The 70,204-nt window shown below is 51.2% G+C and overlaps 2 protein-coding genes and 1 pseudogene across 4 annotated transcripts; 1 reads left to right on the forward strand and 2 right to left on the reverse strand.

Moving 5' to 3' along the window:
• Positions 1 to 8,416: 8,416 nt before the first annotated feature.
• BCL7C (BAF chromatin remodeling complex subunit BCL7C) lies at positions 8,417 to 43,182 on the reverse strand. 2 transcript variants are annotated; one of them, XM_070413593.1, is made up of 6 exons: positions 42,937 to 43,182; positions 42,340 to 42,418; positions 41,919 to 42,027; positions 41,653 to 41,814; positions 39,932 to 40,017; positions 8,417 to 8,617 (listed from the first exon to the last, which is right to left on the reverse strand). In XM_070413593.1, the coding sequence occupies exons 1-6, from the start codon at positions 43,026 to 43,028 to the stop codon at positions 8,417 to 8,419; spliced, it is 729 nt and encodes a 242-aa protein (XP_070269694.1). In that variant the 5' UTR covers positions 43,029 to 43,182. The 2 variants fall into 2 exon arrangements, with proteins under 2 accessions (XP_070269694.1, XP_070269695.1); XM_070413594.1 differs by lacking the exon at positions 8,417 to 8,617 and adding an exon at positions 39,198 to 39,393 and having other exon boundaries at positions 42,937 to 43,178.
• Positions 43,183 to 45,696: 2,514 nt separating this feature from the next.
• CTF1 (cardiotrophin 1) lies at positions 45,697 to 50,487 on the forward strand. Of its 2 annotated transcripts, XM_070411654.1 has the most exons (3): positions 45,697 to 45,774; positions 46,972 to 47,090; positions 49,186 to 50,487. In XM_070411654.1, exons 1-3 carry the CDS (start codon positions 45,750 to 45,752, stop codon positions 49,642 to 49,644), a joined length of 603 nt encoding a protein of 200 aa, XP_070267755.1. In that variant the 5' UTR covers positions 45,697 to 45,749; the 3' UTR covers positions 49,645 to 50,487. The 2 variants fall into 2 exon arrangements, with proteins under 2 accessions (XP_070267755.1, XP_070267754.1); XM_070411653.1 differs by lacking the exon at positions 45,697 to 45,774 and having other exon boundaries at positions 46,251 to 47,090.
• Positions 50,488 to 51,605: 1,118 nt separating this feature from the next.
• Positions 51,606 to 54,720, reverse strand: LOC139009545 (cardiotrophin-2-like; annotated as a pseudogene).
• Positions 54,721 to 70,204: the final 15,484 nt, after the last annotated feature.

Raw genomic sequence — 70,204 nt, forward strand, 5'->3', positions numbered from 1 at the left:
TGAGGTTTGGACATCTGAGGGGTTTGCATGTCACAGCCGTCACAGTGATCCCACTGGCAGTTCTGGTGGGTTTTGCCTTTAGCTTGAGGACCGAGACCTTTCGATACTGAGGTGGGACTGCAGCAGTGACATCCCCCAGGCGAGGCTGTGCTGAGCGGCCATGTTTGGCAGCTGGCGAGGCTTTACCTTATTTAGATCCACGCCTCTCCCCTGTTCCTGGGCTTCCGTTAGGTATTTAATAACATCCGTGGTCAGCTCACTAGCTCAGCGGGGCTGAGCTCCTTGCCACGTCTGCCTCATTTCTCCGCTGCCGAGCTGCTGCCACCTCAGAAAATGTCAAGGGGGTTAATTTCTGATATGGTAAATGACACCAAAGATTGATGAAAAAAATTAGTAACACAAGGAGAAACATGAGAAACAAGTTTGATTGGAAATATTCTAACACATTTTCTGAACAAGAATCAAAAATAAATAAATAGGGACATAGACGATATGAACATAAACATTTTTTACCTTGAAAGCAAATAGTATACCTCCTTTCAGGTTTCATGAACAGTGAACATTTTCAATAAATAGCCACAGAAAGTATTTTGGTAAATTTTGAAAAGTGGAAATTCTAGAAGTCAGTCTCTGATCAAAATGCAATTCAACTTACAATAATATAAAGCACACCACTTAGAAACTGAAACACACAAGTAGTATCTCAAATTACCCTTCAGACAATAAAAAAACTATATAAAAATAATAAAAAAAATAGGATATAGTCAAAGCTATCTGCAGAGGTAAAATTAACAGCAGCAAATGTTTTTAGTGTCAAAAATAAAAATGAGTTAAGCATGCAGGTTGAGATTTTGAAGAAGAGTGGAAAAATGCGCCCCCAAAGGGAGGAAGGAAATATTTGAAATAGAAACAGGAAAAACAAACACCGAGACGCCGAATGGCAGGAAAGGCGGACGCTCCAGCCCGCAGACAGCGGTGCGCAGCCCAGCTCCACGTGAACCTGGTCCCCTGGCTTGTGTCCTCGGTCCTCCCATCCTCACTGCTCGTTCTCTGCCTGGTGTTCTCGTCTACTCCGAGGCTTCAGCTCCCTTCAGCTCCTTTCTCTACGTCAGCCCCACAGCGATACACACTGTGCACCTATGGTGGCACTGCATGCGCTCTACGATAAATTCTTTCCGAGTGCAACTCCCTTTCTACCAGATTTGAGGTCTTCACGACAGGAACTATGTCCTGATCATCTCGTATCCTCAGAGCCTGGGCTGTGGCGGGTCCTTAACAAACATTTGCTGAATGAAAGAATGAGTTGGATGGGCTCGAGCACTGATTCTTGAGTTGCATTTGGTCCCTAGTTGCTTCTGTCTCTACTGCCCAGCCACTGCTCCCAAGCCACTGCCATGAGGCCTGACATGAATTATTCCAGCACTAAGAAGATTGTGAAGTATCTGCCTAATGAGATACTTATGCAACCAGTAATGATTGTGTTGGCAATAAAATACGAGAAAGTGGGACTTTGATTTTTTTCTTGTTCCTCTTTTCTTTTTTAAACATTAAAAAATATATATTTTTATTGATTTCAGAGAAGAAGGGAGAGGGAGAGAGAGATAGAAACATCAATGATGAGAGGGAATCACTGATCGGCTGCCTCCTGCACGCCCCCCGCTGGGGACCAACCCACAACCCAGGCATGTGCCCTTGATCAGATTTGAACTAAGGACCCTTCAGTCCGCAGGCTGACGCTCTATCCACTGAGCCAAACTGGCTAGAAATCATCTTTCAATGGCCATCAGAACAGTCTTTCTAAAATTCAAATCAGACCCTGTCACTCCTCTACACACAGTTGGAGCAATCAGGGAAGATCGCGGAGAAGGCAGCATTTGAACGGGGCGTAAAGGTAGAGAGGACTGTGGTCCCCCATAGTCAGGATTTGGCCTCACATTCCAGGATCCTTGTGATCTGGCCCCCACCGGCCTCTCTCCATTGCCAGCTACCACACGCCCAAGACCTTCAAACAGCGAACCCCCCCAGGGTTCCCAGTCTGGTTGCTCTCTCTTCTCACTACACACCCTCCCCTTACAGCATTTTATCCGGGTCCATGCATTCAACTCCTACATTTTCTTCTGGGCTGGACTTCTACCTCCAACTCTGGAACGTTATATCAAATTGTCTACGTGACTTAGATGTCAAAGCTCTCAAACTGAACTGTCCAAACAGAACCCGTCCCGCTGACCCCTTACCCTGCTTGTCTTCCCAGGGCAGTAACGCCCCCACCCCCGCCCCCCAGCCCCCAGCCATCCCTGACTCCTCCCTCTCTCACCACTCCACCGCTAAGTCCTGCCACTTCTACTGCCAAAATACCTTGAACATCCATCCATTTCTTCCATCCTATGTGTCACAGCCCTAGTGTGAGCCACATCTCCCACCGGGCTGCTCCAGAGCCCCTAATGGGTCTCCCTGCTTCTTGTCTGGGCCGCTACGATGCATCCTCACACAGCACTCAGGGTGGTCTTACATGCCAAGTGAATCATGCCACTCCATTGAAGTTGGGATAAAATCCAGGGGCTCCCACTGGCCAAATCTGGGACAATTTGGGCACCAAAATAATTAACGTTAATAGCTATAAAATCCTTGGAAAATAATAGAAATCCAACATCGATATATACGAATGTCCAGTGGAAGCAGTGGTGGAGTTGAAGTCATCATTTTGTAACTGTCATGACAAAGACTGATATGATTCAGACAAGAATCATCAATAGATGTTAAATCTCATCTACCTGCTAATCTATGGAATAGGATATCTGCGTGGTTGTAACATATCTCCCTGTTGCTTATTAGTCACAAGGGGAAGCTAGTAACTAACCATGGATGGGAGAAATCAGACAAAACTCACCAGGGAAGAGCAGATGGACATTATGTGCCTCTCGTGTGGCACTGAGGACACAATAACACTTGTGCAGACTCCCAGCGAGGAATGCACAACCATCTATAATAATAAAAGCTTCATATGCTGACTAGACGGGGGGCTGAGCCCCTTCCATGAATTTCGTGCATCGGGCCTCTAGTATCTAATAATGAAGAAACAGTAAACAAACCCAAAGTGAGGAACATTCTACTAAAGGGGAATGGTGCATTCTTCCATAATGTCAACGCCATAAAAGACAGAGGCTAATTATTTCAGATTAAAGGAGACTAAAAAGCCCTAGCCAGTTTGCTCAGTGGATAGAGCATCTGCCTGTGGACTAAAGGGTCCCAGGTTCGATTCCGGCCAAGGCCACATGCCTGGGTTGCAGACACTATTACCCCCCCGCCCCCCCGCCGCCCCCCAGTAGAGGGGATGCAGGAAGCAGCCAATCAATGGTTCTCTGTCATCATTAATGTTTTTCTCTCTCTCTCTTCCTTTCTGAAATCAATTAAAAAAAGAAAAAAGAAAAAGAGACTAAAAAGAAATGGCATTTAATGCAGCACATCCTTCTAGACTGGGTCCTAGACTAGAGAAAATGCTCTGTAAACGATATTGTTGAGACAATCGACAAAATGGGTGCTAAATCAGGTACGGTATTGCATCAATGTTAAACTTAATGAAGTGGTAACTGTACGGTACTGTGGTAGGAAATACACATGGTAAGTGGGGATAAGAGAACATGATGTATGTGACTGACTCTCAAATAGTTCACAATAAAAGTCACATGTATATACTATATAGAGAGAGCAAGTAATTTTAATAATTACGGTGAATCCTTGGTATTATTCACTGTTTGGTAGCTTTGAAATTATTTCCAAATTAAAAGTTAAACCAAAAAACCCAGGTTCCTTACCGTGGCCCACAGGCACCTGCCACCACCCCAGCCAGCCTGCCAGTGGGACTCTCTTCTGCCAGCTCCGGGCTCAGGGCTGTGGGAACTGTCACGTCCTCAAAATGGCCTTTGACCCCCTGCCTAACAGAGACCTATTCTCCCATCCACCTAAGCTCTTCCTTCATGATACTCAGCCCTGGGGTAAGAGCCGCATTTGGAAGGATTGCTTAAAGGCTGTTTCTCTAGTAGCTGGAGAGCTCCCTGAAGCCAGGGGGCTTGTGAGTTTCCCTCAGGGATGTGTCCTCCGCTCTGTCCGGGACCTGGTATGCTGCCAGGCACTTAGCAGACCGCTAATTAAATGGTGATTCCACCTTCCAAGGTCACCCACAAACTGCCGGCAGGTCTCAGGGAACACGCCGGATAGATAGTCCGCCTCTAACCCCAAGAACTGATGCCAGAGGCTTCATCTCCTAAGCTGCGTGGATTCCCCACCACTACAACCAGCGTTTGGAATGGAGAGGCCGGGGCGAGGAGCAGGGGCCAGCGGGAGGGGATGATGTTGGGGGAGCCTGGAGTGAGGGGATGTGGGGAGGTAGTTGGCTGGGTCAGGCTGGTGCTCAGAGGGACAGCCTGGGTTAGAATGAGAGACGACCAGTAGCTGCAGCTGCCGCATAAAGAAGCCCCCTCACAGGTCCGTGCAAAGAAAGAGAAGAGAGTCCAAGGATGGGGCCCAGAAGACTTGGACTTAAGGGCTCAGCGGAGAAAAACATCCTTGGAAGCAAAGAAACAGGGTCCAGGAAAAGCACGGCGATATCAGGAGAGAGAGAGAGTGGTCCCAGAAAGCAAGAGAGGAGGCCACGTGGGTGCTAAACCCCTCCCATCTGTGTTTCCTTCTCCCCGTTCAAGCTCCGCATCGGCTCCTGGTGAGCTGACGCAGCCCGGTAGAGGGCTAAGAGCTTAGACTCTACCTGAATCCTGACTCCACAACATAGAGGCTGATGACCGTGGCGATGGGCTTACCTCCCGGACGCCAAGCCCTCGCCTGAGAAACGGCGGGGTCCTGCTAGTCTTCACTGTCCCGGCCGCTGTCAGGATTGCACGCGGTGTCTGGGAAGCCCTGTGGTCCACGTGTGGCCTAGTCTTGGGATGAATGAGGCACTGGTCCCGGCAAATGGGATTGTTTCCCAAGTTCAGCCAATAATAGGGCTTCGGACCATAGTCAGTCTCCTCACCACCTTCCATTACGGGTTCCCTTCCTCTGTTCAATCCCCATTAAACAAACCTTTCGCCGGCAGGCTCTGTTGAACATGGTTCTTTCTCCAAAGCCTGCTCCCGAAAATTGTTTTCCCCATCCTCCAGGTGTGCCCCAAGGCAGACGATCCGGAGTTTGCCCATGTGATTGCAACTGAGCCCTGTTTATTAGGTAACCACGGCGACGCCTCCTCCCCAGCACAGTCACCCTCTCTGAATCTGAGCAAGCATTCTCAGGCCGCTTCCCTGGGGGCTACAGTAATGTCTGCCAGTAGCTTCTGGCCGTCCGTTTCTGAAGGGGAGGGAAGTGTGTGGATAGCGTTTCACAGCGTAGAGAGCATTTTCACAACATAACCTCCCTTCCATTCTCACAACCGCCCTTGCGGTAGACACAGCAGGTAATAGCGACGCTGTCCCACATTTATCAAGCACTTACAATGTACTGTGCCCTGAGCTTAGAATTTTCATATGAGATCTCATTTAAGCTCACCTAAACCCCACGAAATGGGATCAGCCAGTTTTCCCATTTTACAGAAGAGAAAAATGAGGCTCTGAGTGGTTAGACCTGGCCCCAAATCAAAGAGGTGGTAAGTAATGGATTCGAACCTCAGACTGTCTGACTCCAGAGCTGTACCTTTAACCTTCTCTGCTGTTGACTCACAAAGCAAGTGTATTATTTCCCAAGCACCGTTCTGTCCATGTCTCACACCAGGCGATGGCAGGACTGGGACCCATAACCGGCTCCTCTGGCTCTGAGCCCCCGAAACCACGAAGCTTGGCAATTATTTCGGTAGCAGACTCGCCTTGCCGATTCTGCTCAGACCAGAATAGTATTTATATGCAGGAAGTCCTTCCTGACATTTTCCGGACAGTTTATGTTTTTCTGAATCCCAAGATCAATCAGTCAGGAAATTGGGAAAATAGGAAAAAGTATTATGATTTTCCTGTGAGAATTAATGCCTAAAAATAAACATCGAGGTATTCCTGGTTTGAAGGAATCTGTTAACATGAAGTAGAAGCAAGAGGAGAAACACTAGCCCACGGAGTCCAAGGTTAAGGTAGACGATTCTGGAACTTGGGACAGGAGCAGATTGGAGAAAAGTGGTGACAGTCTAATGAGTCTCTTTTGTACTGTTGTGTATTTGTGGCCCTGTCTGCTGTTAACAGTGAGTCATTTAAAAAATATATATATTTTTGTTGATTTCAGAGAGGAAGGAGAGGGAAAGAGAGATAGAAACATCGACAGGAGAAAATCATTGACCAGCTGCCTCCTGCACACCTCCACTGGGGATCCAGCCCGCAACCCAGGCACGTGCCCTGACCGGGAATTGAACCGTGACCTGCGGGTTCATAGGTCGATGCTCAACCACTGAGCCACGCCAGCTGCGCAACAGTGAGTCATTCTCACGAATAAATATTAATCCGTTTACATGCATAGGGTATCATATGCAAATCCTATGACTGATCTTCCAAGAAATAGCAAGTTTTGGAAACAAGTCCTTAAATTGGCAATTTCAGCTCATGATTGGGTGTAGTACAGATAATCTTGTTGAAGATTTAAACATTTTGCTGTTTTAATGCTACCCAATAATGTTCTCTGGTATTTTCTGGTTTTAGAATATTTGCTATACCCTATAGTTCTTTGCAACTACTACTAAATGTGGATTTCTTATTTATAAAAAGTGTATAAACTTATGAAAATACAGGATAAGATAATTTCAGGAATTCTCAAGAGTTCCAATCTTTTCATTACCAAATCTTGAAGATCAATATCTGTTGAGATGTTGGAAGCCTTAGCGCAGATGAACTTCTCAAGCAAGCCACCAGGAAGGCAACTGTGGCGAGGCCGTCCGCCTTGGCCTCCAGGGAGGCTCCACACAGGAGCTGGTCCCAGCAGGACTTCCTTGGCCAACGTCCCTCTAAAGGCAGAGGACTGGGAAGAGGTCACGGCAAGGTTTCATGGACTGGGCCTGAAACTTCTATGGCATCTCAAGTTGCATCTCGATCATTGGTGCAAATGTTAACTTTCATTCCAGGAAGTACCTGCTCACTTTTCTATAGCCTGGGCTGGTGTGGCATACAGCCTGGGCTGGTGTGGCTCAGTTGGTTGAGCATCCACCCACGTGCCAAGATGTCCCAGGTTGGATTCCTGGTCGGGGCACATGCCCCGGTTGTGGGCTTCATCCCCAGTAGGGAGCATGCAGGAGGCAGCCGATCATTGCTTCTCTCTCCCTCTCCCCTCCTCTCTCTCTAAAAAGTCAGTAAAAACATCTTTAAAAAGTTTTGTATGATTGCTACAAGAACAATGGATGTTCCATAAACGGATGTTCCATAAACGGATGCCTGTCAGACCTGCACCCGGAGGCTGCGGGGTCGGGGCAGGCCTGGGTGTGAAGGCAGCTGGTCCTGCCGGCACTGGCGGAGTGGCTTCAGGCAGGTCCCTTCACTCTGAGACTCAGTTCCTCCGTCTGTAAAGTGCTGATGGCGAGGACACCAGTGTCACAGGGATGTCGTGAGGGTGAAAGGATCATTCCCACAGGTCGCCAAGCCCGCACAGTAAGCCCTGGTATGACAGGCCCAGCGGTGGCGCGGGCAACAGGAAGGGTGAGAGCCCTTGCGATCACTCAGGGGACCATCTGCTGGGCCTTCTCCAGTGGGGACGCTCCTGCCCCTGAAGCCTCCGGGCCTCTGGCTCAGGCTGGGGTCCCGCGACGCCAGGAGGCCTGGCAGGCGCCCTGGCGAAAGGCCTCTTGCCCGCGTGGATTTGCAGGGGCCTGGCGAGGTTGGCACCGAGTGGGAGCTCTTGCTGCTCTTCCTCTGGCGATGGAGGTAACCCCGCTCGCAAGCCTAGCGCCATGGACCTTCGGGGAGCTGTGTGCTAGGGGCTGGGGCGGGGTGCAGGGCGGGAGCCTCTGCGTGATGCAGCTGCAGCCCCGAGGCTTGGGGGGAGGCGGGAGGCCCGTGGAGCCGGGGTGCAGGCGCTGCCTCTGCCCCGGATGGGGAAGGTGCTGGGCCCTCCGCTTACACCTGAGAACCTGGGCCGAGAAGGTGGGCCTGCGGCCCAGCGTCCACCCCGCACTCCATCCGGCCTGGCCAGGGCCGCTGGCTGTGAGGGGTCCTCAGGCGCTGGATGTGTCCGAGTTGTGCTCGAAGCTCTCCCCACATTTGGGGTGCTGGCGGCCCGCTCACTGTGCAAGGGCAGGTGGTGAGCAAGATAGGAGCTGTGACCTTAGGTCCGGGCAGGCCAGGCCGACGGCCCCCATGTTCCCACGGTGTCTCCCCAGGAAACCCTCCACCCTCAGGGCTCGGGTGGTGGCTCCATCTCAGGGTGGCCGAGGGAAGCCTGCGGGCCTAGCCTTGCCTGGGGAGCCAGCTCACCTTCCCTTCCCCTGGGGGGTAGTCCGGGATGCCCTCGGGGCCTTGCTGCCTCCCCGGGGAGCTCTGGGGTCCGGTGGCAACGCGGACAGGGGCCGGGTGTTTGCACTGAGGCCCCTCCTGGGAAGGAGCCTGCGGAGAGGCTCTGTCTTCCGGCCTTTCTCCTGCAGGGCTCTCCTCCTCACTCGCACTCCCGGGTCCTGCGGGGAGAGGAAGCTGCAGTGCTTTCTCTCCTCGCCTCCCGAGGCCAGCTGGGAGACCCTGCCTGGGAGTCCGAAACGGGCCACCTGCTGGGAAGTCTGCAGGGGACAGAGCTCTGCATGTCTGACAGCAGCGGAGGCGAGGCGGGTCTTGCGGGAGCCCAGTTTCTGAAATCTGACAGGTGTCATCCCAGAACCAGCTCAAACTGGTCCTATCCTGTTTCTAACAAGGTACGGAGCAGCTTTTCAGAGAGGACAGACTAAACTTGCCAGTCATGCAGCTCAAGCCGGCCCAGAGAGAGACTTGGACCTCCAATTACACCCAGAACAGAAGTCCCCCCGGAACCAAGGGGCCAGGACATAACAACTTAAACGCTAGAACGCTTCCGGAAGCAGGGTCCGCTGCCCAGGAAGATGGGTGCTGCTGAAGCCCCGCCCCCATCTGACCCCAAATGATCAAATACAAACGCCCTGAGCTTCCCCACCCAGCCTGCTCCCCTCACCCCCTAACACTCCCCTGACCCCGGGGTGAGGGAGCCAGACCTGAGCCTGGCCTCCTGTCTCCTTGCAGGTTGACTTACAACAAAAGCTTTTTCTTTTCTCAAAAACCGGTGCCATAGTATCGGCTCCTCTGTGCACCAGGCAGTGGGCCCGGCTTAAAATGCTGGTGACTGCAGAGGGGTTTGGGTCTGCCCTTGTGAGTGCTGCCCGAGGCGCTGCAGCCGCTGGTAGGGCAGGGCCTTGAAACTGACCCTGCGGCTGCCTGACCCATGGCCCCGAGGCTCAGCCGCTGGGTTCCTACTTCTCCGCGGCAGCGCCCCAGGCACCACGCGCACTTTTGAGAAAAGAAACAGCCTGGGGGTCAGACATCTTTCACGTGCACACGCGCCTGAATTGTCCAAGGAAATCTCTCGAGGGTTGTGGGCGAGCCCCACCCCCAGAGACCTGGGCTAGAGTTCCCAGGAGTGGGACGGGGTGGGGGGATGGGGGTGGGGGGGCTTGCGTCCCACCCGGGGAGACCATCTGAGGAAAATTACAGCTGCCGAGGTCCTGAAAGGGCAGGTTTGCGTCTGAAACATCGGGTGCAAGTCCAGAGTCATGGATTTCTGTCTAGAAGAGGACTCAGTGTACCCTCCAGCAAGTCCGCTGGCCTTGTGCGGTGTGAGCTGTCTTTTAAATCAAATGCTCTGCAATTTGCTACTCGTGAGCAAGCCCTGAGGGAGTTGCTGCAGCAGTTGGCAGGCCTGGCTCAGGGTCACTGTTCATTTCATCTTGACCGAACACTTGCCTGATACTGACCAGAGGTCAGCTCTCCCCACCCCGAGCCGATAAAAGGTGCTTGGAGCTGGCAAGGACAAGTCCCGGTTGTCAGTTCACCCTGTGGAGGGATCACACTAGGGTCTGAAGCACTGTAGCAAGTCCAGGCGCTGGAGCCCATGGTAGGACTTCCCGGTCCAGGTGTGAGTGTGCTTGCTCCTCCCACAACCACATCAAAATTACAGACCAACTACAGGACCACCGCCCTTGAGAACCACCTGAAGACCGGCTGCACAAAAGTCCATAGACGAAAAGTACACGGAAAAAGCCACGTGAAGACTGGTAGGAGGGCAGGGATGAGGAACGGGCACGCCCCCCACCCCTGTAGGTGGGTGAAGAATTGGAAGGGATATCCCAGCGGCAGAGGTACCCCCCGAGGAGTGAGGGGTCCCAGTCACACCTGGGCTCCTCAGTCTGGGGCTTCAGAGCCAGGAAGAGCAGTCCCCATAACTTCTGGCTGTGAAAATTAGTAGGGCTTGTAGCTTAGTGAGATGGAGGCCTGCTGAAGCCCCAGTTGTCCTCTTAAAGGGCCTGCACATGGATTTACTCACTGATGGACTCGCTCGCTTTGTGCTCCAGTACTGGGGCGGCAGCTTGAAAAGCACCAGGGATAGCCCCTAGCTGGTGTGGCTCAGTGGATAGAGCGTGCCTGCGGACTGAAGGGTCCCAGGTTCGATTCCGGTCAAGGGCACATGCCCGGGTTGTGGGCTCGATCCCCAGTAGGGGGGGGGGGGGGGGCGTGCAGGAGCCAGCCAATCAATGATTCTCTCTCATCATTGATGTTTCTATCTCTCTCTCCCTCTCCTTTCCTCTCTGAAATCAACAAAAATATATTAAAAAAGAAAAGAAAAGAAAAGAAAAGCACCAGGGCTATACAGGGAGGAACTGAGTGGTCTGGCTCTGCAGTGAGGGCTACAGGGGCAGCGTCTTCCCAGTTCTGTTCCTTTGTGGAGCCACACACACAGTCCGCAGGCACAGGTGGCTGCCAATCTGAATCTCCATCTGTCCATTCGCTCCACCCCAATGATTCCCTGAGACCCTGCCCCACCCAACTTCCCGGCCTACCCAAGATGCTTCCAGGAGCTTTTCCATGCAAGCAACCTGTCTTGACTGCTGCTGCAGACTTTCCTAAAATGTCTTACAGGTTCACAAACCCCAAACAATCAGCATCTGGCCTCAGGTGCCCTGTACACCTTGTGAGCCGCCCAAAGCTCGGCACAATGGCCGCTGCCCTCAGTTTACAGCTTAGTCTCTCCCGGGCACCACCAAGCCCAGTGCAAACAGCAACCAACTGCAGGTCACGTTGTAGCTTATACCACGAGGCCTCGGCTCAGGTGCAGGCAGCAGCTGACCTTGGCCTGAAACAAAGCCCTTCCCCAGAGGCCCCCCAAATCCACACACGAGTGGCCAGCTTCAGACCACACTCAAGTACCACCCAACCACCCTCACAAATGACGCACCCAAAAGGTGGTCTTGCAAGGCACCCAGGCCCTGCTGAAGTGAATCCTTTATTAGCTGGTGTGGCTCAGTGGATAGAATGTTGGCTTGCGGACCAAAGGGTCCTGGGTTCGATTCCGGTCAAGGGCACGTACCTTGGTTGCAGGCTTCTCGGGCCCCGGCCCTGGTCAGAGGCAACCAATAGATGTGTTTCTCTCACATTGATGTTTCTCTCTGTCTTCCCCTCTCTCCCACTCTCCCTAAAAGTCAATGGAAAAATATCCTCCGGTGAGGATTAACAACAACAACAACAACAACAAACACACAACCGTGAATCCACTCTGGCCAATGTTGGTCAATGGTTAGAGCGTCGACCAGCACACCAAAGGATCTTGGGCTCAATTCCAGTCAAGGGCACGTACCTCAGTTGCAGGCTCCCCCCTGGCCTGGGCCCTGGTCAGAGCATGTGCAGGAGGCAACCAATCGATGTGTTTCTCTCACATCGATGTTTCTCTATGTCTTTGCCTCTCTCTTCCACTCTCTATATAATAAAAGGCTAATATGCAAATTGTCCCCTTGGTAGTTCAACTGCTCTCTATGACGTGAGCTGACCCACAACGGAGGTATGAGCCCTTAACCCAGAATCCAACCCATGACCCTTCGGTGCGAGGGCCGACGCTCTAACCACTGAGACACCGACCAGGGCAAAGTGCTTTTTACTTCCTGCTCACCAGGCCCCTTATGTTGTCATATAGTGGCCAGTGTGATACTGGGTGGAATGTTAGATGCCAGCTGAGAGGAAACCGTTCTGGTGGCCCCAGCGCATTGGTGGGAAGGAAAAGCCAGCTCGACTGCTGTGTGAGCAGCAGGGGAAGGTGCCAAATCTGGGGCAACAGCTGCGGCTGGAACCAGCACCGGGCTGAGCTCAGGAAGGTCCACAGTCCTTCTCCCCTGACTTCTGCACAGGTATTCCAACCCCTTGTTCATAATTATTTGTGTTAAACTTTCCCCTTTCAGCTTCTCTCTCCTCAGATTGGACCTTGACTGGTGTCATCATTGGTGCGGGTAGTCCCAGGAGATAGGCGCTGGAGGAAGGGATTTGTGCAGTTGATCTGGTCTCACCCTTGGGCTTGAGCACAGCCCGAGCTCCTCGCCGATGGGAAATGAGTTGCTAACGCTCCACAGCGGGCAGTGGCGTCACAGCTAGTCGAGCTGCGGGTTAAATAGATATGTGAGCCCTGGCCCAGTGGCTCACCTGGTTGGAGCGTCATCCCATACACCAAAAGGTTGTGGGTTTGATTTCCAATCAGGACATATACCAAGGTTGCAGTTCTATCCCCAGTAAGGGTGCATAAGGAAAGCAACTGATCGATATTTCTCTCTCACATCGATGTTTCTCCATTTCTCTCTCTCTAAAAAAATAAATAAATAAAATAATAATAATAATAATAAAAACATATGCTCAGGCGAGGGTCAAAACAATTTTAAAAATGATGTGTGACTAGGTCTCACCACTCCTGCTTTTTTTTCAGTTCTTTGAAGGCAGCACGCGTCTGTGCTTCTCCCAGGACTGTGTGTTTTTTACTGGTTTGCTGCTTTGCAGGGAGGAGGAAGTTCTAGGGGCCGGCACTGAGCCCTGCCCGCCGCATTGGCCCCCAATCTATGCGTCAGAGAGCAGAGTGGATTCTGCCACGATGCCAGTTTTCAACTTACTGCCTCTCAGCTCCAGTCACCCTCCAGTATCTGCTGAGATAACTGAACTGCTAGTATTCACGCATTTCTCCCTGCGCTGAGCATGAGGTTGGGCTCTGTCGGTAGAGGGCGCTGAAGGGACACGGAAAGAGGAAGGGGTGCTCGTTCAGGTTCTGGTCTTAAAGATTTTTTTTTCTTTTTCTTGCTGCAGTTTTGCAAGGGCACGTGTATGTGGGCACATCCAGCGGTCCTCTGCCTTAGCTGTGTGTCCAGAGTAAGGAGGCCTTCGGGGAGCTCACAGTCCCAGCTTGCGACCACCTTGCCGCATCCTCCTACCCGCAGGTGAACACCGCAGACTCCAGAACACAGGCTGCCATTGCAATGAGTAGCCTCCTGGGGGCGCTAGGACTTTGCACACTTGCCCACCTGTCTTGCCTCCCATGCAGCGTCCTCCAGCCCTGATCTCCTGCGGAACAAGCCTCCTCCAGCACCCGACTTTGGCAGCAGCCTGGTTTTCTCCGTCGCTGTGCTCTTACAGAGGACGCTTTCTCTCACGTTGACAGTGCTTTGGTTCCTGCACCGGCGCGGCTTCCTCTGCCCGGGGCTCTCGCGGAGCACGCATGCTCTAGCGCAGTGGTTCTCAGCCTCGGCTGCACATTAGAATCTCCTGGGAACCTTTTTTTAAAATCCTGATTTCTGGGCCTCATCCTCCGGAAATTCTGTTTCTTTGTTACTAATGTTGTGGCCGAACCCCATAACAAAGAAACAGAATTTCCAGAAGGTGAGGTCCAGAAATCAGGATTTTACAAAGAGTCCCAGGTGATTCTAATGTGCAGCCGAGGTTGAGAACCACTGCTCTAGCGCTTGCCTCCTGAAGGAGCGGAAGGGAAGCTCCTAATTCTTTGCAGTTACCCGAGACAGAAGATGAGGCCTGATGGGCCGAATGGGGGTTCCCCCTTTGGCTCCAAAAGATAACATTTCGATCTCCCATGAGGATCCCCAGGCCACTCTGAATATAGAAGGAAGAAACTAGAATTTCTGCTCGATACTGCAGCCACGCACTGTGTTCCTTCCGCCCGGAAGGGCCCCACTCCAAGAGGGAATATGCTATTAAAGGGGTGTCAAGAAAGCCAGACACAAAGAAATGCTTTGAGCCTCCGACGTGTGAAAAAGGATCAAAACAGCTGCCACCCTCTTTCCTCTATGTACCTGAGCGTCCGGTTCCCCTCTTAGGAAGGGACCTAAGTAAATTGGGGGCTGCGATATATTTAAATAAAGAAAAAGTTGATTCCCAAGGATAAAGGAATAAATGCCATGGCCATTCTCCACCAGGCCCCGAAAGGCCAGGAACCTGCACCCACAGAAATTCTTGACCAGGTTAACCCGGCTGTTTAGGCACAAGGAAAGTACGACTTCTTCAGAAGGACAAAGTGCGACTCAAGCAAGCAGGCCACTGGCCCCGGGGCTAGACGATACCCCTTGAAACCTGAGGCTGGCGTCCATCCTAGAAGCACTTCTCAAACGGGGCAGCCTTGTCGCCACCTGGAGCACTCCCGTCCTTGCCACGGAGAGCCTGGGGAAGGGGCAATGCAGACTGTACAAGATTTAATGGCCGTGGATGAAGCGGCACAGGGTGCACACACTGCTGTCCTAACCTCCACCCTGCTGGCCAGTCTCCCGGGACCTAGCAAATAGCACACAATTCTAGAATGAAAGGATGCTTTCTGTTATACTCCCTTGGATCATGACTCCCAGAAGATTTTTGTCTTTGAATGAGAAGATCCTGACACCCATCAGAAATCCCAGTATCGCTGGGCTGTTTTACTGCAAATTTTCAAAAAATCTCCAACCCTTTTTGGGGAATCCCATGCAAAAGACTTGAGGGACCTCCAACTTGGAAATGGGGCTGTTCTACAATATGTAGATGACATTCTAATTGCCAGCCCTGATAAAGAACTTCCAACAGAAATACTCTTCTGACCCTAAACCATCTAGCAAAAAAGAGATACCAAGTACCCCAGAAAGAGGCCCAGATATTCAAACCAGAAGTTAGGTTCCTGGGCCTTCTTATTTCCCGTGACCGAGAAGCCTATGTGCGGAGTGCAGTAACAGCCAGTCCAGCTCTGCCAGGGAACCAGGCTGCGGAATGACAGGCTTCTATTGGACCTGGATCCCTGTATAACAGACCTTTTGAACACTTTTGAAAATCCAATATGGAGTCACTGTCAGCTGTGACAGTTATGTCAGTCAAATGCTATGTCAAGACTCAGGAATGCCCTTAGGAAAGGCCAAGAAGCCCCAAACCATAAATCTGGACACCCCGATAAGGACTCTGTCTGGACACTGATTTGAGTGGGGCCCCTGCCCACTGTGGGCTATAAAACTCAGAGCTCCAATTATTCGATGCTTGAGCTTGGCTATACCATGGGTCAGGCTCAGAGCCCTGCTGACAGGGGGAAGGGCATGCAACAAGAACAGACCATAGCCTGGCCGGTGTGGCTCAGTGGTTGAGGGTTGACCTACGGACCAGGAGGTCATGGTTCCATTCCCGGTCAGGGCACATGCCCAGTAGGGTCATGCAGGAGGCAGCTGATCAATGATTCTCTCTCTCCCTCTCCCTTCCTCTCTGAAATCAATAAAAATATATTTTTTAATATTTTTAAAAGAATAGGACCACAGTTGTTTGGTTATTCACCTTATAGTTAGTAAGAGGAGAGGTTTTCTTACAGGCCCTGGGGAACTGGCGGATGTGTTGCAAGGAGAAAAATGGCTGTAAAAAGATAACAGATGCCCCTGAGCCTGGATGGGTCCATTACTCAGAAAAGAAAATACATGTTGAGAACAAACCAAGGACAGGACATGCTTTGATTTGGTTGCTGTGCCCAGACCCTGACCCCCTCCAGGAGTTTGCTTCAGGAATGCTGACCATTCTCCAGTCCCAGGAACAGGCGGAGCTGTTCTGAACATCACAGAAAATTAACTACCTTGTTATCAGACTTCAAGATCCTGGAAGGAGACAAACAGACCACGGACCTGCAGCCCTTAGCCTGCCCCTTCCCCTGCATGCAGCCTTTCTTCTTAACCACATGCCATCTGTCGGCTAGTAGAGGAGGTGAGAGCAGAATTTCCAGGATGACCTGCTGCTCTCTCCATCCTGCCAGCGTTACTGGACTAAACGCTCAGGTATGACTCATGCCTGTCTCTGTTTAATTTGGCTCACGTAGTGACAAGTGGCCCAGACCCATTTCGTGTCCAGTGTCACTGCCAGATTTCCAATCCACCCCGAAGGGTGGACCACTGGGCGCTTGAGACCAACGCCCGCCTCTCCAGCTGCGGACGCTGCCAGTGACTGGGACTTCACCCCGACACTCGCGCTGCTTGCTTCTTTCACATAAGCTGCCTTCTCTGCGTGTAACCTGCGTGTAACCCTACTGGCTGGTTGGGGAGGGCTCCCTAACAAACCTGTGGGAAGACACAAGGGTGTGAGCGACTCCTTTGCGGGATGCTCCCCGGCTGGACAACCCTCATGTGGGTTTTATAGCCAAGATAAATGGAAAGGAGCAGAGAGTGCCCCCTTGGGGTGGGGCAAAGAGTGGCAGGATGCTTTTTAAAAACGTAAGGTGAGCCCTGGCCAGTTTGGCTCCGTTGGCTGAGGGTCATCCGTGCACCTAGAGGTCACGGGTTCAATTCCAGAGCAGGGCAAATGCCAGGGTTGCAGGCTCGATCCCCAGTGGGGGGCGTGCAGGAGGCAGCCAGTCGATGTTTCTCTCTCCCTTCTTGTCTCTAAAATCAATAAAAACATTTTTTTTTAAAGTGAGGCAAAACTACAAGAAGCTCCTGCCCTGGCTTATCTGATTTGAAGGAGCCTTTTCAATTGTCTGTGTCTGAGACTCAAGGAATTGCCCTAGGAATCCTAACTCAAATGCTGAGCCTGTAAGACTTGTGATGGACTATTTTCTAAACAACTTGACCCTGGCACAAGGGTGGCGGCCCTGCCTGAGGGTAGTGGCTGCAACTTGCATGTTAATATTTGAAGCAGAAAGATTAACAATGAGACAGCAGCTGACTATATCGACCTCCCACCAGGCAGTCACCATCCTTGAAACCAAGGGAAATAACTGGCTAACAAAATAATTCAATGCCAGGCCATGTTGTTGGATAATCCTAATATCACTATAAAAAGTTGTCACACCCTCAAACCTGCCACTCGATTGCCAACCTCCTCAGGGTTCGAGATCATAACAGCATTGAAATAATTGAGCAAGTGTATACTGGCAGGAAAGACCTTAAGAGTGAGCCGTTAGCCAACTCAGAAGAAAGATCGTTTACTGACGGGAGTAGCTTTATATTATCCAATTAGGAAAGGAGCCCAGTGGAGTTAGGAGGGCAGGGACTGCAGTGGTGTCCTCGTTTGACACCACTGAAGCAGGAGCTCCTCCCGTGGGACTTCTTCTCAAAAAGCTGAACTCACAGCTGACCTGAGCCTGGGATTAGGCGAAAACAAAACCCTGACTGTGTATACGGATCCTAAACATGCATGCCCTCTATTCCAAGCCCATGGGACTATTTGGCAGGAATGGGGATTGCTGACCGCTGGAAATAAGGAGATAAAATGTGGACCCTCGATCCTAAGCTTATTAGAGACCATCGCAAAACCTAAGGAAATTGCAGCGGCACACAGCAGGGGCTGCTAGAGAGAATACTCAGAGGCGGTAAAAAGGAATAGCCTTGCGGATGCCACAGCAGAAAGAGCAGCTCTGAACAAAACGGTCACGTGGCTGGCCCTCCTTCCCAGCCTGACTAAATCAACCCACTCCTTATACAGCAAAAATGGCCTCAAAATTGCCCAGGAAAGGGGCTTTAAGGAGACTCCTGTGTCTAAGGGGTGGGTGATAAATGAACATAAAAAAGATATTGTTCCTCACCCTGGTCGGTTTTGCTCAGTGGTTAGAGCGTCGGACTGAGGACCAAAGGGTCTCGGGTTTGATTCCTGGTTAAGGGCATGTACCTGGGTTGCAGGTTTGCTCCCTGGCCCCATTCGGGTGCACACAGGAGGCAACTGGTTGACGTGACTCTCTCACATCGATGTTTCTCTCTCTCTCTCCCCCTTGCCCTCCCTCCCTTCCATTCTCTGAAAAATCAATGGAAAAATATCCTCAAGTGAGAATTTAAAAAAAATCCTCTCTATATAAAAGCCTAAGCGACCTTTATGCACTGATGCGCACTGACCAATGCAAGAGCTGCCCCCTGGTGGTCAGTGCGCTCCCACAGCCAACCAACCTCCCGCAGTCCTTCCCCTTCCCCCCTCAGCCAGCCCCAATTGGCCCTGATCCCAGGCCAGGCTGAAGGACCCCACCTGTGCACGAATTCATGCACCAGGCCCCTAGAGAGAGAGAGAGAGAGAGAGAGCGCGCGCGTGTGTGTGTGCGTGTGAGTGTGTGTGTGAGTGTGTGCGTGCGTGTGTGCGTGTGTGTGTGCGTGTGCGTGTGCATGTGTGTGTGTGTGTAGTTCCTCAAGGGCTAGGTTGGAAAAGAGTAAAAGAAGCTCAGGATTCCACACGTTATGAAAAGTAAACATCGTATGAATGGTTAGTTGGGGTAGAGAAGAATCATGAGAAGAATCCTCATAGACTCATGCAGACACTAGACCTCCAGTCCCACTTTCCAGGCAGGCAGGCCAGGCCCGGAATGTTCCTGGTGAAGACTGGCAGGTAGGCTACAGTGATGCCCTCTGCTCCTGGATGATCCAAATACGCATTCGCGGGAGTAGGTGACTTTACTGAAGCGTCCCGCGCAGAACCGGAAGGAGCAGTGAAGTGTAAAGGCACGGCTTGAGGACATGCCTAACCCTGGACTCCCCACGGCCTTTCAAAGTGACGATGGGCCAGCTTTCCCAGCGGCTGTAATGATGGGAGTCGCGTAGGCTCTCCAAGTTAGCTGGGCCTTACAGTTTCCGTGGAGACCACAGTTCTCAGGAAAAACAGAACGATGGAATCGATGCTCATAAAGAACCTGGCCAACCTGTGCCAGGAAACCCATGGCTTAGGTGACAACCAACTGCCCTGGCCCGGCTCAGGGCAGACCTAAAGGGATGCTTCAATCAGTCTTTTGAATTAAGGTAAGGCAGACCCTTTCTGTACTCCTCCCAAATTTTAGAATGCCCAGACCCATTTATAGAACAGGCTGTTAAACATATCCAATTAGGAAACGTAACGGAAAATGTAAATAAATATGCTAATCTGATTTTACCCACACCAGATACCAAACTACACCCATTCCATCCAGGGAACCGGGTATATTTAAAAACCTGGAATCAGGATCCCTGCAAGATCAACTGAACCTAATATGGACAGATCCGCATTTGGTGTTATTCACAACTCATTCTTTTCACCAAGACAAATCTTCCTGGTTACGTTCCTCTCGAGGGAAGCCATCCATACCCCTAGTGAGAACACGGACCCAGAGCCACAGCACTCCTGCGAGCCAGGCTGACCTCAAGCTGCTCTTCAAAAGAAAAGTGATGTTCAGTAGTACATTCCTATTCTCAGGAATCCCAGAACCTAGGGGACTCCAAGACTTTCATAGATTAGGAAGCCAGAGAATTTCACTCCTCTAATTTAAAGACATACTCTGTCCATGTTAAGCTGAAAGCAATTACAGAAATATGACCCTGGTCTCTATTCCCTCAAGAATGAGGACTGAGCTCTGGCCAGAGAGCTCAGCATTGTCCCCATACACCAAGGTTGTGGGGGTCAAGGCACATATAGGAACCAACCAATTAATGCATAACTAGTGAAGCAACAAGCCTCTCTCTCTCTCTCTTTCTCTCTCTCTCTCTCTCTCTCCCCTTCACACACACACACACACACACACACACACATCAACAAAAAAATATTTTATTTTTTTTAAATATATTTTATTGATTTTTTACACAGAGGGAGAGGGATAGAGAGTTAGAAACATCGACGAGAGAGAAACATTGATCAGCTGCCTCCTGCACACCGCCTAGTGGGGATGTGCCCACAACCAAGGTACATGCCCTTGACCAGAATCGAACCTGGGACCCTTGAGTCTGCAGGCTGACGCTCTATCCATTGAGCCAAACCAGTTAGGGCAATAAAAAAAAGATTTTAAAAAGAATAACAACTGAAGAATCTCAAGGGGTCATCTACACTAATAAAAGAGAAACATGGTAATTGGTGTACGACCGCTACCCTTCTCATTGGCTAATCAGCGTATCCTTATGCAAATTAACTGTCAGCCAAGATGGCGGCCGACAGCCATGCACTGAAGTGAGCAGGGAGGCTTGCTTCCTCCAGGAACTGCAGACTCCAACGTTCCCCGCCTCACTTGCCGGCCTCTCAACTGCAACTCTAAGCAACTATTACTATGTTGCAAATAAGAAGCTAAACAAAACCGGTTTTCAGTCAGCCCCGGACCGCAACATTGTATCCATGTTTTCAGCAGCGAGGCCTCAGAGCTAAAGCTGGCCCAGAATAAAAAAGAAAAAAAAAGAAAACAAGGAGCAGTTGGAAGCTTTTAGTCACCTGCCAGCCGGAAAACAGCCCTCAGCCCCTCGGCCAGCCTGGCCAGGCACCCCAGTGGGGACCCCCACCCTGATCCAGGACACCCTTCAGGGCAAACCAGCCGGCCCCCACCCGTGCACCAGGCCTCTATCCTATATAGTAAAAGGGTAATATGCCTCCTGGCACTGGGATCAGCAGAGCAACGAGGCTCCCGGCACCGGGATCAGAGTGACAGGGGGCAGCGCCCAAACCCCCTGATCGCCCTGTGGCTCTGTGTGTGACAGGGGACGGGGCCACAACTGCCCTATCTGCCCTGCTCTGTGCCTGATAGGGGGGAGCTCCCCAATCCCCCGATTGCCCTGCGGCTCTGTGTTTGACAGGGTGCAGCGCACCAACCTCCTGATCAGCCCTGCTCTGTGTGTGACAGGGTAGAGCCATAACCTCTCCATCAGCCCTGCCCTGAGTGTGACAGTGGCGGTGCCCCAACCCCCTGATCGGCCCTGCTCTGTGGGTAATAGAGGGTGGCACCCCAACCCCCCTCCACGGGCCTTGCTCTGTGTGTGACATGGTAGAGCCATAACCTCCCCATTGGCCCTGCCCTGAGCGTGACAGGGTGCAGCACCCCAACCCCCTGATCTGCCCTGCTCTGTGTGTGACAGGAGGCGGTGCCCCAGCTCCCCTATCGGCCCTACTCTGTGAGTGACAGGGGGCAGCGCCCCAACCTCCCCATCGACCCTGCCTTGAGTGTAACAGGGGGCGGTGCCCCAACCCCCCAATCAGTCTACCCTGAAAGTGACTGAGGGTGGCATTGCAACCTCCCGATCCGCCCTGCTCTGTGCATGACGGGGCGGCGCCCCAACTCCCCAATCGGCCCTGCTCTGAGCCTCACCAGGGGCTGCACTTAGGGATTGGGCCTGCCCTCTGCCACCTGGGAGCAGGCCTAAGCCAGCAGGTCATTATCTCCCGAGGGGTCCCAGACTGTGAGAGGGCACAGGCCGGGCTGGGGGACCCCCACCCCAGTGCACAAATTTTTGTGCACCGTGCCTCTAGTTGTTAGATAATAGGACAAGGGTCTCAAGGTCTTACTAAATGCTATTCTTACTACACCTTAAAATGTAGCTGCAACCAGATGAGCTTGACACAAAAGCCCGAACCCAACAGATGCAAAGAAGAAATCCACGTGTAATTAACCAAACCCAGAAAAGTTTGGCTAACTCCAAGGAGAAATCAACATGCAATTAATCAAATAGTCTCTATGTGCAATGGCTAAGCTTCCCTCTGAGGAGGCAGAGCTTTGGATGTGAATCCCATTTCTTTTACTCACTGCACGTAAATAAAACTACCTAATGACGACCTCGTCTCATTCTTGAATAGACACCCAGGCGGCAAACCCCGTGGTAACTGTGTTGCTTCACACCGCAGAAGGCACTTTGCAGGTGTGATTAAGTTAAAGACCTCGAGATGGGAAATTACCCTGGGTTGTCCAGCAGTCCGTGCAATCACCGGAGTCTGTGAAATTAGAGAACCTTTCCTGGTTATGGTCAGAGGGAGATGTGGCTGTGGAAGGCTGGTCAGAAAGATAGACGCTGCTGCTCTGAGTTTAGGGGCCAGGGAGCAGAGCCAAGGAATGTGGAGCCTCTGGAAGCTGGGAAGACAAGGAAATGGGCGCCCCCTAGAGCCTCAGAAGACACAGCCTCGTCCACACCTCAATTTTAGCTAAATGAGACCCCTGTCCAACTTTGGCCTATAAAATTGTAAGATAATAAATCTGTGTTGTTGTAAGCCACTAAATCGGTGGTGATTTCGTTACAATAGAATACTAATGCAACAAAAAAAGATTGTAAACATTTGCCCTATGACCTCTGCTTCAAATTCTTTCTCTTCTCAGTTTCACTTTTAAACTAATCTATAGTCTCGTCACTGGAAGAGAATAATTGGAATGAGAACTAAGCTTGAAGATAAGGAACCAAAGTTGTAGTTCAGATTTGTACCAACTTGCTATGTGACTCAGAGCCTATTGCATTCCCTCTCTGAGCTTGTAACTAATTATTTTAATTGACAGTTTAATTGAACAAAATATTTAGCTAGGCATTCATTGTTCAGGGGTGTAATCCTTCCCCAATCACAAAATCTATTTATACAAAAATTTTAAATATGGATATTTATTCTTTCTGTTCAACTTTAAAAAAAATATATATATTGTATTGATTTTTCACAGAGAGGAAGGAAGAGGGACAGAGAGTTAGAAACATCGACGAGAGAGAAACATCCATCAGCTGCCTCCTGCACACCTCCTCCTGGGGATGTGCCTGCAACCACGGTACATGCCCTTGACTGGAATCGAACCTGGGACCCTTCAGTGCGCAGGCCGACGCTCTATCCACTGAGCCAAACCGGCTAGGGCTCTTTCTGTTCAACTTTTGGGTAACTGAGAATTTCAGACCCAGTATATACAAATTCCAAGTCATTCCTTGTCACGACCTTGGTGCTTGGAGCTATAAAACTAAAAAGGCAGCAAATATCCCATAGAACAATATCTCTCTTAGAGGGCACAGTACCTGTGCCAAAATAACCCAGGGAAAGAATGAATCCTAACCATTTCAAGAAAATAAGGAAGGGTGTGTAGAATCCCCATTACTAGAGGAAGTGCTTATAAATTATTTAAAATGTCACGTATTGCCCATTCAATGACTTGCAGTAACAGGAATAACATTTATAGGCTTTTTCACAGGGTTACATACCCATCTAGTTGCTGAGCGTTCATGGTGGAGTCCCACAGACACCTGGACGCGGGTCATACCTTTGAGACCCATGGAAGTCAGGGAGTCCCTGGAATGTCCTGTTCCTTAAAAGTGGCACATTCCCTCCCAGCAGTGACCCCCCCTGACTTCCGACATGGGCTCCCGTGGTCCCTGCTGCATTAGTTCACTCCTTCTGGGTCTGGCTTTCCGACACTAAGAGGTTAGATCTGATCGGCTGGGTAGGCATGACCAATTAGGAGGCATTTCCAGGTCCAGACGCCTTAGAGGCCACCAGGCCAGCCTAGAGGAATGGGCCGCTCGCACGATGGCCAGCACCCCCCGGCCCGGCTGTGTGCCCGGAGCAGCCTCAGCAATCGTGACAAGCGAATCTGCCTGTGCCTGTCAGGCCCAGGGCTGCCTGCTGGCAACCACTGCGATGGAAAGGTGGATTCCATGCCAGTCCCTGGGTTAATCGGGGATTTAAGAGCAGGGAAGTGGGGTGTCGTGGCATTTGGTCCCTTTACTCAGGACTGCAGCTGTGGCTGCCACTTGAATTAGGAGAAACCCTCTCTCGTGAAAGGCCTGGAACACCTTCACTGGGTGTCTCCCACCGTGGGGTTTTGAGGTGTTAGTCACTGGAACTAGAAAAAGCACTGTCCCAGTGAGGCATACTGTGAGGGAAGGGAACGGATTTTTATTTTATTATAAAAGCAGTATGTGTGCATTGTAGAAAGTTAAGAAACACAGAAAAGAAAAAATAACACTCTATTCCTAACCCCTAGAGATTCCTATTGCTAATACCTTGAATTGGTCTTTTCTACGAGCTCAGCACGTGGCCGGGCCTAGAAGAGAACCCCCTGAGTGTTGAGGACGGAATAGAAATGGCTCCTCACCTCTAGTCGGAGGTAGGATGAGGGATCCCTAAGAGAGCGCCGCTCTCAGACTCCAGAGTGGAGGAGGCAGTGGGTAAGAGCATGGTCTTTAGCATATGTGCGCATCCCACTGTAATACCCGCATACACACAGCCCTTCACCCAGGGCCTAGAAACCCAGTAAGCGGGAACCACTGTTATCATCATGTCATTGTTCCCACACGGGCTCAAGGGTCCCATCGCCTTTCCCCCAAACACCAAGCCCCTCAGCCCAGGGGCTGTAGGCAGAAAAGGTCTCCTAAGAGCAGACTGTGTGACCACCCCCCAAAAGGAGCGAGGCTGCTTTCTTTATAAGCACAGTGTCTTGCCCTGGCTGGTGTGGCTCAGGTGGTTAAGCACTGTCCCCTGCACCAAAAGGTTGCTGGTTCGATTCCCAGTCAGGGCATATGCCCAGGTTGTGGGCTCAATCCCCAGTAGAGGGCGCGCAGGAGGCAGCTAATCAGTAATTCTCTCATTGTTCTCTAATTCTCTCATTGTTCTCTCTCTCACTCCCCTCTCCCTTCCTCTCTAAATAAATAATTTTTAAAACATATTTTTATTGAATTCAGAGACAGAGGAAGGGAGAGGGAGAGAGATAGAAACATCAATGATGAGAGAGAATCATTGATCAGCTGCCTTCTGCATTACCCCACTGGGGATCTAGCTCAAAAGCTGGGCATGTGGCCTGACTGGGAATCAAACCGCGACCTCCTGGTTCATAGGTCAACTCGCAACCACTGAGCCACACCAGCTGGGCTAAAAAATATTTTTTTCTTTAAAAGAACACGATCTTCACAGTGGTCTTTGAGCTTAATTTTGAAATAAATTTTTTAAAAAGCCTGCTTTCATTAGAAAGTTGAGAGAAAAGAAAAAAGATTTTGCAGAAAAGGAAATGGAGCCAGAGAGGTAAGATGCTTGAGGACCACAGCCAGTCACCGTCCCCCAGGAACTCACTTATGTGGCTCCCGACTGTGGAAGGTCACTAAGCAGTTAGCAGAGCCGGGGACTCGGGGCATCTGGGGTCCAGTCACTGCTGCTCTGCTCTGCTCGCTAGCTGTGTGACCGCAGGCCAGTCACGTCACCTTCCTAAACCTGTTTACTTGTCTACAAAATGGGGATAATTCTTTGCTGGGTTGTAGCCAAGAACAGAGCAATTGTAAACGTGCCTAGCCCAACGTGGACACTGCAGTAACTCAGAGTGGCCGTTGTGGGTCAAGGGAACAGCTGTTGGTTAACTCATGCCCAGAGGCAGGAGCTGGGGAGGGAGGAGGTGTCCTGGGTGGGAGGTCCTGGGTGTCAGACTCTCTTTGGGAAGCAGAGTCCTCAGTTCCGCTCCAAACTGCTCCGAAAGGGGGCAGGCATCTAGGGCACACTGACATCGACTGTAGGTTACGGAGGAAACGGTGCACAGCACACTGAAGTCAGACTGTGTGGATTCCAATCTGCCTCTACTGTCCACCGTGGGGCCTCGGACAAGTGACTCAACTTCTCCGTGCCTCAGCGTTCTCATTTGTAAAACATACTTCCCTCACGGAGCTGCTGAAATGATTTCGTGAAATTATGCGTGTGGAGCTTTTAGACGATTACCTGGCTCAATATTAGCTATTTTGTTTTATAGATTCCAAAACCACTCTTAGATCTAAGTTGGAGTTAAGGTTGAGATTCTCACTCAAGTTGAATAACAATGGACAGAATCTATTGCTTCCTATACAGGACAGTGTCATTAACTTCGGGGCTGGGTCCAAGTTGAATTGCACAGCTGAGAGGAGAGGACTGAGTTAGTAAGTGTTGACAAAAGGATGGCAGGATTTGGTTGTTTTGTCTTCTACGTGCTAGTTTTAAAGTTGAGGCTTAAAAACTAAGCTCTCTCTGCACTCATGGAAAAGGAAACCAGTTTTATTGGAAATGGGCTCTGAGTTTAATGTTCTTATTCCACTTATTCTTTCAGTGGAATAAGAAGAGCTTGAGGGGAGCAGCAGAGGGTCTTGGAGAAGTTGATGGCAGGAGATGGAGAAGTCCCCTGGCCTGCGATGGGAGAGAGGAAGGCCTGGTCCATGCGTGGCCCTGCTCCATGGAAGTAGCCAGTCCTGGGAGCAGGTGGCTACCTGATGTCCTGGGAAACGTGGGATCCTACGAACTAGGAGTTTCAGCCAGCCCCGAGATCCCAGTGCCCCATGTGGTACAGGGCAGGAGGCATCCACTTGAAGGAGCCACGGTGGGCGTGGACAGTGATGCCAACAACAACCAAGATGAACTAGAGATTAGGCTTTCCCCGGCACTGACACCAAGTGTGAAAGCAAACACACACACACACACACGCACACGCACACATGCACACACGCACACACACACAGAAACTGGATATCCAGGCAACACCTGGATCCTGGTATGCCCTTGAGGAAGAAAGTCCAACAGTGACTGAAAGAGGGTTTCTGTTTAAGTCACAAGTAGTTTTAGAGAAATATTTGTTTAAATTACTTGAATATTGTTTGAACTCAAAACAACTTAACTAGCCCCACATGTTTTTGTCTAGTGGCTAGTCCTTTCTTCAGCTTCCTCGCCCATTCCTCACCCCATTTACTTCCAGACTTGGAAAGTAGGTGGTCTTCGGAATTAGACAGACTTTAGGTTCATGCAGGCAGCCGCCCATTGTCTTCACTAGCAGAGAAGTGCAAGCAAGGATCCCGGAACGCTGGTGAACCTTGAACCCCTGGCAAGGGCCTGAGTTATGCACCGACTGTCTAGTCCAGAAAATGGGGGCTCAAGTTATTTCCTGATCAAATAGTCTCAGAGTAAATCCTTCTAATATTTACTGACCTTTAAGATAGCCTGTCTGTTACCGCAATTACCTAAGAGCTAGATGTGTATCCAAAATTGGGATGTGAGGGCGATCTGGCTGCGACATCTGTCACCCCATTGATCGCCAGGGTTGATTCAGCTGATCTGGCTGGCTAGGCAGGTGTCCCCCTCCTCCCTCACCAATCCATGTGCGTCCCTCCCGAAGCTGCGCGCTCCGTTGAAGAGGATGGGCCTCCCCCCGTCCCCCCCCCCGTCGTCCCCCCCCCCCCCCCCCCCCCCCCCCCCCGCCGCCCAGGAGAGGAGAGGACCGGTCTTCGGTCAAGGGTATACGAGTAGCTGCGCTCCCCTGCTAGAACCTCCAAACAAGCTCTCAAAATTGAATAAAAGGCTGGCGAGGCCTGGGCACCAGTGGAAGTCCTTCCCCTTGAGTTGGACTTGCCCACCTGGCCCCCAATATTTCCAAATTATTATTTCTTGTCTCATCTCTTTCGTTTGCGTGCGGCCCTCTTCCAGATCCTGAACCCTGAACCACGCGGGACGTGGGGGAACATTCACAGGTCCAGTCTAGGTTCTGTCACTAGCTGCATCACCCTGGACAAGCTACTGTACTTAACTTTTCTGCACCTGTTTCTTCATCAGTAAAATGATGTCTTTCATCGTAGGAGTTGTTAGAAGAGTGAAATGGAATAGAGTGGTTTCCAAACTAGGTCCTGGAGAACCTCAAATCAATCTAGTGTTTTCCAAACCTCATGCACATTCCTTAGGCATATTTGTGTACCACTCTATTATTTACTTAATCTCCTTCCTTAAAAATACCAACTCACGACCTGGCCTGGTAGCTCAGTTGGTTAGAGCATCGTGCTGAAACGCCAAGGTTGTGGGTTTGACCCATTGTCAGGGCACATACAAGAAGCAACCAATGAGCGCATAAATACGTGTAGCAAATCAATGTTTCTCTCTCCCTTTCTCTATCTAAAAATCAATAAATAAAAAATTTAAAATATAAACTCATTTTTATGGAAATGAACTTATTCAAAAAGGAAACAATGTTACTACCATATGTTGGAAATACTTATTGCTTACCCTAGAGCAGTGATGGCGAACCTTGAGCTCGGCGTGTCAGCATTTTGAAAAACCCTAACTTAACTCTGGTGCCGTGTCACATATAGAAATTTTGATATTTGCAACCATAGTAAAACAAAGATGTATATTTTTTATATTTATTTCATATATTTAAATGCCATTTAACAAAGAAAAATCAACCAAAAAAATTAGTTCGCGTGTCAGAGGTGTCATAGGTTCGCCATCACTGCCCTAGAGTAGTAAAAATAAATACAACAAAATCAAAACACTGCTATTCAATTCTAGCTGGTTATGGTTATAAGCCAAAGCTCAGAGCTCAAAGCCTGGACTTCGTTTTAAAAAGATGATCTCAGTCACAAAAGGCCACCTATGGCCTTCTACAGACAGAAGTAGGTGAGTAGACAGTCCAGGGTGGGGTGAGAAGTGGGATGGGAGTTACTGCTAATGAGCACGGTTTCTTTTGAGGGTGTTGAAAATGTTCTAAACTGTGGTAGTAGTTGCACAATTCTGTGCAGGTACTAAGAACCACTGAATTGTACACTTTAAATAGGTGAACTGTATAGTGAGTTACATCTCCGTGAAGCTGTTACAAAAAAGAAAGGTGTTAAATCTGTTTCTTACTCCTTGAGTAAATGAAGGGGTGCAAAGATCCCTGAGCCAGGACCGCCAGGGCTGCGGCACCCCTCCCATCATCTCCTGGTGGTAAACTTTGCCCCTTTGTGAGAGGGTTTAGCTGTAATCACTCAGTGTTAGCTAATATTCCCCCAAGCAGCTCTGTCAGTCAAGTCAAACTTGGGTTTATTCCTCCCTACCCAGCAACGGACCAGCATCATGACTCTGGAGAAAATCACCCGGCCCATTTCTGTTACCTGTAAAGTGTGAACAGCACCTGCCCCGGAGGGTGTAATAAAGGTGGGGGGAGATGTGTAGGTCCTGCTCCTGACACACGGCTCTCAACAGTGGTGAGGCAGGATGGGAAGAACCTAGGAAAATTCCTTGGCAAATGGGATGGGAAAACTGAGGCAGGATCATTGAACAAGGCCAACAATTTGACCAATTTATAGCCAGCTAATAAACTGCAAGACGTAACCTTCCCTAACCAAGGACACGTGAGGGCAAATGGTTTATACCTCCCCCCCCTCCCCCAGAGCAGAGAGAATAAATAGCTTAAATCAGCCTGGTCAGGGAGACAGGTAACAGAGACCCAATCAGTGCCATTTGTGCCAGCCAAACCCAAGGACGGATGAAGTCAAGGGAACAAATAACAAAAACCCGACAGACCCCAGATAAAAGCAAAGCCATGGAGCTAACCAAGTAATCAACATATTGCAGGACACACCTGGAAAACCAATGCCTCTCCTGCTGGAACCCTCCCCCAAGACCGCACCCATGATTCCTGCACAAAAGAGAGTTAAAAACCCTCAGGACAAAGGGCTCTCGGTGGAGCATGTCCGTCACTTCCCGCAGACATAAGCTTTTTACTTTCTTTCTCCTAAAATTTAAAAAAAAATGTTTTTTTTTTTGTTTTGTTAATTCTAACCTGAGGATATTTTTTCTCATTGCATTTTAGAGAGTGGGAGGGAGGGAGGTTGGGAGCGGGGAGAGAAGAGAGAGAGAAACATCGATATGAGAGAGACACAGTGACTGGTCGCCTCTCACACCGGTCAGCTGGGGCCAGGGGTGACCCTGCAGCCCAGGAAGGTGCCCTCGCGCGGGAGCCGGACCCAGGACCCTTGCTGTGCAGCCCGAAGCTCCAACACGGAGTCAGGGCTCTCCTACAATCCTGTGTCCTCTCTCTCGACATTTGCAACCAGCAGCCGCTCGTCCTGGGCTCCCCCGGACCCCGTCCCCAAGGCCCGCTTTGCTCGGACTCTCACCGAGCTGGCAGCCGCCCCGTTGGCTCTTTCCTTCCCACGGCGTTTCCGGAGCCAAAGCGGCCCTGCCCGTCTGTCTCTCCTGCTGCTCTTTCTCCCCCAAGCCCGTCCCTGTGGCACTGCCCCCGGCTGCAATGAACGGACTCTGAGTCACCAGGGCTCACGCGGTGAAATATTCCTGCAGGAAATCAAGAACCCACGCGCTACCAGCCCGACCCGCTCTCGGGGTCCTTCCCCGGGACAGCGGCGCTTGGACACACCCCGATCCAGCAGAAGCGGCGCTAGCGCTCCAGGCCAGTGCAGTGGACCGTGCCTCCGCCCGACCGGATACCCTAGCGGGAAAGCAGGCCTTTGCACGCCAAAGTCATCGTTCCGGGCTCAGCCCCCTCGGCTGTATGATGGGGACGCTGCGGATTCCCCGGGGCAAGGACCAGAAGCCGCTGTCCCCGATCCTCACGCCGGGAAACCAAGGACCAGAGGGGCTCACACGCTGCCGGGACACGTCGGCAGGGTCCCAGCCCAGCAGACCCGCTCACAGGCTGCCCGGCCAGGCTTCCCGGGGAGCCGACAGGTGCCGGCCGCGCGCCTTGCCCTCCCTCCGCGGCGGGCGGTGCTTCCGTCGGCGGCTGGAGGCCGGAAGTCCGCCCGCGGCCTCTCTAGGACGCCGGCGCGCACTCGGTGCCTTCACCCGCCCGGCGCGCCCTCCTGTGTCCGCCCCGAGCTTCGCCGAGGCCGCGCGGGAAGCGGCGCCCGTCCTACAGCCCCGGCCGCGCTCACAGCCGCCGGACCAGCGCGGGCGCCCCGTTGGGGCAGTTTTCATGGATCCCACCCGCCTCACAACATCTTCAACGATGTACATTAGATCCTCGGCGGGGTTGTCACACTGCAGGCAGTGCTACTTTCTTTCCTTCGGCACCGCACTTCCTAAATTCCCTAGCGGTGAGTCTAAAAGTGAAAGGTTGGAAATGATTCGCTTTCCAGCCATTTGGTTCGCACACAGCGTCTCAGATGCCGGCCGTTCCTGACAAGGTTGACAGACGGACGGCCCAGAGATGAGGAAAGATGGTTGGCTCCATGTTTCAGAGGCCAAAAGGCCCAGGGGGGTAAGTGGCTGCCCGAGGCCCCTCAGCCGATGGTCGGACCTGGAAAAGCCCATCCCCACCCTGGGTCTGGGCCCGTCCCCACCACAGCTCCCTCCCAGAGCTGCCGGGAGACGGAGGGACCAGCAGCAAAGCCACTGCCACCAGAAAGCCCCGAACAAATGCGCGGGATGGAGAGGAAGCGAACAAATGCGCGGGATGGAGAGGCAGCGAACAAATGCATGGGGTTGCAGAGGAAGCGAACAAATGCACGGGATGGAGAGGAAGCGAACAAATGCGCGGGATGGAGAGGAAGCGAACAAATGCGCGGGATGGAGAGGAAGCGAACAAATGCGCGGGATGGAGAGGCAGCGAACAAATGCACGGGGTTGCAGAGGCAGCGAACAAATGCACGGGGTTGCAGAGGAAGCGAACAAATGCGCGGGGTTGCAGAGGAAGCGAACAAATGCACGGGACGGAGAGGAAGCGAACAGATGCTCGGGGTGGAGAGGAAGCGAACAGATGCGCGGGATGGAGAGGCAGTGAACAAATGCACGGGGTTGCAGAGGCAGCGAACAAATGCACGGGGTTGCAGAGGCAGCGAACAAATGCACGGGGTTGCAGAGGCAGCGAACAAATGCACGGGGTTGCAGAGGAAGCGAACAAATGCACGGGACGGAGAGGAAGCGAACAGATGCGCGGGGTGGAGAGGAAGCGAACAGATGCGTGGGGACGGAGAGGAAGAGTCTGCCCCGTGCGGGGCAGAGTCGCCCACCAGACACGGCCCTGCCCTGCAGCAGTGCAGGCGCCCGTCCCGGTGTGGGGACTGCGGTGGCTGCGTGCGCCTGGTCCGCGTGCGCCTTCTGAAAGTGGGGAGCCACAGGGTGGGCCACTGTGAGATGGGCCTGAGCTCAGGGAGGCCTGGGTCTCCAGGAGGGCGGAGGGCCCAGTGCTGTCAGAGAAAGGCAAGCAGAAGAGGGGTGGAGAAAGGGACGTGTGCTTGTTTTGTTCTTTCATCCGTTTACCGTGAATGAACACCTAGATAGACCCCAGGACAGCTGTAGCCCTCGGCCTCCTAGCCGGGGAAGTGAGATGGCAAGCAAAAGGGGAGGTCCAGTGACTAGTCTGAGGGTCAGGGAACCTTCCTGAAGAAGGTCAGAGCTAAGCCAAGGCCTGAAAGATAGGCAGGCACTGGCCAGGAAGACAGGAAGGGAAGTCACCCAGGCCAGGGAACAGCAGGGGCCAAGAGAGGACTACTTACGTGTGTTGCAGGGTAAGGGGAGAGGAGTGAGAGGCGGGCAGGGGCCACGCTGAGCAAGTTTGGTGGGAGAACTGCATGGGCAAAGGCAGCTGTGAAAGGGAACCATGAGGCCCCGTGGCCCGAGGGCAGGAAGTGGCATGAGCATTCTGGAACAGTAGCTGAAGAGGCTGAGCAGGTAAGCAGAGACCTGCACCTGGAAGGCCTACAGTGCCTGGCTGCAGGGCCCAGACATTAGCCGGCAGGCCATGCAAATGGACATAAATGAGGACTAAGACACTAAGGAGCAGTGGGGATTGTGGTGACAGGAACGCACGCTCTGTCTCTGCGGCAGCCAGCGCTCCACCATCCCTGGTGACTACCACGCCTGGAGGCAGCCGCAGTGTCTCCGACCATCTGCTCATCAAAGAGGGCTGGGAGTTCAGATTTTTTTATATGAAATCACTTGGTTTTAAATGTTTGCAATATATTCAACACCAGGTAAGCCAAGCAAATCATATCGATAGGCCAGTGGTTCCCAAACTGTATCACCTGTGGAGCTTTTACAAATCCCAATGCCCAAGTCACCTCCCACACCAATGAAAGTGTCTGGGGCAGGAGCCAGGTATGAAATCCCAGGTAGTTTCCATGTGCAGCAAGTTTGAGAACCAGTGCTGTAGGCTAAGTACAGGCAAACCTCATTTTATTGTGCCTCAGAGGTGTTGCGGTTTTTACAAACAGAAGGCAAGACCCTCCACCCACAAAAAGATTATGACTTGCTTTCTTGTGGCACTTGCTTTATTATGGTGGTCTGCGGTGGGACCCCAAAATCGGAGTACACCTGTGTGTCATTTGGGTTGCCAGGCAAAGGCAAGGGGAGCCTTGGGGAGTTCAGAGCAGGGGAGGAACAGACCAGTTTAGTTTCAGGAAAATCAGTCCTTAGGAGGAAGGCAGTGCAGTCTGGGGTGAGAAGGGGGCAGTGGTGGGATCCTGCTAGGGACCAACCATCCCAGTTTGCCCAGGACTGAGTGCTTTCTTGGGACATGGAACTTGAAGTGCTTCGTCAGTCTAGATCCTGCCCCTGATATAGTTCTGTCTCCCCAGATTTCTGGGGACTGATGCCACAAACTCTACATTCTAAAAGGGTCCCTGGGAAAGGGTCCTGTGTCTCCTTGGGGTACACTCACCTGGGGCGCTGAGCCCCAGGCCTGACAGGCTTGTCCAGGGAGCTAGAAACGGAGAGGAGTTAGAGCCATCTGTTCTCCACCTGGCAGAGCGATCGAAGTCAAACCCAACTCTGGAATACCACCAAGCAATAGAAAGAGACAGACTAAGGATCCAGACAACAGTATGGATGCCTCTCAAAAATATTATGCTGCCCTAACCGGTTTGGCTCAGTGGATAGAGCATCGGCCTGCGGACTGAAAGGTCCCGGTCAAGGGCATGTACCTTGGTTGTGGGCACATCCCCAGTGGGAGGTGTGCAGGAGGCAGCTGATCGATGTTTCTCTCTCATCGATGTTTCTAACTCTCTATCCTTCTCCCTTCCTCTCTGTAAAAAATCAATAAAATATATTTTTTAAAAAAAAACATTATGCTGAGTGAACGAATAGATGCAAATGAGCACATACTGCATAAATCCATGCATATGAACATGTACAACAGGTGAACCTCGTCAAAACCAAAATCAGAACAATGGTTGCCTCTGGGAAGTTGGGACAGAAAGGGGGGACAAGGGCAACAGGAAGGGGCAACAGGAATTGGGGGAAGATAGTGATGTATTTGATAAGGGCTTGTGTTATGCAGATGTATGCATGTGTTGAAACTGACTGAATCATACAGTTAACAACTGGGCATTTCATTATATGGATATTTTGCCTCAACAGAAAAGAAAAACAAACTTATAAGTAAACTAGAGGCCTGGTGCCTCTAGTTTGTGCATGGGTAGGGTCCCTTGGCTTGGCCGGCAATCCAATTGGGCTGGCCAGCTTGGGCTGGGGGGGAGAGGGGGAAGGGACACCGTGGGAGGTTGGCTGTGGGAGCACACTTGACCATGGGAGGAAGCTCCTGCATTGAGTATCTGCCCCCTGGTGGTCAGTGCACATCATAGCCACCAGTCAATCAGTCATTCGGTAGTTCAGTCACTTGGGTATATATAGACTAGAGGCCCAGTGCATGAAATTCGTGCACTGGGGGGGGGGGGGGGTCCCTCAGCCCGGCCTGAGCCCTCTCACAGTCCGGGAGCCCTTGGGGGATGTCTGACTGACAGCTTAGGCCCGCTCCCTGTGGGGGGCGGGCCTAAGCCGTCAGTCGGACATCCTAAGTGCTGCCACAGGGGTGGGAGAGGCTCCCACCATGGCTGCTGCGCTCCCAGCCATGAACCTGACTTCTGGCTGAAAGGCGTTGCCCTGTGGAAGTGCACTGACCACCAGGGGGCAGCTCCTGCGTTGAGCAAATGCCTCTGGTGGTCAGTGCGCGTCATAGCAACCGGTCATTCCGCTGTTCGGTTGATTTGCATATTAGCCTTTATTATATAGGATATTAGTTGGGGAATCTAAGTCTGATCATGTCATCCTCTGATCAGACCCCTTCAATAATTCTTCATCTCTTCCAGGGTAAAACCAATAGCCCTGACGATGGCCTCCAACAGAATGACCATACACTCTGGTTACCCCAGGTTTCACCTGTTATCTGGGCATAATTATAAATGCATCATCCTCTTGTATTCTCAAAGTTTGAATGACAGAATATGTGCCTGCCTTGCCTATGAGGCCCTCCCTGACCTGACCTCATTTCCCTCCACCATACCTCTCTCTCTCTCCTTCCTCTCTCCCTCCCTCAGCTCCAGCCACACTGATCTCATTGCCAGGCATGCTCCCCCTCAGGACCTTTGCATTGGCTGTTCCATCTGCCCAGAATTCTCTTCCCCCAGATACCTGCATGGCTCTCTCCCTTACCTCCTTCAAGCTTTTCTTTAAATGTCTCTCAGTACAGCCTTCCCTGAGCTCCCCATTTAAAATTGCAATCCATTCTTTCCCCATCTTCCTTACTCTGTTTTTTAAAAAGTAGTTATAACTTCCTACATATGATATAATTTAGTGAAAGTACGCTCCATGAGGCAGGGATTTTTTCTATTTTAAGTTGTATCCCCAGGGCCTAGAAAAGTACCCAGCAAGCAGTACCCACAATACATGTTGCTGTGAATAAAGGAATTCCCCTCCCTAGTGGAGCTCACAGTCTGGTGCCAAAGCAAACCCAGACCATCAGCACAATAACCAGTGCTCCATGAAATGGCAGAAGAGGGGCAGGGGGCATGAAAGGAAAGACCCCGCCAGGAAGCAGAGGTTTGAAAAACAAGAAGGCATCTGCCAGCGGAAGAGGGGATGAGAGGGGCCCTTCGGACAGAGCAAATAGCATGGGCTAAGCCTTAGAGATGAAAAACAGCGAGTGCATTTGGGAGCGATTATAAGCAGCTCCGAGGGCAGCTGTGCAGGGTGGCGTGTCAGAGTGTGGGCTCCGTCCTGCAGGTAATGTGAACTGGAGGGCTCTAACCCAGGGCAGCAGCATGGACAGGTTCGGGTTTCTGAGACTGCCCACCTGCTCGGCAGAGAACGGACTGGGGGTGGGCAAGAGTGAAGCAGGGACACCTACAGAGAGGCACCCAGGAAACAGCGGGGCCCTAGAGAAAGGGGCGTAGGGGAGGGTACTTAGAACAGAGACTTAATGGGACATGATAGCACATGGGACATTGACTGTGACTTCTGGATGCTCCCATCTCAGCCAACTCCTGGCATTGGGGGGGGCTACTTCTCTGCACAGGGGATGGTGGAAACATGTTGGGAGGAGGCGGAGGCTGAGGGTCTGGGACATCCAGGGGAGAAGTCTAAAGGCATCTGCTCTTTGAGTCTGGAGGCAGAGATTCAAGGAGTAGCTGGGACCCAGCAGGGAGAAGAGCTCCATGGAGAGGAGAGCTAGGCCAGGGCAAGAGGGATTTAAGGGATCAGGAAGAAGAGAGAGTGACAGAGGGAGAGTAGCACTGGGGCCCCAGAGCCAGGGATAGAAGAGTATGGTCACGGGGAGGGGCGGTGGGCATGGTAAGGTGATGTTAGGGGTGTGGCTATGGAAAAGGTGGCTTTTATCCCAGGTCACTAGTAGGGGAGTAGGGGTTGCATAGGCCTGGGCTAAAGAACAGATGCCTGGGGCTTGGGAGCTGGGACCAGGAGGAGGACAGGAATCAGGGAGACTCAAGCTTTAGCCTTTCAAGGCTGTTCAGAAATGGACTCCTCCTCCCCAGTCTTACTGACAGGCAAGTCTCTGGCCTCTATCCCTAAACCCTAGTATCCTCATCTGTAAAATGGGGTAACAGGAAAAACAGCTGCCATTTATTGAGCACTTACTGTGTGCCAAGCCAAGGACTCTCTCTCTATGTATTGCCTCATTTAATCCTCACAGTAGTCTCACCAGGTGAATGTTACTATTATTCCCATTTTACAGATAAGAAATCGGAGGCACAGAGATAAGTCACTTGTTCAAGGTAACACAGTGATTGGAGACACCGAGATTCAAACCCAGAGCCTGAATTCTGGGCCATAATACTGTACTACTGACCCATACAAGGCACTGTACAGTTTACAGAGCACTCTCATCACCTCATGGGGTGGTTGAGGGAAATAATGAGATGACCCACACACCCAAAAAATGGCTGAGATTATTGGCGAGGCTGAGTGATGCCCTCCAAAGATGTGCGTGCCCCAATCCCAGAACCGGGGACTATGTTACTGTATCCACCAAATGAGACTTTGCAGCTGTGATTAAATTCAGGGCCTTGAGACGGGAAGATTACCCTGGGTCATCCACACGGGTCCTTAGAAAAGGGAGGCAGGAGAGAGACAGAAAAGGAGACGTGCTGATGGAAGCGGGGGCGGGGGGGGGGGGGGCGGGAGAGAGAGAGAGATGCTATGCTGCTAGGTTTGAAGATGAACGGAGCCAAAAAATGCAGGAGGTCTACAGAAACGGGAGAAAGCAGGGAAACATTCTCCCCACGAGCCGAGCCTCGGGAAGGAACCAGCCCCGCAGACACCCAGACTTTAACCCGTTAACAGTTACTTTGGACTTCTGACCTCTAGGCAGTAAGTTAATAAATTTGTGTTGTTTTTAGCCACTAAGTTTGTGGTATTTTGTTATAGCAGCAACAGAAAATGAATATATCACATCACTACACACCTGGCTCCCCTGGCCAGCTCTGGCTCAACTGCTACTGCAGCTGCTGTCGTGAATCACCCTTATATTTTTTAATAGTTCTTTAAAGTCCCAATTTGGTTCTCTGTGAACCTCAGTCTCTTCCTTTGTTAAAAATAAAAATAGGGCTGGGTCTGGCCAGATGGCTCAGTTGATTGGAGCGTCACCCTGTACACCAAGAGGTTGGGGGTTCAATTCCCAGTCAGGGCACATACCTAGGCTGCGGGCTTGATCCCTGGTTGGGGCGCATATGGGAGGCAACCGGCCAATGTGTCTCTTTCACATCGATGTTTCTCTCTCCCTCTCTCTAAAATCAATAAACATATTTTCAGGTGAGGATTTAAAAAATAATAATAAAATAAAATATAAAAGTAGGGCTAATACATCTGACCCTAACTCTTTGGTAGGCACAGAATGAATGAAGGTGCTTTACATTATCTGAAGGTTCCCATAAACCACCGGGACAGATGAGGTCTAGTTATTGCCCCCATTGCTCAGATGAACAAATGAAGGGGAGGGAAATAGCCCATGCAGAGCCACACAGCTAGTAACAGAGCCAGGACTTGGACCAGGACTTCTGACTTCAGTTCTAGCACACTGAGGTTCATGTCTCACTAGCACACTGAGGTTCATGTCTCACTAGCACACTGAGGTTCATGTCTCACTAGCACACTGAGGTTCATGTCTCACTAGCACACTGAGTTCATGTCTCACTAACACACTGCGGTTCATGTCTCACTAACACACTGAGTTCATGTCTCACTAACACACTGAGTTCATGTCTCACTAGCACACTGAGTTCATGTCTCACTAACACACTGAGGTTCATGTCTCACTAGCACACTGAGGTTCATGTCTCACTAGCACACTGAGGTTCATGTCTCAGAGCTTAGCTCGTGTACCACCTCCTCAGAGAAGCCTTCCTGGATAGCCTCAGCCCATTCATTCATTCATTCATTCACCAAACAGTTGCTATGACAGCTCTGTGCCCAGTTTGGTGCTAAGAAAACTGGGGACCAAGTTCTGCCCTCAGAAGCTCATACCTTGTGAAGAAGACACACAAGCCAGCCAGCCCAAACAGCCTGATAAATACTGAGGCAAAGGGAAGGAAGCACAGAGGGAGCCCAAAAGAAGGGAAACCGACTATGCCTGGGGCCAAGGAAGGCTTTCTGGAGGAGGTGGTGATTGAGCTGGGGACAAATAGGACGCTACCCTGAGTGTGGGCAGGTTCCGGGGAGGAATGACTATGCAGAGGCAGCGCGGTACGATGCTGCAGCTTCCTGAAGGCAGCAGACGGGTGGGGCCACCCCGGGCCCCAAAGTCCCTCTTGGCCTCCATGTCCCTGTGTACGGATGGGAATCGTGGGCCTTGGTGCCCAGACCTTTGGTCATTGCTGGGCCCAGTTCCCTGGATTCCTCCTCTGGCTGAAGGTCAGGAAGGGTCAAAGGTCAGGGGTACAGGGCAGGGTGGAGGGTGTGTCAGGGAGACAGGGTCCTGGCTCAAGCCCCCATTCCATATCCGACTCATGGTGTGACTATGGGAAGATCCTCTCAGAGCTTCAAGCGACACCATCTGAGAAATGGAGCTGGAGACAAAGCTGGCTCCACAGACCCTCCCCAGCCCTGACCGGGAAATGACATGACACAGACTTACAAAAGGGTCTTTATTTGTAAAAAATCAAAGGGGCCCCTGGGGCAACAGGAAAGACAGACCAGCTTCTCAGGGGTCGGGGGCATTGGGGCAGATGCGCTTGAGTGGGGGGGCGCCCTCCGAGTCCTCGGTGTCACCCTGGGCTGCCTCGGGGACAGGTGGCACTGGCTCAAAGACAGGGTAAGCTTCGGGGGCCTGGAGAGGAAGGGCGGACAGGCATGAGCTCCCTGGACCCAGGAGGGCAGCCTCCTCGCCTCTGCCTTCTCCAAAGCCTCCACTCCACGCCACTCCCGGACCCAGGAGGCTAGCCCAGAGCCAGGGACCCAGAGTGCAGATTAAATGGGGCACTGGACACAACAAATACTGTTTTGGGGAAAGAAACTGGTATTTGGTATTTCTGGGAAATACATCAAGGTAGTCCCTGTGGGAAGTCAACTTTGTGGGGGACTTTCTTAAGCTCATTGTATCGTTTAGGATTTTAAAAATGATACTTGGAGGAGCACCATGATCTTTTCAGGCTTTTAATGGTCTTAGATCAGTCCTGAGCCAGCCCGCAGGACTGTTTCTAAGACACCCTTTCCTTTCCCGTCCCAGGATCCCAGCTCTGAGCCCTCAGCTGTGTCTGAGTCCGCATTTCCCACCCAGACCGCAAGAGCACAGCCCCAAGCCTTGTGCTGCCCCCGAGCCCCATTCCCTCCAAGACCCGGGAGTCCAGCCTTCTGGCCTCTCTCACCTCAGCCTCCAGCAACTCTGGGACAGGCTCCTCCTTGGTCAGCATTGGGGGTTCATCGGTGCCGCCTGCAGTGATACCCCCGGGATCTGGAACGTCAAGGTAACAGATATTCCCTGAGCAGCCGCTCTGAGCCACAGCACAGGCCAGGGGGAAACAAACACCAGTCACATAAGCCCCGGCCGTGGGAGCACCAGGAGGGAGCCAGCACCTGGCTGCACCCAGGAAAAGACACGGGAAGGACATTAGCTGGGATCCTGGTGGGTGAGTACGATCTGACCGGGCAGGTGGGGAGGTGGGGCGCATGCTAGGCAGAGGGAACAGACACTTAGGGAGCACAGAGTCTGGGGTTGGACTGCCCGGGTTCAAATCCTAGCCTTGGGTTAGTGCCCTAATTTCTCTGGACCTCAGTTTCCCCACCTGTAAAATGTAGGTAGTTAATAGTAGCTGCCACATGAGCCTGTGTGAGGATGAAATGAGATAATACAGGTAAAGTCCTTAGCACAGTGTCTGGCACATAGTTAACTGGTGCTCAATCAAGGCCAGTTATTGTTTTTAGATTAGTAAAGGTCCAGAAGCACACGGCACAATCTAGACACAGCCACAGGCCCAAATCATGGTGTTCCTGAAAGGGAACGAGGTCACGGGGGCACGGTTCACAAAGGGCCCAGAGTGGCAAGCTGGGAGCCACTGAAGCCTGCGAGCAGGAAAATGACCCCGGCAAACTTGTGCTTTAGAAAGTTGCTCCGTCAGCTGTCAGCTACGTGGAGGTGACTGAGGGAAAGGAGACCTACAAGGAGGCTGGAGTTCGGTGAGGATGAGAGATGACAGAGCCTGGGGAGGGAGAGGGAGGTGGGCGATGCTGGGAGGAGGTACTGACCAGCTAGGCCAGTGATGGCGAACCTTTTGAGCTCGGCGTGTCAGCATTTTGAAAACCCTAACTTAACTCTGGTGCCGTGTCACATATAGAAATTTTTTGATCTTTGCAACCATAGTAAAACAAAGACTTATATTTTTGATATTTATTTTATATATTTAAATGCCATTTAACAAAGAAAAATCAACCAAAATAATGAGTTCGCGTGTCACCTCTGACACGTGTGTCATAGGTTCGCCATCACTGAGCTAGGGCATTGACTATATGGAAAAAAGAGAAGCTGAGGAGCACTCGTGCTCAAGGCTGGTGAGCTGGGCGGTCAGTTTCTCATCTATAAATGGTGATGATAATCCTCACAGGGTTGTAGTAGGGATTAAAGGAGATAAAATAAAACATGTAAAAAGCTTAGAAGAGTGCCTGTCACACAGTAAGAGCTCAATAAGTATTAGCTGTCATTATCACATATTATTAATTACTCTTAAGATTAGCACTGTTATTGATTTCTCAACAAATACTTATTGAGCACCTACTATGTGCCACGTGGTGTTCTGAAGACACAGTAGCAAATAAGATCAATATGGACCCAACATTCAGGCAGCTGACGTGAGGTGGACGAGGGAAAGAACGACACTTAGGTAATAAAAATTAAATTTACATGAAAATCCCAGTGATAAGTTATCAACAGACCAGAAGTCAAGAGAAAGGTCGTGACCTTCCACGGGAGTCAGGAAGGCCTCCTGAGGAGGCACCAGAAGAGGGGGAGCAGGTACAGGGATAAGCTGGTGGCTTCAACCTTGGAGAGGGCAAGACTCAGAAGGGAGGGCTCCTGGGCGGCACCTGGTCCTACCTCTCTCCTGGCCTAGCCTCGGAGGCTGGGCTTCCTCCGGGACCCCTTCCGGTGGTCCGGAAGGTGAGGCAGGGCGGCTGGGCTGCGGGGTGCCGCCAGGGCTGGGCTCAGTGCCCTTTTGCAGGGAGCCTTCCGAATGGAAACTCTGGTTACTGTTCTCATCTGTGAGAGCAAAAGTCGAGAGGGTTGGGCCTGAGGTCCCCAGTCCCCTCCTTCAATCCCATAGCCCCCCCCCCTCCCCCCCCAGTCCCAGGATCCCTACATACCATTGAGATCAAGCAGAATGAGGGGACCACCCCCTCGGGGGCTGGCACCCCTACCCCGCCGCTCCCGACCTCGGGATCTCTCTGCCCCGCCACCTGCCCTCCGTCGCTCCTGGGGATTAGAGGGGTAAGGATCAGAGTCAGCGCTTGCAAAGCCCCCACCCTACAAAAAAGTAAGCGGAGGCGCAGAGAAGCGAAAGGCCCTGCGTGAGTGACGAGGTGGTGCACACGGGGTGAGGTCTTGAATTCCTGGGTCTGGAGCAGGAGAAAGGGAGAAGGGGTGGAGTTGCCAATAATTGTTAACATGTGTCTGGGCTGCTGCACTTGAGGTCTCAGAGTGGGGACTGGAGGTGGAGGCCAGGATGGGGAGGGGCTCGCCTGGGGTTGCACAGATGCGAGGTCTGGTGTGGGGGAGCTTGCTCACCTCCTCCTGGGGGTCCACCACTGGCACCCACTTGAAGATACGAAGGGACGTGTCGCCCACAGTCACCCAGCGCTTCTCCCTGTGGGAGAGTGGGGGGACTAGGTCAGAGAGGCCGGAGCTGAGAGCCTCCCTCGGCAGCTAGGCACATCTGGGGGTACCTCCAGAGGGGTGGGTGGAGCACAGGGAAGGGGCAGCTTTGCTAATGGGGCATCGTTAGAGGGAGAAAGGGAACAGGCAGATCCCAGGGCATCCATGGAGGTGCCTCCAGTGACAGAGAAGGGGGCCATGGCTCACAGACCCGGGGTAGACATGGGCACCGGGCTCGGGCCTGGCTTGGGGTCGGGCACACTTTGGGGAGGAGTGTCAGAGCCTTAGGGGCGGGGCGTACATGGGGGCTCCTGCTCTGGAAGGGCACGGCCGGGGCACACGCTTTGTAGACCCCGGGGTGTAGCCAGAAGGGGACGGAGCTCTGTAGATCCGGGGCGCCGCTGGCGGACACACCTAACACCTGGGCCACCGCTGGTGAAGGGCGGGCAGACGCCTTCGGAGGAGGAACGGCCCTGCCAGTCCCGACCCTGGCCCCGGGACAGCGCTCACCATCTCCGGACCTTCTCGATGGTCGCCATCACCTTCTTGATGTCATCCTTGGCCCGGCTCCGGGTCTCAGCCCGCACGGTCCGGCCGGCCATGCTGGCGGGGCTGGGGCCGAGGCCGAGCCCGCGGCTGGGCCGCCTCCCGTCCGGCGGGCTCAGGCTCGGCGCCAGGCCGGGCGGCGGTGCTCTCGGCCTGCCGTCCCTCCGGGAGTTGGCCGCGCCCTCCCTCGCTCCCCAACGCCTCCGCGAGTCCCCGCCCCGCTTCCTGCCGCCGAGCCCGCCCCGCCCCGCCCCGCCCCGCCGGCCAGTCCTCGGAGCCGCCCTGCAGCGCGGACGGACGGAGTCCAGGCCTGGAAGCCCGCCCGCCCCGGCCCGCCCCCTCGGGGTGCCCGGACGCGCAGCGCCCCCTGCCCGCCGCCCAGAGGGAGGTTGGGGGCAGCCCCGAGGCTGGATGCGCGTGGCCGGGCGGAGGGTGCGTTCAGAGCACGTGGGCGCCGGGAACGGGAAGGACTGTCTGGGTGGCGTCCTCTGCGCGTGAGCGCTCCTGTGCCGCGCGCGCACGTGTGTGTGTGTGTGTGTGTGTGTCCACCCTCGCCAGGCTGTCTAGTTGTACGCTGGCCAGCCATTCCGTCAGCCATTCCGTCAGCAGGCCGTTAACGGAGTGCACGTACCTGCAGACGCTGCAGATGAGTGGGGCCCACCCACCACAATGGCTGAGATGAGAATGAGTGATGCACCGGGGGCAGGGGAAGAAGTGGAGTAACGGGACCCCCCGTACTTCGGGGGGAGGGTACATTGGTAGAGACACTTTGGAAAGCGCAGTTTTCTGGTGGAGCCCCAAATACACCCCAACCCTAGGATCCAGCAATGTCACTCCTACATCATCAGAAATGCATCCGTATGAGCACCAAGAGGAGCGAGGGGTACTGGACTGTTCATAGCTCTATTGATCACAGCCTCGGACTGCAAACAACCCATCGAAGGAGAGTGGAAAAGGAGCTGAAGCCCATTCACACCTTGGACACAGGAGAATGAAGTCCCGTTACACCCAACAAAGGGAATGAGCCTCACGAAAGAAGTCAGACACAACGGTACAAACTGTCGGATTCCATTTCCGTGAAGTTCCAAACGGACAGAACTAACCTAGGGTGTGAGAAATCAGAATAGCGGGCACCCTTGGGCCTGGGAGGGGCTGGGAGGGGCTCTGGGAACTGGTCATGTTCTGTTTCTTAATCTGGTGCTGGTCCCCTGGGCATATTTACTCTAAAAATTCATGGATGTTTGTACTTTAAATAAAGGAAAACTTTATTTAAAAGGAGCAAGTCTTGGTTGATTTGAGGCTGTTTGCCAGATAGGACAGCTAAATGTGTGTTGTGTGTGTGTGTATTTCAAAGGTGTGGCTATTGGGCCTGTTTGTCTTGGTGAGACTAGGTCCACAGAGGTTAAGGTACAGGAAGATGGTTATGGCAGCATTTGGGGAACCAAATTGCTGGGGTAAAATCCCAGCTCTGGTTGCCCAGTCACCCTGGATAAGTCACTTGTTTCTAATTCCTCAACTATAACACGAGGGTAAGTTCGTAAGTGTAGAGCTCTTAGAACAGTGCCTTGCACATTGTAAATCCTCAATAAATATTCACCGTTAGTAAGTGTGCGAGCCCAGCTAGAGTGGCTCCGTGGCTGAGCATTGACCCAGGAATCAAGAGGTCATCAGTTAGATTCTGGGTCAGGGCACAAGCCTGGGTTTCGAACTTGATCCCCAGTGGGGGTCTGCAGGAGGCAGCCGATCAATGATGTTTCTCACTCTCTCATCGATGTTTCTATCTCTAGCTCTCTCCCTCTCTCTCTAAAAATCAATAAAAACATATTTTTAAAGATGAGTATGTGGTTGTGGACCCTGTGAACAATCTGGTTCCATCATACCTGCTGTGCCCCCTGCCAGCAATCCCTTTCTGTCTTTATTCTGGCATCATCCCCACAGACACAGCCTCTTCCCGGTCCCTTCAGTCACTGCCTGCTGTTACCTCTGGTTTCCCCCATCAGACTGTGAATTCCCCAGGGAACCAGAAAGCAAGTTGGGTCATCCCTGGGTCCCAGAGCCTAGGACAGACTGGGCTTTTGTCTGCACCAGGTTAGTGGAGTTGACATGTGGGTAAGACCCCCCCCCCCCCCCCCCCCCCACACACACACCTGTCTCTGAAGCTTGTTCCTGAGTGAGAATGAACGTCTATATGCAGTCAAAGCAGGTGTGTGAGCCTGGGAAGGTGAGTTGAGCTGGTGCACCTGTCCCTCTCCTAGTAGCTGCAACGGGAACGGAGGACATACAGTATCTAAGAAAGGAGGTGTGTGTCTGGTCAGGTGTTACCTAAGCCTCAGAACCCCGCTCCCCCTCCTTCCCAGCCAAGAGAGAGCGCCTCACATTCCTGTCCGGCCGGCCCCACCCTCTCCAACAACCCTAGTTTTCTCCGAAAGGCAGGCAGCCCGGCGCCAAGCCTTGTCCCAGACCGGAGCCTGAGCCTCCTCTCCTCCTCCTGGCCTGAGGCAGGGCTGCCTCCAGCCCCGGTCGCCGTCCTCCCCGGGGTCGAGGTCCCAAACCCACCAGGCACACAACCTGCTTCCCCCCTCAGGGCCCTGCTCAACTCGCCGAGCAGGCAGTGAACTGGACTCCGGGACAAGGAATCTCGCCTGGGGCAGGAAGGGGGGGAATTGTTTGGGGTTTGAGCCCTGATTGGCTGCGCCCGGGCCCGCCCCTACCCTTTCCCCCCTTCTCCCCGTCCTGGAAGGGGGGCGTGGAGGCCAAGGGATCAGCCTGGGGCCAGCATGAGCCGGAGGGAGGGGAGTCTGGGTAAGGGGCTGAATGTGACTGTCGAGTGCCCAAGGGGAGCAGAGGTCTGAAGGGCTGGAAGCTGGGGTCCGGGTCCCCGCTGCCTTCGGGTCGGGGAAGGGAGCGGCCGGAGAGGGGAGAGCGGGGCCGGGTGTCAGGTAACAGGCGGTGAGCTGTGGGTGAGCTGTGGGTGAGCTGTGGGACGGTGCTGGCGCCGGAGTTCGAGGAGGCGGGGGCTGTGCCTTCAGGGACTTGGGCTCAGGGTGAGATGACCGGTTCGAGTCCACCCGGGGGGAGGACTGGGGTCGTGGCCGAGGCTGGACGCCTGGGTCCTCTTTGAAGATTGGCAAAGAATCAGAGCTGGGGCCAGAGGGAGTGATAGGGCTAGGAGGGGAAGTCTTTGGGCCACAGTAGATAGTGAATGACAACCAGAGACGAGAGTCAAGGTGGATAAAGATAGGAATAGGCGGTGGGAAACTCAGGCGGGGTGGGGGTGGGGATGCGGCGCCAGAGTTGAGAAGCCGGTACTACATTCCCCAGCATGCCCCGGGCGCGTGCGCGGGGCGTCTCGGGAAATGTAGTCCTTCCCGGGCACCGCCTTTCAGCTTGCGTTAAGGAAGACTGGTCGCTGATTCAATTAACGCTGTCTGGTGCCCAGCCCAGCGCCTTGCGTAAAAAGGCTATGAGGGAGGGAATGGGATTTAAGTCTCCCAATCTGTAAAATGGGCTGAAAGGCGCATTCCGGTTTGAAGTTCTGTGTTTCAGTGATGTTGAATTCCACCAACAATTACAGAGGTACAGAGGTATGTGAGTCCTACCCTCAAATGGCTCCCAGGATGAGTCCAATTCACACACATAAAAGAGCCATTAAAAGAACTACTTGGAAGTATGAACAAATGGCCTGAAGAAGAAGAAAGAAGTTAATTTAAGGGAGGAGTGAATCCAAGTGAATCAAATACTAAGGGGGCAGTATTTGAATTTGGCTTTAATAGTATTTCAACAGTAATTTGAGGACAGGGAACACATTTCACGCAGAAAAAACGTTTGGCAAATGTCTGGTATCTCATTTTCCCTCCGTTGGGATGGGACAGAGCCTGCCTGGCTTAAAAGTTGGAGAATTCAGAGCTGAGCTTCTGGGTTCGGGAAGAAAGGGCCAGCCCGAAGTGGTCAGGAGCAGGGCTTGGGGCTGCCCTCATTCCTCCCCCCTTTTCCCACCAGAAGACCCCCAGGCTGACTCCTCAGTCTCACCCCTTCCCCTCTTGGAGGCCAAGATCCATCAGACACGCAACCTTGCCCGCCTCCTCACCAAATATGCTGAGCAGCTCTTCCAGGAATATGTGAGTGGGGATGGGTGTGGGAGGCCTGGGGATCAGGGAAATACAGATCATAGGGTTACTTGACTACCTGTTTTCTCAACCTCATTTCCCAGCTGCAGAAACTGGGGCTCCAAGAGAGATCAGTAACTTGCCCCAGGCCACACAGCACTTGGAGGAGGGTCATCTCTGTTCCTCAAATGCCCCTTCATCCACCTAAGCTTGGAGGCTCCCTTCTTGGTGCTTAAGACAGAGGCAACCTGAGAGTGTAGAGAACTCTGGTCTGGGAGTCAGGAAACCCAGGTTCCAGACTCTGTATGGGTTTGTCACCTCTCTTCCATGGCCTTGGTCTCACCAGCTGTCAAAGGAGGCATTTGAACAAGATGAGATGTGAACTCTGACCTGTGCTATGCAGAGAGGCCAGGAAGGGGTTTCAATCCGGGTCAAAAATTCCATCCCCGGGGGACTTTTATAAAGGAGGGAGATCCGCCAATGTCTTTGGTTGGGTAGGGGGCCTGCCTAAGAACAGAAGATATTTCCCCAAATTACTATAGTGTAGTGGAGGCGGGTATGGTTTTGAAGCAGACAGACTGTGGGCCTGCCAATCTTACTGTGACCTTGGGCAGGAATGATAACATTACAATAATGATGTAACAATTATGACAGTCGGTAGTGGGATAATAGAATCAGCTTTGTAGTCCTACCGACTTTGGTTCCGATCCCAGTTCTGCCCCTTCCTGGAGGGAGGACCCAGGTCAAGTCACTGTACGTCTTCAGCCTGGAGTCCTCATTTACAAAATCATCATAATTCCGTCACACCCGTTATTGGGAAAATTAGGAAGTGTGCTTAAAGCAGCAAGCACAATGCCTGAACCAGAGGCAAGATGTTAGCGAAGGATAAATGGTATTGTATAGCAGTTTTACAAATTACAAATCACCTTTAGCTTTTATCTGTTCACTCATATGACAGTGATTCACGAAGCCCCTGCTGTGTGCCAGGCAGGTGCCCAGGAGGGAGAGGTTGCAGGGTGGGGGTCGGGGGAGTGAAAAAGACTAGTTCCCGTACTATCTTTCCTGATTCTCTGGAGATCCCTGGTAGGAAGACAGAACAGGAGCTGTACCACCCCCCAAACCCCCCTTTCACACACACACACACACACACACGTCTACAGATGAGACTGAGGCTCAGAGAAGGGAAATGGTTTTGTAAGAAACTGAACAGTTAGTAAATGGAGACAGGATTTGCACCCTAGTGCAAGCATGTCAAACTTGCAGCCCATGGGCCACATGCGGCCCACAACGAATATTTTTTCGGCCCAGCCAATATAACGGTATGTAAGAAACGTTTTGATAAAAATTTTGTAACTTAATTTTTACAATATCCTGTTATACATAATTATTAATAACGAAATACAACGTTCGCTAATGACTGATTACTATAATCGTGTTGCATTAATTTCCCTTACATGCCTTACACGCAGGTGCACCATTTCTCTCCATTAATATTAGTAGCGAATATTTTAGCAGCCAATTGCCACGTCATTAGTCTTGGACTGACTTGTTTGGTGTGCGCAACAGGAAATATTTCGCTTTCGGAGAACAAGAAAAATAAGTTTATTTGTGTTACGCTTATTAATTTGTGCAGGTATTCAGTGTCTGGGAAGTCAGTGTTCAAGAAAAAATATTAATTTAATTAAAATGTTCTATTATTTTATGTTAACGATGACTCATTTATTTCAGCCCTTTGTATTCAGCATGTCTCTATTGAAATAAACCTACGTTTCTATGAAAATTGGAGCTTTAGTTTTTTTTGCGGCCACATACACCTCCACCTTGTTGATTTGGCCCGTGTGAGCCTTTGAGTTTGACATGCTTGCCCTAGTGTGTTTGTTGCGCCTTCCCCAGGGGCCAGGACCCGACTTAGGATTTTAACATGCTCATAACCTTATGAAGTTGGCAGTGTTATTCCATTTTAGAGATGAAGAAACAAAGGCACTGGTGTAAAGGTCACTTTTCTGGTAGTTGTTTTGCATTATCACGGAATTGTGCGAGATGGGGAAACTGAGGCCCAGGAGAGGGGCGGCGTCCCGGGGTCCCATTGACCGGCCTGTCTCCGCAGGTGCAGCACCAGGGAGACCCCTTCGGGCTGCCCGGCTTCTCGCCCCCGCGGCTGCCGGTGGCGGGCTTGAGCGCCCCGGGCCCGGGCCACGCGGGCCTGCCGGTGCCCGAGCGGCTGCGGCTGGACGCGGGGGCGCTGGCCGCGCTGCCGCCGCTGCTGGACGTGGTGCGCCGCCTGCAGGCCGAGCTGAACCCGCGCGCGCCGCGCCTGCTGCGGCGCCTGGAGGAGGCCGCGCGCCGGGCCCGGGCGCTGGGCGCCGCCGTGGAGGCCGTGCTGGCCGCGCTGGGCGCCGAGCCCCGCGAGCCCCGGCCCGAGCCCGCCGCCGCCGCCGCTGCCGCCGCCGCCGCCGGCGTCTTCCCCGCCAAGGTGCTGGGGCTCCGCGTGTGCAGCCTCTACCGCGAGTGGGTGCGCTGCACCGAAGCCGACCTGGGCCAGCTGGTGCCCGGGGGCCCCGCCTGAGCGCGCCGGCCCGCAGCTCGCGGCCACCTCCTGCCGGCGCCTCCATCTCTCTCTCCATCTCTCCATCTCTCTCTCCATCTCTCTCCATCTCTCTCCATCTCTATCCATCTCTCTCTCCATCTCTCCCTCCATCTCTCTCCCCATCTCTCTCCATCTCTCTCTCTCCATCTCTCCATCTCTCTCCATCTCTCTCTCCATCTCTCCCTCCATCTCTCTCCCCATCTCTCTCCCATCTCTCTCTCCATCTCTCTCTCCATCTCTCTCCATCTCTCTCCATCTCTCTCCATCTCTCTCTCCATCTCTCCCTCCATCTCTCTCTCCATCTCTCTCCCTATCTCTCTCTCCATCTCTCTCTCTCCATCTCTCTCCATCTCTTCCTCTGTCGTCTCTGTCTGTGCCGTACGTCCTCTCTTTTTCTCCAGGGACCTTCAGGTCTCGTATGTGACCTCCTCGTTCCGTCACACTCTTGCTTTCTCCCTCTTTTCTCCATCCCTTGGGTCTGCCTCCCGCCCCTTACCCAAGTGACTTGCGAGGTCACTTGTCTCCCTTTTCCCTCACTCTTATCTCCTCTCGGCCCCGCGTGAGCATGTGTGCAGCTCAGCCTCAACTCAAGGAAGGGACACCTTGTCACTGTCCCCCACCCCCACCCCCCAGCCCGTCCACTGCTGCCTCCCCCTCCTCACCCCCCCCCCCCGCCCCCTCCCTCCACGTCCTCCCCCTTCACTTCCCTCGCCCTGTCCTTGCACCTCCTCTTCCTCCCAAGCCAGGTCTGTGAAGAGAAACAATCGACACCTTAAAAGAGTTTTGTTTCTGAGAATAAATTAATTTTTTGTAAATAAAATGTTAAAAAACAAAAAGAACAGTAAAGTTTCCAGTAGATGTAGTGGGTGAGGATGGGGAGATGCCTTGAGGAGAAGAGGATCCTGGGCATCGCCTGGGCCCAGACACGGTGCAGGGGTTCCTGGGAGCCCCGAGGAGGACCTGCAGGGCCCGAGCGGGAAACCTGACACGGCTCCTTCGTTTAAGAATGGACCCTCCACTGATGAGGAAGTGGAGCCCTGAAGACGGGAAGTTGTCACCGTGGCCACAGTCAGAAAAGGAGACCAGGGCAGGATGAGGTCCAGTGTCGGGGTCCAGCCTCAGCGGGCCAGGGGTGCCCAAAGGTGTGGACGGAGTCGGCGAAGAATGTTTTACACGGAGACAGCGTTCAGAACGCTCTAGCTCTCTTTAGTCTCCGTGGATCTTCCTGTGCCTGGCTGAGGCCACGGAGAGAGATCCTGAGGCAAGCTGAGCCTTTATTTCATAGTCAGAGGTAAACAAGGTAGTGGTTTCCATAGTTACACTGTTCTTGTGAGTTTCACTGGTTTTTGTTCTTGTTCCTGCTGCACTTCCCTCAGCCCATTAGCTTCCCAGATAAATCTAGGGAGCGTCATAAGGTCAAGCCTAATTATGCTGAAGAGGACTGTGCCCTCTAAGCTGGGACTTGTTTGTGACTTTGCCAACAGGTCAGTCCGAGGCTTAATCCTCTATCGGCTCCCCACACTCCAGCAAAAGGAAGAGGCCTGTCTGCTCCCCAGCGGCCTCGTCTCCCCACAGGAAGCGAGGTGGAGACGGGAGGCAGCCCCTGCACCTTCCCACGTGCCAGGAAGGGGCGGCCTCAGGAAGGAGGCCACCGTCAGTTCCCAGGAGAGGGGGAGTGAGGCCTCTTCAAAGCGGGATTTCTCTCCACCCAGGAAGCGGCCGCCAGCACCCCCGGAGGGGCGATGCGTGGGGCGATAGCCGTGGAGTCCCACCAGATGCTGGAGGAAGGCCATGGGGCCTGGGAAGGCCCAGCCACCAGGGAGCTGAGGCTGGTTCCCAGGAAATATTCCCATGACATGGCGCACTAACCCTGTCTGCTAGACAAGCTCGGTCTCCTGCAAAGCAGCAAGGCCAGGCCTCTGGCAGGAAGTCCCGCATCCTCATCCAGGGTACTTGCCCCTGAGCAGAGCCAAGTCTCTCACAGCTCGGTCTGTCCAGTGGCCATATTCCCAGGCCACGACATAGCCTCGACATTGCCTCTCGAAGGCTGAGGCCCCAAAGGTGACAAGCCCGACAGTGTCCTCTTGTCTATTATTATAATAAATTATTTCTTATCATCTCATGACAATACTGCCACATGGGAATTATTGAAACCATGATTCAAACTTGCACAACTTATACGTGGAGGAAGCAAAATTGGAAGCCAGTAGAGCCCAGGCCCTGTGCTAGGACATCTCACCGACTCTCTGAGGTGTAGCGGTGGCAACTTCCCCTGGGAAGATGCTGTCTCATAGAAGGCAGATGTGAAATCATGGGGAGCCTCAGGGGAGTGGATGGGCAGGCCCAGGGCCGTCATAATGGCAGCCACGTTCCCAGCAGGCCTTGGGCCCGGAGCCTCGCAGCCCCCAGCTGAGCCAGCAGGAGAGGATGCCAGGGTTCAAGTAGCTCTGGTCATCTCCCACGAGCTGAAGGTGCTGGGTCAAGGCCAGGAAGGCCCCCTGGGCACGGCCCAGCCGCTCCCCGTCATCCAGGGCATGCCAGGTCTTGAAGGAGACAGTGGCAGGTGGCAGGCTGCTGAGCTGGAGCGCAGGGGCTGAGAAGCCAGGGTCGCTAAAAGGGCTGCCCTGGCACTGGAGCTGCGTGAGGGACAGAGACAGTGAGGGGACCAAAGGGTACCCTGAGGCTCCCCATGATTTCACATCTGCCTTCTATGAGACAGCATCTTCCCAGGGGGAGTTGCCACTCACTACACCTCAGGGAGTCGGTGAGATGTCCTAGCACAGGGCCTGGGCTCTACTGGCTTCCAATTTAGCTTCCTCCACGTATAAGTTGTGCAAGTTTGAATCATGGTTTCAATAATTCCCATGTGGCAGTATTGTCATGAGGTGATTAGAAATAATTTATTATAATAATAGACAAACATAGTAATTGACTGTACCTTCACTACGCCTCCCATTGGCTAATCAGTGAGATATGCAAATTAACCACCAACAAAGATGGCGGTTAATTTGCATACATAGGCCCGAAGTGGCGGAGCGAAGACTGAAGGCAGCTCCGGCCAGAGCGAAGGCCTGGGTCCCGGGTGCCAGAGGAAAACCGGTGCCGGCAGCCAGGGGAAGGGAAGGCCTATTGCACGAATCTTTTCATGCAACAGGCCTCTAGTATATATATATAAAGCCCTTAGCACAGCACCTGGCATACAATAAGAGCATGATAAGCCACCACTAATAAATAATATATATTAATATCATGAACACAGATTATATTATTTATTATGATATTTTCTATCTAAATATGTTATTAACAATGTAGTTACAGCCCTATTTCTTTTTTTATTTACAGCATTTAGTTGTGTTTGTTAATTTTATTATAATTATATATATAAAAGCCTAATATGCAAATTGTCCCCTGGGGAGTTCGACCGGGAGTTCCATCACTCGCTATGACATGTGCTGACCATCAGGGGGTGGCGTGGAATGAAGGAAGGCCCCAGCCAGCAGACAGATCCTGATCAGCCCTGATCGCCAGCCAGGCCTAGGGACCCTACCTATGCATAGATTTCGTGCACTGGGCCTCTAGTCGATAAATAATTGTTGCTATTATTAAATCTCGTTGAGTGCCTTCTCCATTAAAGTTCTTGCCTCCACAAAACTGCACCCACAGAGTCTTAGTGCTCACTGATAACTCCCCTCATTGATAGGTGCGTCACCTAGTCCTACATCCCCATTTCACAGGAGAAGCAGGCTCAGGGTGCCCAAAGCTACCAGGGAATGTGGAAGGTATAAGAGTGGAAACTAGATTGGGCAACTTCACATGGGCCTGGAATACAGGACAGTGGAAGAGTCACAAAGCCCTGAGGTTCAGGGCCAGGCAGGTCCTGTAATTGGGGAAGAAAGCAGGAGCTTTTGTCAGCAGGATTCCTGTGCCTGTCTTAGGCATCATAGTCAAACCTGACAAGCACTGCATGGCCCCCCTCAGCCTTCGAGACCCGGCCAACAGGCTGCCAGTTTGAACTTCTAGACCAGCGGTTCTCAACCTGTGGGTCGCAACCCCTTTGGGGGTCGAATGACCCTTTCACAGGGGTCACCTAAGACCATCGGAAAACACATATATAATTACATATTGTTTTTGTGATTAATCACTATGCTTTAATTATGTTCAATTTGTAACAATGAAAATACATCCTGCATATGATATTTCCATTATGATTCATAACAGTAGCAACATTACAGTTATGAAGTAGAACGAAAATAATTTTATGGTTGGGGGTCACCACAACATGAGGAACTGTATTAAAGGGTCGCGGCATTAGGAAGGTTGAGAACCACTGTAATCTAGACAGTTGGGGGATGTGGGGAGAATTGCCATTGAATGCCACAGACCTGGTTTAAGATCCTGGCACTTTCAGGTATTGCTGTGTGAGCTCCAGCAAAGTATTCACCCTCTCTCAGACTCCGTTTTCTTGTCTGTAAAGTGGATTATAAGTCCCTGTCTCAGAACGTTCGGAGAGGTCAGTGAGATAATGGGAGGGAGTGCCCAGAGGGCATAAGGATCGAGTAAGCAACACAGCCCGGTGCTCGGTGCTCGTGGAGATCATCATGACGCAGTAAAGCCCTCCCTCTGGTGCTTCCTTTGAACCTTGTAACAGTCCCGAGAGGTCAGCAAAGGCAGGATCACCAGCCCATTTTGCAGATGAGGAAGCTGAGGCCGAGAGAAAGAATGACTTGCCCAAGGTCACCAGCCCTCAGTGACAGTGTCCATGGGGGGGTGTCTCTAGCTGACAGAGCCCCTGTTCTCTCGGACCCACGGAGGAACCTTCCCCTGACCTTGCTCTTCCCCCTGCACAGAGCAGGGCCAGGAAGGCAGTGTCCCCGCCCCTCACTCCCTCCCATGCCCAGCATCACTCACACACGCCTGCAGGAGCACCGATGTATTCTGCACGTAGAGGGCCAGGCTATAGGCTTGACTGATGGGCTCAGCTGGGGAGATGGGGCCCCCCGGACTGAGGGGTGGCAGCAGCAGGGTCAGCAGGCAGAGGGGGGCTGGCAGAGACATCAGAGGTCAGCACCAGTCCCCAACTCCGCCCACTGATTCATTTACTCCTCCTAACAACTCAAAAGGAATCAGCCCTTGTGGCCGCAACAATCTTGCGTATCCAAGTCAGGGCCGAATCACCCCGAAGGCAGATTTCTTCCAGCCCAGAACATTCCCTTGAGCTCCAGACCCACGTAATCAACTTCCTGCTTCCTTAGATACTAATAAGCACCTCAAACTCCAAATACGCACCACTCAACTCTGGACCCCCTCCCGGGTCTTCCCCCGTCTCCGATAAGAGCACTTCCCTTCCTCCAGTTGCTCAGGTCCAAGTCCTGGGGTCCTCTCTGAGGCCTTCCTTCCTCTCCACACCAGCCCCACAGTGAATCCTGTGGCTCCGTCCTTAAAGGCAGCCAGCACAGGTCTGTGCCCTTGAACCCAGTGCTCATGACCAGGATATATTCACTTTGCGGAAATTCATTGAGCTGTACACGTATGACTTGTGCGCTTTTCTGTATGTTTGTCATTTGCGATCAAACATTTTAAAAGATGAAAAGATGCATCCAGAATCGAACCACTTCTCCCCTCCGGCTGCTACCACCTGAATCCCAGCCGCCAGCACCTCTCGCCGGACCATTACAGTGGCCTCCCCGCTGGTCTCTGCTTCCACCCTTGCCTCCCCCCACCCTCCTGCAACCCCTTGAGTCCAACTCAATCCCTCCTCTGCCTGACCCTCCCATGGCTCCCACCTCACACAGAGTGGAGGCCAAAGTCTTCCGTGTGGTCGGAAGGCCTGGCCCCCCTGCACTAGCTCCTTTCTGTGGTGCAGCATTCCCGCCTCGGGCCTGCCAGGACCACCCCAAAACCTCCCCAAGGCCGCCTCCTTCTTGTACTTCAGGCCTCAACTCATATATCGAAAGCACTCCCTCTCCCGGGTTTATAGTCTGTACAGACTCTCATGCTATTTGCAACTGCGTCATTTATTTCTTTGTCTACGTGCTTGTTGCTGTCTCTCTCCCTAGAATGTTGGCTCCAGGAAAGAGGAAACCTCACCTGGTTCATTCACTGCTGGTTCTCCAGCACCTAGCATTTTTAAAAATTGATTTTGAAGGGAGAGGGAGAGAGAGATAGAAACGTCACTGATGAGAGAGAATCATTGACCTGCTGCCTCCCGCACGCCCACTACTGGGGATCGAGCCCGCAACCCGGGCATGTGCCCTGACTGGGAATGGAACCAGTGACCTCTTGGTTCATGGGTCGACGCTCAACCACTGAGCCACACAGCCAGGGCTAGCATAGAGCTTAATATTTGTTGACTGAATGAAGGCTGCCATGAACATCCTTACCCCAGCTCTCTGGACACAGCTGAAAGTGTGAATACCGGGATCGGAGGGTACGCTCATTTTAAATCTGAGTCATGCCGCCGAACTGTCCTCTCAGAGATCAGGCCCAGGTTATGTTCCCACCAATGGCGTGAGGCTCAGAGAGGGGGTGTTCCCTAAGGCTGCCAGCAGAAAGCAACGGAGATGACCGGCAAACCAGGATGGCCTCCTTTATTCTCCTTTCTCCATTCCTGAGTTCCTAGTAGTTCAGAACCTAAGTCAGTGATGGCGAACCTATGTCACCTCTGACACGCGAACTCACTTTTTTGGTTGATTTTTCTTTGTTAAATAGCACTTACATATATAAAATAAATATCAAAACTATAAGTCTTTGTTTTACTATGGTTGCAAATATCAAAAAATTTCTATATGTGACACGGCACCAGAGTTAAGTTAGGGTTTTTCAAAATGCTGGCACGCCGAGCTCAGATGGTTCGCCACCACTGACCTAAGGGAAGGCCCTTCATTCATTCATTCATTCAACAAACTTGGATCATTGCACGCACCTTCTATCACACAGCATTCTGATTTACTTATTTACTGAATGTATTATCTGTGTACAGAATAAAGTCTCCATGAGACCATACATAGATTTTTGTCTGTTTGTTCACTGCTCGATCCCCAATGCTTAGAGTATTACCTAGCACGAAATAGTCACTCAAACACTATTTCGTCATCATCACTGACAGTTCTTGCGGGCGTACTGGGCGCTGGCATTGTTCTGGGCTGTTTCTGTGTAACTCACGTTTCCTTTACAAAACCCCACCGAATGCGCAGAACTGTTTTCCCATTGTACAGAGGAGGAAACCGGGGCACGGCAAGGTTCGGGGGTTACTGCAGGTTCACACAGCTGGTAGGGACTCTCCCACTATCACCACCTCTAGTCTCTAGGACTTGAGACTTGCTAGTCTGGGAGACCTTCCCACCACCCTGTTGCCCTGGGTTCCCCGAAGGGGTTCCTCTGACAAGGGGCTGCCATCCCCGTTCCACAGGTGAGATGCAGAGGAAGGGAAATCACCATGTTTTTCAGCCTCTATATGTTACCGGCACTTTATACATAGACGTTATCCCATTGACTCCTTGCAGCCACCCTGGGAGGTAGATTTACCGTTATTAGCTCCACTTTTGCAGATGAAATTCAGAGAGGTTCAGTGACTTGTCAAACATCACACAGAGCATGAATTACAGAGGCCTTAACTCAGGAGGTGAAGCTGGCTGGCTTCCAGAGGTCGCCAAGGCGGGGCGTGGGGCGGGGAGGGGTCCTAGGTTACCTCACCCGGGTAGCAACGGGCTGATCTGACGATGGTAGTGCAGAGACTGGGACAGCAGACAACTGGCTTCTCTCTGCTGTTTCATAGCTCGCCTGGTGGGTTGACCCTGAAGGGCTGAGTCCCTAGTTACCACACCCTTCAGGCCGTGGTCTGGTCCTCGCCTCCTTACAAATAAAACTCAGCCTGTGTGCCTGGAGAGGCCCCAGTGGATCACCCCAGTTAGTCACTTAGGTCTCCTGGTGCCAATCCAGCAGCAGGCAGGGGAGGCCTTGCCGCACGGCCTGGGTAACAGACCCGGGTCCTCGCGGAGCTGGAGCTGCTGCTGTGTAACGGGGCGCTGAGGTGACCCACGGGGCCTCTCCAGGCACCCAGGCTGAGTTTTATTTGTAAGGGGCGAGGACCATGACCGACACCTGAAGGGCGTGGTAACTAGGGACTCAGCCCTTCAGGGCTGAGGGCCAGGGTCAACCCACCAGGTGAGCTATGAGACAGCAGAGAGAAGCCAGTTGTCCAAGGGGAGGGGGAGGGCTAGACGAGTGAATGGCAGAGGAGGGAGCTGTTGGATATCAGTTAAGGCTCTAGAACTAATTCTCCTCTTCGACCTTTACCCAGAAATTATGCCCAATCGGAATGCTGCAGAAGCTATAGCTGATGGAGTGAGCTCCATGGGAAAAGCGAGTGTTCTGAGCCGTAGTTGCCTCTGAGGTGCCCCCCAATCCCTTTCCAACAGCATAGCCGCCCCCAGCTGCTCCCGCCTCCTCCTCATGGCAGACCTTGCACAGGGTCTGAACGGTCTGGATGCATGAAGGCCGATTCCTTGCCTCCAGGTGCAACTAACTGGGTGGGACAATTAGGGCTTCATCACTCTCTCTGAGTCTAGAGACCAGTGGTTCTCAACCTTGGCTGCACATTAGAATCACCTGGGAATCTTTTTAAAAATCCTAATTTTGCCGAAACCGGTTCGGCTCAGTGGATAGAGCGTCGACCTGCGGACTGAAAGGTCCCGGGTTCGATTCCGGTCAAGGGCATGTACCTGGGTTGCGGGCACATCCCCAGTGGGAGATGTGCAGGAGGCAGCTAATCAATGTTTCTCTCTCATCGATGTTTCTAACTCTCTGTAAAAAATCAATAAAATATATATATTTTAAAAAATCCTAATTTCTGGGCCTCATTCTCCGGAAATTCTGTTTCTTTGTTATGGGGTGGGGCCACAACATTAGTGACAAAGAAACAGAATTTCCGGAGGATGAGGCCCAGGAATCAGGATTTTAAAAAGCTTCCCAGGTGATTCTAATGTGCAGCCAAGGTTGAGAACCACTGCTCTAGACCAAGCTCGCCACCAGCGCAGACCACACTGCTGCTCAGCCTTTCCTCGCCGCCCTGTCCTGATGGCCTCATTCTCCTTCTTCTGAGAACAATTCCCCAGGCACGTGGGCAAGAACTCCCATTTTGGGCCGTTTCTCAGGAAGCTGATCTAAGGCAGATTCCGTCCTAACTCCATTTAAAAATGTGTTAACTATGAGAGAGATCTCTAAAATTACTAAGCAAAAACAGGGAAAAATACTTTAAAAGGTTGGGCTAAGAGAAAGCCTTCAAAAGAGAGTCACAAAGCACACTTACAAAAGTAAAAAGTTAAAGGTTGATAAATTTAAAGGCACCTCTCTCTCTCTCTCTCTTTTTTTTTTTTTTTTTTACTATAAGTGCACACAAACATGCTGTGATTACTGACACGCACTCTCTCCAATACAGAACATGAATGAGTTACGCTTCCACTGACACGTCGTGGATGTCCCGTTGATTTGAAAACGTGTCCACATATTTTTTTGACATGCCTCCCTTCGAAAGGAGTGCCATCCTCGTGCCCTTGAACGTGGGCTAGTTTTAGTGACTCAGCGGTAACAACCAGAACGTGTGACTTCTGAGGCGAGGTCATAAGAAGCGTCTCTCTGGACATTTGCTCATGGAACTCAGGTCCCATGTTGCAAGGAAGCCTAGGCCACACAAGAGGCCATGTGTAGGTGTCTGGCCGACAGCCACAGACCAGGCCCTCAGCCAACAGCCAGCATAAATAGCCACACATGTAAGTGAATGAAGCTTTAGATCACTGGTTCTCAACCTTGGCTGCACATTAGAATCACCTGGGAAGCTTTTTAAAATCCTGATTTCTGGGCCTCATCCTCCGGAAATTCTGTTTCTTTGTCACTAATGTTGCGGCCCCACCCCATAACAAAGAAACAGAATTTCCGGAGGATGAGGCCCAGAAATAAGGATTTTAAAAAGCTTCCCAGGTGATTCTAATGTGCAGCCAAGGTTGAGAACCACTGCTTTAGATGATTCCAGCCCCCCAGCTTTCAAGACTTCTAGCTGAGACCCCAAACATGGTGGACCAGAGACAAGTCATCCCCACTGCGGCCTGACTGAATTCCTGACCCACAGAAACCAGGAGAGATCATAAATGATTGCTGCTGTTTTAAGCCACTAAATTTAGGAAGCAAGAGATAGCTAAAACAAGGACTGAAATATATGGCATAGAAATGAAGAGCAATGAAATTGCACAGACCCCGTAGTCATTTGCAGGAAAAATCCAGACAGTTCAAAACACAAAGTAAGCCCAGCCGGCATGGCTCAGTGGTTGAGCGTGGACCCATGAACCAGGAGGTCATGGTTTGATTCCCAGTCAGGGCACATGTCTGGGTTGTGAGCTCAATCTCCAGTAGGGGGCGTGCAGGAGGCAGCCAATCAATGATTCTCTCTCATCATTGATGTTTCTCTCTCTCCCTCTCCCTTCCTCTCTGAAATAAAAAATATATATTTTTTTAAAAAACAAAGTAAAACAAAGGGGGTCTGACATTTCAGATTCCCTACAATTTCTTGTCTTCAACATTTCATATGCAGTTGAGCTGATTTTCCCATAAATATAGTTTGCTGTCTTAAATATATAAAAATTAACATGCAGAAGAAACTTCTGTTTGGCAAACTGAAAAAACAGGTTGGCTTTCCTGTGCAAGGACTTGAGCTTGGACAGCAAGCATGTCAAACTCAGTGGCTAACACGGGCCAAATAAACAAGGTTTAAGTTTATGTGGGCCGCAAAAAACAAAAGCTTCAACTTTCAATGTATAACTCTGGTACACTAATAGCATTATACATATCGGATTATTTTATTTTTCACTTCCTGGCAAAAATACTCCAATTCCCAATTTTCTTGGAAATTTCTATGTTCATCAGCAATTTTTCATTTATTTTTACTACCACTTGATTTCTTTTTTTTTTAAAATATATTTTATTGATTCCCTACAGAGAGGAAGGGAGAGAGATAAAGAGCCAGAAACATCAATGAGAGAGAAACATCGATCAGCCGCCTCCCGCACATCTCCCACTGGGGATATGCCCGCAACCCAGGCACATGCCCCCGACCGGAATCGAACCCGGGACCCCCCAGTCCACAGGCCGACGCTCTATCCATTGAGCCAAACCGGTTTCGGCACTACCACTTGATTTCAATAGAGACATGGCTGAATACAAAGGGCTGAAATAAATGAGTAACCATTAACATAAAATAATAGAACATTTTAATAAAAATTAATATTTTTTCTTGAACATTAACTTACCAGACACTGAATAACTGCACACATTAATAAGCGTCATGCAAATAAACCTATTTTTCTTGTTCTCCAAAAGTGAAATATTTCCTGTTGCTCACACCAAACAAGTCAGTCTAAGACTAAAGACGTGGCAATTGGCTGCTAAAATATTTGCTGCTAGTATTAGTGGAGAGAAATGGCGCGCCTGCGTGTAAGGCATGTAAGGGAAATGCATGCAACATGATTATAGCAATCAGTCCTTAGCAAACGTTGTAGTTCGTTATTAATAATTATGTATAACAGGATATTGTAAAAATTAAGTTACAAAATTTTTATCAAAACGTTTCTTACATACCATTATATTGGCTGGGCCGAAAAAATATTCCTTGTGGGCCGCATGTGGCCCGCGGGCCGCGAGTTTGACATACTTGTTGTACATGCTTCCAGTAACACTGAGTGTGCAAGGATATGTGTGAAACCATCCCTAGGCCCAATTCGCCCTCACTCTATCTACAACGCAAACTCTCACAAAAGAGAGAGCAAATCCATGAACCACGAGACAGAAAGGGAGCACCTAGGCACAGCAGCCTGTGAAGTAAATACTATGAGAATCATATCTTACAGATGAGAAAACAGGTTCAGAGAGGTGAGCTCACAATGCCCCCCAGCGAGTGGGATAGCCAGGTCTCCAAATCAGGCCTATGTGATTCCCGGTTTTGGTGGACGAAAGAATCCCCGGGATGCTCTTACCAATACAGGTTCCTGGTCCCTCCTCAGAGAGTCAGTAGGTCCCAAGGAGACCAGGCGTCTGGATTTTTCATAGGGGCCGTCCCCCAGGGGAGACTCGGTCCCACTTTGAGGGTCACTGAACAAAATGGACAACGCTATCCTCCGTACGAACCAGACCTTGCCCCCCAAAAAGGAGAAAAGGCTGGGGAACTGTTGTATATTAGAGAGACACGACAGGAGGATTCGTTAGTTATCGCTATGCAACAAGTTGCCCCCAAACCTAGTGGTTTGAAATAACATTTATTCGCTTCTGCTGGGCAGCTCAGTTGGTTAGAGTGTCGTCTGGATATGCCAAGGTTGTGGATTTGATCCCCTGTCAGGGCACATGCGAAAAAAACCAATAAATACATAAATAAATGGAACAACAAATCTGTCTCTCTCTCTTTCTCTTAAAAAAAATCAATAAAAAATAAGACAACATTTATTATTTCCATTTCTGTGGGTCAGGAAACTGGGCTAAGAGGCTCTGAAAAGGCTGCAGTCAAGGTCAGGGCTGCAGCCTCAAGTGGCCGAAGAATCTGCGTCTAAGGTCACCCCTGTGACATTGGCAGGATTCCGTTCCCAGGGGGTTGTTGGTCTGACGACCTCAGTCCGCCCCCACCCCCACCCCCCCCCCCGCCCCCCGGCTGTTCATTGGAGGCTGCTCACAGTTCCTGGCCCCGTGGACTTCTATGGTCTTATCCTAGAAGTGACAGCTCATCCCTTTTGCTGAATCTGTTCATTATAGAAGTAAGTCACTAGGTTGAGCCTATGTGGAGGGGCGGGAAGACCAGGAGGCAGGGATCATTCGGAGCCATTCAGACGCCGCCCACTTCAGCAACAAATGCAACGTGTGGACCTGGTTTCAATAAACCAACTGTAAAGAGACATTTATGAGATAATCCAGGAAATTTGAACATGGACTATGTATTAGATTATATTAAGGAATTACCATTATTTAGTAAGATATGACAAAAGTCTGTGGTTCTGTTAAGGAAAAAGATTCCTCATATTTTCGAGATATATCTGAAGAATATTACAAGTGAAATGTTATGATGTCTGGGATTTGCTTTAAAATAATGCAATGGGGATGGGGAGGGGGATGAATGGGGGTTACATGAAACGGAGTTAGTCGTATGCTGATAAGTGTTGACATGAGTAAGCGCTACATGGGTAAGGGGTTTCATTACACTGTTCTACTTTTATGTTTTCAAAATTTTCCATAATAAAGAGTTAAAAATCAAAGTGAATTGAAACTAAACGCTGCACACTAAAATTGAAATAATATACAAATTCTAAAGCTGTTGCATATTGACTACATTTTAATTGTTAGAGAAAACAGTAAGAGAGACATATTTCAGATGAGGAAAGATAACCATAAATGTGAAAGAGCAGAAAAAAAAAAAGAGGGGGGGAATGAAGAAAGAAAGAAAGAAAGAAAGAAAGAAAGAAAGAAAGAAAGAAAGAAAGAGGGAAAGAGGAGGAAGGAAGGAAAGAAGGAAGGAAGGAAGGAAGGAAGGAAGGAAGGAAGGAAGGAAGGAAGGAAGGAAGGAAGGAAGGAAGACAGGAAGACAGGAAGGAAGGACGGGAACCAGCCCTCTATGAGAGGCAGCTGACTCCTGACTCTAGTTTAACCAAAGAAAGCAGGGAGATTCAGGTCATTCTAGTGAAAGAGCATGCTGGGCAGCAAGTCTAAGTCCTTGGGGTTCCTAGTGTCTGGGAAGGAGTAGCCGGAGTTTAGGGCTGTCCTGGGCCCAGAGGGGTGGAGAAGCTGACCCATTTCAGAACGGGGATGGAGGCAGGAGGCCCAGAGGCAGCTGGTGTTGGGGCTCTGGGCCGTGCTTTGGATGTAATGTTGTGCAGGATGCCATCGTCTTACAGACCCTGCATTTTGGAGAAAATAAATCCCACACCCTCATCTCTAGACAAAGGCCTGAGGTTCCCTTCTCATTCTGGATTAGGACAGGAGTTTTACATCATGGATGCCTAGCATGGGGCTTGGCATACAAGAGGTGCTTACTATTCATTTATTCCATCTAGTGGTAGTGGTCCTCAATCAACCATTTATGCATATTTGAATTTTCCAGAAATCTTTTTTAAAAATACATTTTTATTGATTTCAGAGAGAAAGGGAGAGAGATAGAAACATCAATGATGAGAGAGAATCATTGATTGGCTGCCTCTTGCATGCCCCCTACTGGGAATCGAGCCCACAACCCAGGCATGTGCCCTTGACGGGAATCGAACCTGGGACCCTTTGGTCCGCAGGCCGATGCTCTATCCACTGAGCCAAACCAGCTAGGGCTTCAGAAATCTTTTAACATCATTTGATTCTTTATAATTGTGATTCTTCACTAAGGCAATGCAGTCATTTTGGAACAAGTAATTCATTTGCCTAGTTCAATATTCAAAAGGGCCCAAAAGCATCTGTGACAGGGTTTCCTCCCACCTCTGTTCTCCAGACACCCAGCTCCCCTCCCTGGAGGCAACCACGCCTACTCCTTTCTTCTACGCTCAAGTACATTTATGTATATGTGACCAAATATGTATGTTTGGGTTTTGCCTTTTAAAACAAACAGTAGCAAACCACCCACATTGTTCTGCACAGGATTCCAATTTCTCCACATCCACACCAACACTTGTTATTTTCTGTTTGTTTTTAAATAATAGCCATCCCAGGAGGTGTGAAGTGGTATATCATCTAGTTTGATTTGCATTTCCCTAATAACTAATGATGTTGCGCATCTTTTCATGTGCTTATTGGCCATTTGTAGATCTCTTTGGAGAAATGTCTATTAAAGTCTGCTACTAAATTCTTAAAAATATATATTTTAAAGACTAATGACTTGCCTGGTCGGTGTGTCTCAGTGGTTGAGCATGGACCTAAGAACCAGGAGGTCCTGGTTTGGTTCCGGGTCAGGGCACATCACTGGGTTGTGGGCTTGATCCTCAGTGTGGGGGGTGCAGGAGGCAGCCGATCAATGATTCTTTCTCATCATTGATGTTTCCATCTCTCTCTCCCTCCCTCTTCCTTCCTCTCTTAAATCAATAACAATATATATATATTTAAAGACTAATGACTTTATTGTTTTGGTTAAAATGATACCCATTCATTATAAAAATTCAAACAAACCAGAAAACAAAGAAAAAAACTGCCGAAACCGGTTTGGCTCAGTGGATAGAGCGTCGGCCTGCGGACTGAAAGGTCCCAGGTTCGATTCCGGTCAAGGGCATGTACCTGGGTTTCGGGCACATCCCCAGTGGGAGATGTGCAGGAGGCAGCTGATTGTTGTTTCTCTCTCATCGATGTTTCTAACTCTCTATCTCTCTCCCTTCCTCTCTGTAAAAAATCAATAAAATATATTAAAAAAAAACAAAGAAAAAAACTAAGAGCCAAATTTCACTACCCAGAAATAGCTGTTACTATATTAAGATTTGGTGAACATCATCCTAGTAATCTCATAGATAAAGAAATAGAAAAAAAGAAACTTGTAACAATCAGTTTATACTATACTAGAGGCCCAGTGCAAGAAATTTGTACACTCAGGGAGGGTTCCTCTCCCTCAGCCGGGCCTGCGCATTCTCGAAGTCCAGGAGACCTTGGGGGATATCTGAGTGGGGCTAAGCCAGCAGTCGGACATCCTTAGCGCTACCGAGGAGACAGGAGAGGCTCCCACCACCACCGCTGCTCTCGCCAGCCCTGAGCCCGGCTCAGGGCTTCTGGCTAAGCAGCGCTCCTCCTGTGGGAGCACCCTGACTATCAGGGAGCAGCTCCTGCATTGAGCGTCTGCCCCCTGGTGGTCAATGAGCATCATGACGACTGGTTGTTCTGCCTTTCAGTCGATTTGCATATTAGCCTTTTATTATATAGGATGTCCTATTTTAGGACAAAAACATTACATTTCCTTTATTTAAATTTAACAGGAGAAAAAGAAATGCGTGTCATAGCTACCAGTCGGCCATTTGCTTCAGCTTTTTTTTTTTTTTTTAAATATATTTTATTGATTTTTTACAGAGAGAAAGGGAGAGGGATAGAGAGTCAGAAACATCGATGAGAGAGAAACATCGACCAGCTGCCTCCTGCACACTCCTACTGGGGATGTGCCCGCAACCAACGTACACGCCCCCGACCGGAATCGAACCCGGGACCCCTCAGTCCGCAGGCCGACGCTCCATCCACTGAGCCAAACCGGTTTCGGCTGCTTCAGCTTTTATACATATAGATAGCATTTTAAAGAAAGGATCGTGCCCTTTCCATTCTACCTAGAGGAGTCCATTCTGTTTTATCTGTAGTTCCTACTGTAACATAATGAAAAACTTAAAAGGAATAATTAGCCCTACCCGGTTTGGCTCAGTGGATAGAGCATCCGCCTGAGGACTAGGTTTGATTCTGGTCAAGGGCACATGCCAGGGTTACTGGCTCAATCCTCAGTAGGGGGCTTGCAGGAGGAAGCTGATCAATGATTCTCTCTCATCATTGATGTTTCTCTCCTCTCCCTCCCCCTTCCTCTCTGAAATCAATAAAGTATATATTTTTTAAAATTTTTAAGTTTTACTTATGGCAAAATATGTGTGTGTGTGTGTGTATATATATATATATATATATAATCAAAAGACAAACATGCAAATTGACCATACCTTCGCTATGCCTTAAGCCACACCCACCAGCCAATCAGAGTGACTATATGCAAATTAACCCAACTAAGATGGCGGCCAGCAGCCATGGAGCTGGAGCGAGCAGGTGGCTTGGTTGCCCCTGTGATGGAGGAAGCCAAGCTTCCCGCCTGCCAGGGCAGGCTCTGAGCTCCACTGAAGGCAACAAAGTTTCAATTATAGAAGGTAAATAAATCCCAGAATAAAGAAAAAAAGGAGAGGCTGGGAGCTTCCGTCGCCAGGGGACTTGGCCAGCCTGAAAATGGCCCTCAGCCCCTCACCCAGACTGGCCAGGCACCCCAGTGGGGACCCCTACCCTAAAGGAGATGTGGCCAGCCTGAAAACAGCCATCAGCCCCTCACCCAGGCTGGCCAAACCTCCATGGGGTGAGGGTCCCCATGCGGGGGGGGGGGGGGGGCTTGACCAGCCTGCAAACAGCCATCAGCCCCTCACCCAGGCTGGCCAGGCACCCCAGTGGGGACCTCCACCATGAAGGGGGGGGGGTGACCAGCCTGAAAACACCCATCAGCCCCTCACCCAGGCTGGTCAGGCACCCCAGTGGGACCCCCACCCTGATCTGGGACACCCTTCAGGGCAAACCAGCCAGCCCCCACCTGTGCACCAGGCCTCTATCCTATATAATAAAAGGGTAATATGCAAACCGACCCTAACAGCAGAAAGACTGGGAATGACTGGTCACTATGACACACACTGACCCTAGGGGGCAGATGCTCAATGCAGGAGCTGTCCCCTGGTGGTCAGTGCGCTCCCACAGAGGGAGCTCTGCTCAGCCACAAGCCAGGCTGATGGCTGCCAGTATAGCGGTGATGGTGGGAGCCTCTCCCGCCTTCTCAGCAGCACTAAGGATGTCCGACTACAGCTTAGGCCTGCTCCTTGCTGGCAAGTGGACATCCCCCGAGGGCTGCCGGGCTGCCAGAGGGATGTCTGATTGCCAGCTTAGGCCCAATCCCCTAGGTAACGGGCCTAAGCCAGCAGGTGGTCATCCCCCGAGGGGTCCCAGACTGCGAGAGGGCACAGGCCGGGCTGAGGGACCCCCCTGCCCCAGTGCACAAATTTTTGTGCACTGGGCCTCTAATATATATATATGCCTAATATGCAAAGTGTCCCCTTGGCAGTTCGACAGACCGGGTGTTTGATTGCTCGCTATGATGTGGGCTAACCACCAGGGGGCGGCGTGGAACGAAGGAAGGCCCCAACCGGCACTGGGCCTCCAGTTTATATATACTTTCCCATCTTAGAAAAGGGAAACTTTTATGATGTCCCGAGCCTTTGCTACAGGAACCCACTCAGAGCATCAATCATGGTTCCCAAATGAAGGATTACATCTGCAAAAAGAAATGTGATGTTATCTACATGACCTATTTGAAGCGCCTCAGGGAGAAATTCAACGTGGATGACCAGTAGAAACTCAGCTACTGTTGACCTCAGCTCCTCCAGGAACACTGGCCAAAGAGCCCTATGAGCAGTTGTGCAGCCACCTGAAGCCACGCCCATTGCTGAGCAGTTCACCTCTGGGGTCTTACACTGAGATCCACACAGCTTTTGGGGAGCTTTGCTCTTTGTGATTGTGATCTCAGGGCTGCCCATCACCCTCTCACAGTGGCGTTTTCAGTTCACTTTATGTGGATATTGCCATATCATGTGACAACAAAAGAATCCACTCAGTGTCTTGTAGTGGGTGCTTGCCCAGAAAATCCTCTCCACGGTGGGACTGACTTCCCCAGGGCCCATAGGAGGCTGTGCTTGTCATTAGGGCTGCTCACTAATATTCCAGTTCTTTTTCCAGGCGTGTGAAGAGTTCTGTTTTCTGCCTCCTTTAGGCGTTTGATTAATTAACTAATTAAACATTAAATTGATGTTTAAGTGATTGCGGACCCACCATACTGTCTTCCATAGTATCTGCACCATTTTACATTCCCATCAATACAATGTGAGCAGAACTGTCATGTGTCTCTTCTTGGAAGAAGCTAAAAAACCAGCGAGCATTTCACCAAGCCCTCCTTCCCCGTTCTTCTGTGATTAGATGGCGATCACAGGAGCTCATACTGAGCTTCTTCCCTCCACCTCACTCCCTGAGGAGCAGACCGCCTTCCACTGACCAGCAGGAGACGTGCGGCTTGAGCAAGCAGCAGACCTCGGCTGTTACAAGGCACCTAAAACGTGCTTGTTATTTGTTACTGCAGGAGGACCTCGCCTACCCTGCTGACACAGAAGCTATAAACTTCTACAAAGACCCAGAAGAGACTGAGAAGGAAGAGCAGCCACTGTTAAAGGAACCGCAGGATTGGTGGGCTGCTCCAGCTCCTGAATTCAGTGTGCTGTGCTCATTCCAAGGTTGGAGAGCAGGCAGGTGACCTCCACTCCTTCCAGCAGCTCCTCACCAGAGCCTGAATGGGCCAGCCTGCTTCTGAAGCTGGTCTGCAGCACCACAGCCCAGGCACTCGCATGGGAAGCCACCACTAACCAGTGGCCTTCAGCCATCCTTCCAAAGATTCTTAAACAAAATGCATTAAAAAGGTTGACAGAAAACAAACATCATTTTTTTGTTGTTAATCCTCACCTGAAGATATTTTTTCCTTTGATTTCTAGAAAGAATGGAAAGTGGGGGGGAGACAGACAGAGAAAAAGCTATGTGAGAGAGACACATTGATTGGTTGCCTCCCGAATGCACCCCTACGGGGGTGGGGGTTTGGGGGGGGACACCTGCAACCCAGTTACGTGCTCTTGATGGGAAACTGAACCCTCAACCCTTCAGTCCTCAGGCCGATGCTCTAACCACTGAGCAACTGGGCAGGGCCAAACATCATTTTTGTACAAAAGTAAAGGTGCTCATGGGTGCTGTATTCCCTGAGCTCACTTATGTCTGAGAAGGTCTGAATATGGTCTTTTAAATTTTTTTAAAATATATTTTTATTGATTTCAGAGAGGAAGGGAGAGGGAGAGAAACATTAATGATGGGAGAATCATTGATCAGCTGCTTCCTGCATGCCCCACAGCCCTCAACCCAGGCATATACCTGTCCAGGAATAGAACGGTGACCCCCTGGTTCATAGTTTGACACTCAACCACTGAGCCATGCTGGCTGAGCTGGTCTTTTTTTTTTAATCATTTTTTATTTTCCAATTACAGTTGCCATACAATATTCTTTTTTTTTGCCATACAATATTATATTAGTTTCAGGTATACATCCCAGTGAGTAGACATTATATAATTTACTATGATCATCCCAATAAATCTCATACCCATCTCGTACCCATGACACCATACATAGTTATTAGAATATTACTGACTACATTCCTTATATTGTACTTTACATCCCCATGACTATTCTGTAACAATCAATTTGTACTTCTTAATCCCTTCACCTTTTTCACCCAACCCCCTACTTCCCTATCATCTTTATATTTTAATGTCAACATGGCTAGATTATAGTATTTTCAGCTCATGTTTTCAGCATATAAATAATATCTGCTTATGGTAAAGGTCTCAAACTGTAGAGTAGGTTATAAAGTGAAAAGTAAAAGTTTTCTTATATCTTTTTTTAAAATATATTTTTATTGATTTCAGAGAGGGAGAGGGAGATAGAGACATCAATGATGAGAGAGAACCATCGATTGGCTGCCTCCTGCACGCCCCCCACTGGAGATCAAGCCAGCAACCCGAGCATGTGCCTTGACTGGAATCCAGCCCAGGATCCTCCAGTCTGCAGGCCAACGCTCTACCCTCTGAGCCAAACCAGCCAGGGCATTTCTTATATCTTTATAATCTAACTCTGCCATTTCCCTCTACCCACCCAGTTGCTAGACTTCAGGATTTCAAATTAAAGT

The sequence above is a fragment of the Myotis yumanensis genome, unplaced genomic scaffold (genome assembly GCF_028538775.1).
Source record: "Myotis yumanensis isolate MYYU_CA2020_CCGP unplaced genomic scaffold, mMyoYum1.0.hap1 SCAF_4, whole genome shotgun sequence".
Lineage (NCBI taxonomy): Eukaryota > Metazoa > Chordata > Mammalia > Chiroptera > Vespertilionidae > Myotis > Myotis yumanensis.

Excerpts from the sequence above, each read along its gene's own strand:
- BCL7C (XM_070413593.1), bottom strand. The coding sequence starts at position 43,028 with ATGGCCGGCCGGACCGTGCGGGCTGAGACCCGGAGCCGGGCCAAGGAT. Across the intron at positions 42,028-42,339 it reads TGGTGGACCCCCAGGAGGAG|GAGCGACGGAGGGCAGGTGG; the intron begins GTGAGCAAGCTC and ends TCTAATCCCCAG. Across the intron at positions 8,618-39,931 it reads CAGAGTTGCTGGAGGCTGAG|GACCCGGGAGTGCGAGTGAG; the intron begins GTGAGAGAGGCC and ends CTCTCCCCGCAG.
- CTF1 (XM_070411653.1), top strand. The coding sequence starts at position 46,836 with ATGGGACAGAGCCTGCCTGGCTTAAAAGTTGGAGAATTCAGAGCTGAG. Across the intron at positions 47,091-49,185 it reads AGCAGCTCTTCCAGGAATAT|GTGCAGCACCAGGGAGACCC; the intron begins GTGAGTGGGGAT and ends CTGTCTCCGCAG.